General features: G+C 33.8%; 9 protein-coding genes across 11 annotated transcripts; 4 read left to right on the top strand and 5 right to left on the bottom strand.

Annotated features, from left to right (window-relative positions):
* The first annotated feature begins 1,995 nt into the window (after positions 1-1,995).
* Positions 1,996-5,893, top strand: LOC148190773 (suppressor of disruption of TFIIS-like). The gene is made up of 8 exons (XM_088102330.1): positions 1,996-2,132; positions 2,215-2,280; positions 2,371-2,468; positions 2,588-2,625; positions 2,753-2,840; positions 3,190-3,516; positions 4,174-4,239; positions 4,679-5,893. The coding sequence occupies exons 1-8, from the start codon at positions 2,063-2,065 to the stop codon at positions 4,838-4,840; spliced, it is 915 nt and encodes a 304-aa protein (XP_087958456.1). The 5' UTR covers positions 1,996-2,062; the 3' UTR covers positions 4,841-5,893.
* Positions 3,042-7,579, bottom strand: LOC148190772 (UPF0161 protein At3g09310-like). Of its 2 annotated transcripts, none has more exons than XM_088102332.1 (5): positions 7,316-7,579; positions 7,180-7,239; positions 6,864-7,004; positions 6,657-6,748; positions 3,042-3,449 (listed from the first exon to the last, which is right to left on the bottom strand). In XM_088102332.1, exons 1-4 carry the CDS (start codon positions 7,491-7,493, stop codon positions 6,681-6,683), a joined length of 447 nt encoding a protein of 148 aa, XP_087958458.1. In that variant the 5' UTR covers positions 7,494-7,579; the 3' UTR covers positions 3,042-3,449; positions 6,657-6,680. The 2 variants fall into 2 exon arrangements, with proteins under 2 accessions (XP_087958458.1, XP_087958457.1); XM_088102331.1 differs by lacking the exon at positions 3,042-3,449 and adding an exon at positions 6,026-6,529 and having other exon boundaries at positions 7,316-7,577.
* Positions 7,580-12,747: 5,168 nt separating this feature from the next.
* Positions 12,748-17,645, bottom strand: LOC148190771 (uncharacterized protein At5g02240-like). Its single transcript, XM_088101183.1, has 7 exons — positions 17,487-17,645; positions 14,484-14,755; positions 14,355-14,391; positions 14,160-14,257; positions 13,899-13,960; positions 13,326-13,449; positions 12,748-13,032 (listed from the first exon to the last, which is right to left on the bottom strand). The coding sequence occupies exons 1-7, from the start codon at positions 17,539-17,541 to the stop codon at positions 12,913-12,915; spliced, it is 768 nt and encodes a 255-aa protein (XP_087957309.1). The 5' UTR covers positions 17,542-17,645; the 3' UTR covers positions 12,748-12,912.
* A 9,810-nt stretch (positions 17,646-27,455) lies between these two features.
* Positions 27,456-29,747, top strand: LOC124822532 (protein transport protein yos1-like). Of its 2 annotated transcripts, none has more exons than XM_047294545.2 (2): positions 27,456-27,604; positions 29,320-29,747. In XM_047294545.2, exon 2 carries the CDS (start codon positions 29,327-29,329, stop codon positions 29,558-29,560), a length of 234 nt encoding a protein of 77 aa, XP_047150501.1. In that variant the 5' UTR covers positions 27,456-27,604; positions 29,320-29,326; the 3' UTR covers positions 29,561-29,747. The 2 variants fall into 2 exon arrangements, with proteins under 2 accessions (XP_047150501.1, XP_087958425.1); XM_088102299.1 differs by having other exon boundaries at positions 27,539-27,608.
* Positions 29,748-30,293: 546 nt separating this feature from the next.
* On the bottom strand, positions 30,294-31,235 carry LOC148190770 (heme-binding-like protein At3g10130, chloroplastic). The gene has a single exon (XM_088101664.1). The coding sequence runs from the start codon at positions 31,218-31,220 to the stop codon at positions 30,435-30,437; it is 786 nt and encodes a 261-aa protein (XP_087957790.1). The 5' UTR covers positions 31,221-31,235; the 3' UTR covers positions 30,294-30,434.
* A 3,968-nt stretch (positions 31,236-35,203) lies between these two features.
* LOC148190769 (uncharacterized) lies at positions 35,204-35,677 on the bottom strand. Its single transcript, XM_088102110.1, has 2 exons — positions 35,558-35,677; positions 35,204-35,470 (listed from the first exon to the last, which is right to left on the bottom strand). The coding sequence occupies exons 1-2, from the start codon at positions 35,675-35,677 to the stop codon at positions 35,204-35,206; spliced, it is 387 nt and encodes a 128-aa protein (XP_087958236.1).
* A 7,032-nt stretch (positions 35,678-42,709) lies between these two features.
* LOC124822530 (tubulin beta-2 chain) lies at positions 42,710-45,057 on the top strand. The gene is made up of 3 exons (XM_047294541.2): positions 42,710-43,214; positions 43,751-44,020; positions 44,126-45,057. Exons 1-3 carry the CDS (start codon positions 42,821-42,823, stop codon positions 44,809-44,811), a joined length of 1,350 nt encoding a protein of 449 aa, XP_047150497.1. The 5' UTR covers positions 42,710-42,820; the 3' UTR covers positions 44,812-45,057.
* An 836-nt stretch (positions 45,058-45,893) lies between these two features.
* LOC148190768 (lectin-like protein LEC) lies at positions 45,894-47,411 on the bottom strand. The gene has a single exon (XM_088101549.1). The coding sequence runs from the start codon at positions 47,145-47,147 to the stop codon at positions 46,101-46,103; it is 1,047 nt and encodes a 348-aa protein (XP_087957675.1). The 5' UTR covers positions 47,148-47,411; the 3' UTR covers positions 45,894-46,100.
* A 9,077-nt stretch (positions 47,412-56,488) lies between these two features.
* Positions 56,489-66,838, top strand: LOC148190767 (uncharacterized). Its single transcript, XM_088102109.1, has 3 exons — positions 56,489-57,934; positions 58,049-58,189; positions 66,671-66,838. The coding sequence occupies exons 1-3, from the start codon at positions 56,489-56,491 to the stop codon at positions 66,836-66,838; spliced, it is 1,755 nt and encodes a 584-aa protein (XP_087958235.1).
* The last annotated feature ends 4,029 nt before the right edge of the window (positions 66,839-70,867 follow it).

Here is a 70,867-nt window from a genome sequence, read left to right as displayed (position 1 = left end):
CCTATCATCTATATTAACATAGTCTTTCTCATGGCTATTACCTTAGTATCAACTAAAATTTTCTAAATTAGCGTTGCTCCCTAAACAATAAATTTCAGAAATTAAATTTTTAAAGTTTCAAAAGTAAATTTTTATAAATTTAAAAATTAAAGTCAAACTTGACACGAAATTTAAAGTAAAAAACATAATTAATTGCATATCTATAACATTTAAATCCTTCCCATTTCCTGAGAAATGCTGGGCCACAATTTCAGGTGCAGAGTAATCTGCTTGGTCCATGACCCTGAACAACTGGAAATGGTTTTCCGTTTCCTAGAAGAAAATAAAGAAAAACTATTAAAAAAATATAATGATTTATTTACTAGTGTAAAAAAATAAAGAAAATATTTATTATTCAAATAAAAAAGAAATATTTTAATAAATAGCATTAACAAGAATCAAACTTATATTTGGGACAGCTATATATCTGTCTTTCCCACGTTCAATATTTTCTTCTTTTGAAATTGTTTATCACTTTACTAAACATATTGTGTTAGCATAAGAAAAAACACTTTACAAAAATTTAAGTGCAAATACTTTCAACTTATTAATAGTGTTGCTGAATGAAAATTAATATTTAAGGTCAATATACTTAAATACTTAATACACGGTAATTTAACTTAAATACTTTAATACTATTACATTATAATTTTAATGCAGAGTAAAATCCTAAACAAAATACTTAAAATATATTTCAATCCTATAATTTCTCAATTAATTTTAAATATTGTGAAAATGCATGTGTCTGTCTCCAGTTTTAATGATAACGAAAGATAAAATATAATTAAATTTTTTTATAAATTATAATGAAATTAATTAAAAAATATTACTAAAATTATTAAAGTTGTAAAAAATTGTATAATAAAAATATTTATACTAAATGTTTATGGAACTCTTAAATGTTTATACTAAAGAACTTAATTGTTGATTTTGTTAATTACGGTAAAAAAAAAGGTCATATTTTCAGTGGTAACACATAGTACATACATTCAAAAAATAGTATAAATTTCATTAATCTCTAAATTTCAGGAGATTATAGTTTCCTGCATCTTAATTATGTGGATAAAAAAATATATGAAACCGAAAAATTGAATTTTCTGCTATAAATTACAAATAAAACAAAATCCATTTTCTTTAATAATTATAAGAAGTAGGTTAAAACCCATGTCAGTAAAATGCGATTTTCAATGTAACTTTTATTTATTGCACAGTGATATATTGGGAAACTCAATTTCAAGTTTTAAGAAAATTGGAATGAATGAAAGAGCCATGCAGGAAAATGGTGAGGTGGCATATTCATATTAAAGTATATAGGAAGAACATAGACCACGTGATTGTTTTCTGTGCAACCAATGCATGTTAGTTATATCTGAGGCAAACATGAACGGAGAGAGAACCTGAAGGCTTATATAATTCTACTAAGTCTGAAAAGAAAAATGCAGACAATAGAGTGTGAGAGAGATTGAGTTTGAGGTTTTGCATTTTATTACAATTTTAGTTAGCTCTCTAATTTGAGAGAATAAAGTTAAAGCTAGTTAGCAAAAAGTAAAGGTTGGTTCAGTTTGTTGCAAAAGTTTTCATTTCAATCATTTCAAAAGAGTTTCCATCATCTGCTGAAGCTATCTCAGATAGATAGCAGAAAAATTTGTAAAATGAAAGTGATCTTTTCTGCATATAAATCACTTGCATGCTGTGTTTTCTCTTTGATTTAGTAATAGAAAAGGTTCCAAATGCAGGATTTACACCTGTATAAACTGTTTTTATGTTTTTATGTCTGTCATTATGTTTCTCTTTTAATTTTATGAATATAGTGTTGGGACTTTAAAGTAAAACCATAACTTTTATTGTATTGGAATTCCTTCTTGTTTTTTATATGTGGTTTGTCTTGTAATCATTGCAGGAAGTGTTAATATTTTTAATTTTTATATTTATTATAGTTTGAGAATGATGTTCATGGTGACTTGTTCATGAAACTTACTATTCAGTTGTTTTCTGTTTAAATGTGTAAGGATTTGGTTTTCTGATGGAAATGGAGAATGATAACAGCTTCACACAACAGACGGCAAGGCCAAAATTTGATTGTCTTCTATTTGGTAAGCTTTGTAATGAGTACACTGTACAGAAAAATTCCACGTTTGTGCATTCTGCTATATATTAACTTATATTATTTTGCAGATTTAGATGATACTTTGTATCCTCTCAATTCTGGCCTTGCACTTGCAATTCACCAAAATATCAAGGGTAAGTGACTGTGCCACACTTGTGCTGTTATAGTATTTTCATTATTGTGTTTGTAGTTGCTGCTGAATTTTTGACATGGTTGATCTTTAGATTACATGGTGGAGAAACTTGGCATAGAACCAAGTAAAACTGATGAAATGACCAACCTTCTTTACAGTAACTATGGAACTACTCTTGCTGGTTTAAGGGTGTGATTTCCTCTATTTGTTCACTAATTATCATTTTATGATAAATAAGTTTTAGTCGTTATTAAATTCTGAAAATACTGGTAATTTATTTACTGCCATGCATTTCATTTTCTGTTCAGGCAATTGGATATGACTTTGATTATGAAGAATATTACAGGTAGTGTTGCATCTTTCTTTTCGCCCACAACACTTTGAAATGACTAATGAGTGTTTCTTTTTTCAATATGCCTGAGTCTCTTTAATCTGAAATGGTGATATTTGACTCTTCAAAATTTTGTTGACAGTTTTGTTCATGGAAAATTGCCCTATGAAAACTTAAAGCCAGATCCAGTTCTGAGGAATCTCCTGCTGAGCCTTTCTTATAGGAAGCTTGTAAGTTGTTTATAACAAAAATGAAAGCAGTACAATTGCAAAAAAAACATCATGACATTCAAAAAATATACATTTATTAGAAATTTTATTATATATTATTATATTAATTATGTCAAACTATATTTTCTTTCAAATATATCAAGAAAATATCTTATATATATATATATATATATATATATATATTAGATTGTCAAATAGTGGTTCTAAAATTTACAAGTTATATTTTTAGTTTCTAAAATGATCACAGATTTTTTTTTTTTTTTGTCTTGATGAATAGTATGTTCCCTCATATAGTACTATATTTAATCTCTCACTCTTGTGTTTGAACACTTGTTTTTGTGAGTAATAGATTTTTACAAACTCAGACAAAGTCCATACGATTAAGGCACTGGAAAGACTTGGATTGGAAGATTGTTTTGAAGGAATCATATGCTTTGAGACTCTCAATCCCATCCACAGAGGTACTGTGTATGATGATGAAGAGAACAAAGGTTCAATGGCAACTGATCCAACACCAAAAACAGCTCTAAAATGCTCAGAAATCTTTGACATCATACAACATTTTGCTGAACCTGATCCCACTGCAGAGCTTCCAAGCACATCAGTTATCTGCAAACCATCAGAACATGCCATTGAATTGGCTCTCAAGAAAGCCAACATTAACCCAAAAAGAACAGTAAGAAAAAACAACCTCAGTTCTGTTAACTTTCACAAATAACTATAGGTTTAATGTTTATTTGTAACATCTCACTTTTTGATTTTATTATCTCTAAAAAAACAATATTAGTAGTTCGTGTCTTTATAAAATGTGTCACATCAAAACATATTTTACACCTTATCCTTCTCAAATTTAAGCTTTTAATTTGATAGTTTGATAATGAGTAAAACAGATTCAATAAATAATTAAAATAGATTTTATTATGATTTTGATATTAAGTTAATTTTAGTTTAATTTTATAAAACTTGTTTATAAGATTTGATTTCGGATCACTTTTATATATGTACATATATATTATAATTTATTTTTATCTTTATAAAATTTTCAATATATAATTTCACTACTGGAACAATATAAAAAATGTAGAATTGAGAAAAAATGCATCAATCAGAAAAGGAAAAGAGAAAAATTAGTATCCAAAAGAGCTTTAGCATCTGCTTATGTTTATGAAGTGACTTATTTAACTTCTTATCATATTATATAACCTGTAAATCTATTACTTTTATTCCTATAAATATAAATTAAGTGTTGATAAATTTTTGGCAGTTCAAGAATTATTTTTCTTAAAGCTTTTAAGGTTGGAATACATTTGATACGGTTCTTTGCTACATTCAGCTGTTCTTCGAGGATAGTGTCCGCAACATACAAGCTGGAAAACGAGTGGGTCTTCACACTGTGCTGGTATGTCAATGTTGGGAACTTTGTGTAGTAGAAACTCACTATTTTTTAGGAATTACTTATCGCTTTATAAGTTTGATAGAATACTATTTTTAATTTTTTTTTATTAGACAAATTTTTGGTAATTTCAAATTTTATCCCAATTGATATATTGGCACCTTTCAAAAAATTTATCAACTGGATAACCTTTTGAATTAACATGTTACCCCTTTTGATTCAAAGAAGCAACAAAGCAAATATAGGCTCAAGTTAGTATATTTATTAAATTTTGGTTTTAAATAACACTAAAAATTTATAAAAAACACCTATTTTTATGTATTTTATATTTAATTTAAGAGAGAGATTAAAGATTGTAAATTAAAAAAAAATGAAAGTGTGATAATATATTTCCTTAATATTTAAGTAGTTGAGGTTCTAAAATTTGATTGGTTGGTACATCCAGGTTGGTAAATCCCAGAGAGTTAAAGGTGCTGACTATGCCATGCAGAGCATTCACAACCTTAGGGAGACAGTACCTCAATTATGGGAAACTGAAATAACAGCACAAGTTATTGCATGTCCTGGGACTCAGAAGCTTGCAGTGGAAACAACACTTATAGTTTGAGACATGCAAGAATGACACTTTCTATTATCATCAATAAATTTAAGGATCAATTACAATTTTTAGTTCTGACTTTTGAGATAAATTTAGTTTTGGTTTTCTAAATCTTTAAAATATTATTTTAGTCTCTCAAATTTGAAAAATAATTTCTGTAGTCTTTTAGTAATAAATGAAGGAATCAAAAGATTTTTGTGAAACTAGTTTTTATCCTTACATTTCAGAGATTTCAAAAGTTTTTTTTTTCAATTTGAGAGATTAAAATTAGTTTTTTTTTATTTGAAAACCAAAGTTAGATTCATCTTAAATTTATGGGGTTAAAAATTTAGTTAAATCTGCGTTAGTTTCCCTTGTTCTGTTTTAATGGTTACGATCCTTGATAATTAGTTAAGTTAGGTCATTTGCTTTCTTTTAATAAAAGCATTAACTTTTGTTCTTGCAATTTTGTAGTTTTTAGTTGATCAGGTTATGGTACGAAAAAACATAAAGAAAAAGTTATTGTACCTAATTTAATGCGTTAACTCAAAATATTAAAACATTTTAACTATCTCTATCTATTTTCAAAAATATGTTTTATATTCAACTGAAATTATATTTTCAATTACTTTTTTATACAGATACTTTATAAATATTTTTATAAATAATTAATAAAATTAACTAACTTTCTTTATCATCCCAAGTTTAATTAATTCTTCTAGAGAGGAACCGTGTTCTTAAAATAAAAAGGTGTTTTGTTTAATTGTTATTAAAAAGACAATGTATAATTAATTAATGTTCGAATATAGAATTTTATAAATTTAAGAAAGAGAAGGCAAAATGGATTGGGCAATGAACATGTCAATCTGAGTAAGCCAATTCATTAAGCCCAGAAATAGATGGGATGGCTCATCCCGCTAACCCATGACTTTGTATTGTGGTGTCTTATGTTGTTTAATTTTATATTATTTTTTTATTGTGAAAATTTGGAAGGAGAAAATTGGATATAGATATCTTTCACTAGAAAGAACAAAACTATATATTAGCCATTAAAAAACTGTACTTAAACAAAAATAGGAAAAGAAAATAAATTGGGCTAGCCCATTTCATCATAAAACCATACTACAGAAAAAAAATTATCAGTTATAATCTGGTTTTTCTCAAACAGAAGACTCTTCTTTAGTAAACACAAGATCGAAATATGATAATATGGTATAATTAAAACAACAAAATTTCTAACTTGTAATTGAATCCTCTGCTCTGAATAGTACATAATATGAAAGATCTAAAGAATACCCAACCCAAAACAACTAAGCATCATAGGTGAAATTCTTGTTGACACCACTAGTAGATAGTGAACTAACTCAAGTACTTTTAGGAGAGGACTAGCATTAGGTTCCACCTAATAACAGGTACCATGTGAAAAAGAAAGTCACAATATACTTGTCACTGACATTCCTCTGATATAAAACATATAATCTACACCAACTATGAGTCTCATTATGACTGACATAACAAATCTAAGACATTCCTTATGTAGATGATTACTCCTATGTTGGATTTAAAAAAACATACTTCATAAAGTATAAATCTACGGTATTCAATGTGCAGATCTCTCTTTGTTTCAGAACTGTTTTCTCTTTGGGTGTACAAAGATGTTCAATTTGATTATCATCCGATCTATTCCGATCACATATAATCCTTCTCAATACAATTTCTCTGATGTGGTAAGAAAATAGGTTGTTTTTGCATTAGTACAAAGTCCAGAAAAGGCAAATGCAAAATCACTAGAAACTCATTAAAATATCAAACAGGTTCAAAATGTTAAGTCAGCAGTAATGAGTACCTTAAAATCAGCCATTCATCTCAATCAGTCGTCAACATCTTCCGGTAGACGAGGCTCGCCAAACCATCTAGGTGGATCATAACCATGCCCACCTAAAGACATAACGAATATACTTGTAGCACATTTAAAACCAATTATGTAACTTAAAATCAGAACAAAAATAACAAGTATGCACAACACTATCAAAGTAATTGGTCAATACCATACCAAGGGGATTGCATCGACAGAGACGCCAGGCAGTCAAAACTGTACCCTTCACCACTCCATATCTCTTATAAGCCTCCATGGAATATTCACTGCATGTAGGAACATAGCGACAGCTCTTGGGCAAAATTGGTGAAATTTCTCCTGTACACATGAACAATATCATGTTTGGGTAAACCAAGCTTAATCAAACATTTATTCAATATTATTCTACCAAATAAGAACCTATTTATAGGGTTTAAAAAATTCAAATGTGAGTTTAAATATTGGTATATGAATAAAGATGAGAAAAATTGAAATGAGAATGAAAAACAGTTACTCTTGTAGAATCTCAACATGGACAGCGCAACTTCGACTCCTAAATTTTTCACCTCGCCATCTGATGAAAAATTTAACAGTAAAAATTAAATTATTTGACAAGTGAATTAGCTTAGAAGAGAGAGAGAAGAGGGTACCTTGGATTGTGTCAGGGTTGGAATCTTCCTTTAATGCACAAACCAATGGGGTGTGATGATGTGGTAGGGTTCGGAAAGGATAGTGGAGTGGATTTATTTTGATTTTAGGAGAAGAGAAATTAGGGTTTTGAATTAGAACGGAAGAATAAGAGTTGTGAGTTAGAAAAAGATTGGCCATGGTGACGCCAAGACACAAGCACCACCGCTGTGAAGCCTTCAGACCAGCACCAGCATTAGTGACTGACAACAAAATGTGTTATATTGAGAGCGATAATTTGAGGAGATGAGTTCAATTTATTTTCTTTAAGAAAAAAAGGTTAAGATTCAATTGTATTTTTATTTCTTTAATCTTTGTAAAAAACTTTAGGTTTAATTGCTTACTTTGTCCCCAGTTTGGTTGAATTGTGTCAAATTCATCCTCATTTTTTAAAAAGTTTCATTGTCGTCCTCACATAGTGTAAAAGTGTCAATTGAATCCAAACATAGAAAAAATTTGTGTCAATATAGTCATCTCTGTTAAATACACACTAACGGTGTTAAGTGGCTGATTATTTGGCACTAGAGAATTAAAACGTGGCAAAACGTGGCAAATGAGTCACAGTTTCCCCTTTCCTCCCCAAATTCATCTCCTCTTCTCCAACACAAAACAGAAACCCCCACTTTCTCTTATTCTTCTTACTCACTCGAAACCCACGCACAAAACTCAAATCTCCCTTTCCCAACCGAGACCGGCCACCGCGTCATCTCCGCGCACACTGCCGCCTCCGCCAGACCGGCCGCTGCGTGTCGCCGTCCAAGTCGTCGCCAACTCATTCCCCCTTCCTCTTCGCGCGCGGGAAGAACTCACCTTGCACCCTACAACCTCCACCGAAGTCGGCGGCCACGAGCCTCCGAGGCCGCCAAGGGCCGCTCTATCCGATCTCCTCTTCTGCCATAGCCTCCGCGCCCAGTCGCCACCTTTCGGACCACGAACCAGGGTCGTGCCGGCGATGGAACCCGCTGCCCTCGCCGGAGCCCGCTTCCTCACCGGCGCCGTCACTCTCCTTTTCTCATTCCCTTTTTTCATTTATTGATTAGTTTGGTGTTTCGACTTCTGAGATTAAGAACGATAGATGTGTGTTGTGTCCGAAACAGTGGTGGCCCCTTTTTTTTTTTGAATTAATCTAATGAATGTTGTATCATAGAAACGTTGAGGGAATGGGCTAATCTGATAGGTTGTGTTACAGGCTGAGGATGACAAAATTTTTGGTGCTTGGTGTTGAAGTCAATGAACACGAGGATGTTGAACTAATGATGCAGTTTGAAATGTCAATTTGTCACCCTTGTTTTAATGTGTTGGATATAGCAGAGGATAAAATGGCTTATTCCAAAGGACAAGCTTTGAGTGTATTGGCATGGAATCTGTGATTTGGTCTGTTTATTCGGTTTGATACAGGTGAATGATGATCTTGCATAGCTGCGGCCGAAATTGTTACTCAGGTTGAGGGAGATCTTGTTAGATAGAAAAAGGTTTTTCACCAAAGGCGTTCTGCTTTCAAAAGCCGCAATTGCGATTTTTCACCCTTCCTCAACTCAGAAACACTCTATCTCAAATATCTCAAATGCCGTAATTAGTTTTCGTTCACAAATACTTTTAATTTCCCCAATTCAATAACCTATTTCATTGACACGTCATTGACACGTCATTACCACTACTGTGACTTATTTGCCACGTTTTAATTCTCTAGTGCCAAATAATCAGTCACTTAACACCGTTAGTGTGTATTTAACGGAGATGACTACATTGACACAAATTTTTTCTATGTTTGGATTCAATTGACACTTTTACACCACGTGAGGACGACAATGAAACTTTTTTAAAAATGAGGATGAATTTGACACAATTCAACCAAACTGGGGACAAAGGAAGCAATTAAACCAAAACTTTATTAGTAAAACAAAGGCTTTACAGCATAAAATAATACAAAGTAATTTTTCAAAATATTCAAAAAATAGTGTACTTTTACTATTACTAATATTGTGGTGAGTACATGAAATATTCAAAATCAATTACTTTTAAAGAATATATTCCCAATAGTAAACAAACATGAATATACTATTGCTTGTTTTGAAATTTCCAAAAAGTATTTCTAAATTAAATTTTATAAAAAATACTTTTATAATCTTAAGCAACCAATAGTCATTATATATATATATATATAAAAGAATTTACAAGAAAATTAATATGATGCTAAAGGTATGAATTAATTTTCTGACAAGTCATTCTTGTTAAAAAAAAATGTGTCTAACTAATTATCTTTAAGGAAATTATCCTTTATGTATACACTTTAAATGAACACTTAATAATTTAATAGATTTGAAATCAATTTCATATTTACATACTTTTATCTTTATATATTGAGTTTACTTTTATTATGAGTTAAAATTATTAAACTAAACTTCATTTATATTCATGAATATTAAAGCATAAAACAATTTTAAATATGGACAGACAACAATTTAATTTTTAACATATAGTTTGTTTAGAGATAACCCATAATTTTAATCATGATAAATAATAATAAATTTCAAAATGCAAAACGACAAAAACTAGATGACACATAATGAAGATATACTAAGTATGTTTATAAATAGAAAAACATAAGTGTAAAATGTAAAGATCTAGAATGACATTTTAAAAATGATAGTAATTTAAAATTAGTGAGACTTAATTATTATAATATTAATAGGTTTTAATATAAATAGTTTTGTTAGGAAAAAGTTTTATTATTTTAAAACATACTCTCTTTAAACCACTTTCTTTTGGAGTTTTTTAACTTCTTCTTAGGAGTTATTATCATATGTTTGTCTTAGAAGAACCAAAACCATAAAATTGATCTTAAGAGCAAGTTTTTCAATTTGAACTAATCAGTTTCTCTATTTGAATAAGTTGAGTTTCAACCCATTTTTCTTTAGCCTTTTGTATTTGTTACATGTGGGTCCCACTTAGCTTGCATTGGTCTTTTGAGTCATCATATTTACTCTTTGTTTATCAGTGGTTCTAACGGTGTACCATGATCGTATTTCTGTTATCCATAGGAGCAAATAGAGTTTCATACATGTTTAGAGTTGTTTTAACTTTCTAAAGCATTCAGGTAAAGAAAACTAATTATCTTGCTTTAGTTTTATAGATTGTTTGATAATGTTAAATTTCATGTCTAATTAGTCTGTAATTTGTGATTGAGCTGTTGATAACTATGATCTTTTGAGATGGTTGTGGTTTGCTTGAATTTGTCTGTTTGTTGTTAAGAAATTGAAGAATCCATCCATTTGAACAAATTGATATGCACTCTAACATTGAAACATGGTTTTTAACTAAGCACTGAGTCAAGAATACAAATTTGATCATATGAATAGGTCCTTGGTTTTCCAAATTAGATAATTTAATGTGCAAGTTTTTTAATTTGACATTGAGCACAAGTTTGGTAGTAAAGGTATGGAAGCATTTCAGCTTCAGACCATTGAATGCTACATACTTGGTTAATAGTGGAAAGGTAGATGGGGAGTGACTTTGTATTACAAGGGGCTCTACTGGTGGATATACCACCTTAGTTGCCTTGCTTTTAAAGAAACTTTTAAGGCTGGTGCTTCTCTGTATGGTAGTCTAAGTTTGCTTGGGGAAAAGATTTTGGGCTCAAAGAGGCATTTAGGGAAGGTTGGTGGCTTTTGTTGGATGAGCTTTATCTTAATCAACAATTTGTTTTAGAAGATCTACATTGTGAAGGCCATGAAAGCAAAAGTACAAGTGCTACCAAAACAAGTGTTGGTGCAATGGAAAAATGGGCATGTCAAAAGCAGTCATGCGGGAAGATACAACTTCCTCAATTCAACCTTGAGGACAAGGTTGTTCTGCAACAACGTGTAATGATAGGATATAATGTGTATGAGAGGAGGAAACAAATTAAAAAGAAGTTATTAGTTAGGTTGTTAGGGTGAGCGAGGTTTCCTTTATATAGTTGGGGGGTCGTGGTATGTAGGGGACTTTTGGATAATTTTGTAGATTGAGCTTGAGCTCTTTGTGAAGGGAAAACCTTTGGAGAAGAGAGTGTTCTCTTATTTTTGTGTTCTTTTGAGTCTATACAATAAAGAATATTACTCTTCTTTCTCTTTTCAATTGTGGGTTCCTAACCGATTATGACTTTGTAGAATATAAATACTACTACGAGTGCACACTTTTAATGAAGTTTTATGTCAATGCATGTATCTAGATAATTGGGTGTAATGTCACTTGTTTATGTGTATCTATATGATTTCTTGTATAATCCAAGATTAGATTTTATCTAATGTGATTTAATTGTATATGAAAACTCTTTTAGTAAATTAGTTTATCATTTCTTTTCTATTGTCTATCTATTTGTTTTTTCTTGTTGCAATGATCACCTTGGTGGTGAAAACATAAGAAGATGTTTTAGTTGATCTGTGAGAGAGATGACACAATGTAGTTAGATTTAGTTATATCATATAGAAACTTTCTTCTTAAAATTATAGTTTTCGGTTGTTTATATAACTTGTTATACTCGGTACATGCTTTATGGATGATTCTAATATAATAGTTATATTTCTATCTCACTTGCTTATTGATTATTATTTATATAACTTATTTAATAATTTTACGTTGAGATATTACATAAAACATCTACTACGTGTCATTAAAAGATAAGTTGCTATTCTATCCACTTAGATGCCACAAAACACGATTTTGAATTACTGGTTGGTATACTTTTCATCAACATTGGCTCGAGGATTTCCAAATAGATTCTTACGAAAGGAAATTCTAGAGTTCATATCATAAGTTCAATTTACTGTTGTCAATACTATAAAAGGGAATTCTAGAGAGATATAGCAAGTTGACTACTATTGTACTGTTACAAAAGGGTTCTGGGAACATGGGTCATTTTTCCATGTTCGAACTAGGATCGAGATCTATGATGTGATACAATCAAGCGCTGAAATAAATTTGAGTAGATCTTTGGAATATTATGTTACCTTGAAACAAGGAATAACAGTCTTGTAAGTCAGGTTTTATCAATTTTCAAGTACTCCGAGATTCTTTAGCTGTTTTTTAGTACTCAGAATTTTGTATTGAAAAGTGCCAACAATATTCCTATAAAGAAGTACAAGGATAAGCAAACACTCATACATTGTACGCTTAAACGGAGTTCTTGGTTCAACTCAACCACTAAATCATAACATCATACTTGTGGGTCAATTTTCTATCACTCCAAAATGTTATATGATCGCTAAAATATGCTTCCATGTTTTCTATTTTTTCAATTGCTTCGATGACTTTGTCAATAATAAATCCATTCTTCCTAATTGTAGGCTTACAGCAATTTTAAAAATCTTATAAAATTACGTACAATTTAAAACATCTAGAAAGAAATTATAAAGAATTAAAAGCATAAATATGAATTTTTTATTCAATGGTATTATTGAGCTACATTATTATTTATTTTGGTGTCTATAATCTTTAACATGATTTCCAAATCATTTATTGAACATTGATTATTATAGGGCATCCCTCTTCAGTTAATAAATAACGACCATTGCATTATCTATCAAAAACGAGCTGTGATATTGGAAAACAAAGCCTTGAAGTCCTTCGTTGGGGTACCCACTCCCTCAGGTTTTGATGCCAAGTCAAATGCCTTGAATTTGACCTCCTCAAAATTCAGTGCCTGTCAAACGAATTGACTCAAAATTCGATATACAAATCTCGTAATGAGTTGAAAACAGATTATGGTTGAATTTTTATGACACATGGGAAACTAATTATTTTTACTGGTGAACGAAACAAAAAGTACTACAAAGAACCTTGGTTAGAAAACTAAAAGTGAAAAGCTTTTACTTAATATGTAAAAATGTTTTCGCTTGTGATTTTCTAAGGGTACTTTCATAAGATATCTAATAGAAACATCTTTTAATTCCTTGACCAATGATGGTTAGCAAGACCTTATAAAAAATTATATACCTGAATGCAGACTTCGGCAACATCAGCTCGAGGAATGGTTTTGGTTTCAGTCTGAAGAAGCTCGTCATCTTTTCCCACAATGAGTTCCCTAATCCCTCCTTCTTTATCTAGCAAACCACCGGGCCTGATTCAGCACAAAACGTGAGGAAATATTATGCAGATGGACACAATTTTGAAAAATGTTCAAAAAAATGTCACTCCAAAAATTTTAAATTTACATCGCCAACAAGAATATCAATGTATGTCCAAGACCCAGTAATTATGTAGTAGATATAAAGCAAATGAAATCGAATTTGTATTGCTACGCATCAGATTCAAATGGAGTAATGTAGGCACCAAACGAATTAACAAATATCAATGTTGTTCCCTCAGAATCTTCAAAAACTTTCATAAACAAGACACGGCATCAAGTATCAATATTCTCTTAATATTGCTAGATAATGCACTCAACCAAAACAGATATCAAGATAAGGTTGTTGAGTTGATTCAAGAGAATGGGCCAATATAGTAAAACAAAACAGAGAGAAACGTAGGACAAACAATACTTCTTGATATGGATAGAAATTAGTGTACCTTATGATTGTGTATGTAAGACCAGAATCAGCCAGATACTGTTCAGCCTTTCGCTTCCAAATCTGAGATCAATATAAAACTATAAGCTGCCAATGAAAGCGGAAACAAAACGATAGAGGGGAAGAGAAAATGGCACTATCTTTTAACTAAATCGCATTATGCTAAGAAATGGAACTTAAGCTCCATTTATTATAATAGAAAAACAAGGCCATGAGATTATGAAAGAATTCAATTAATAGTATAATAGAAAATATGACCAACCAATATATTCCCATTTCCCAAGCTGTTCAGAGGATGATTAGTGTTTGTTCCACCCATAGACCCAACCAACACAACATGCTTCACTCCTGCAGCCTTGGCTATTCATAGAGGTAATACAGTTTCAGTATCACAAGCACGGATGAATTTGTAGCATGATTTACAACAACAACAAATGGAATGAATGCAGATTCTTACCAGCATCTATTTGATTCTTCTGGCCAATCCAGTCAACCTAAAATATAAATGAGTAAGCTATAGTATTAATAAAACAATATACATATATAAATAAACTGAGCATGCATAGGGAATAATATGTAATGGCACCTGTTCAGGATATGCACCATCATCAAAATAGAACTCAGGCCTTCCACCTTTTGTTGGATCAAACCCGGGCTTCATTTGTGGAACTGCACTTGTGAGGATTATGAGAGCATCTATACCTTGAAATGCAGGAGTAATACTTTCAGCATCTCTGATATCCCCAACAAAAACATCATTTGCACCGCCAATTTTCTGTTTACTTTCTTCTGTTCTAACAAGGCCTCTGGTAACATACAGATTTGGCCTCTCTTTTAATTTTTTATACACAATTTGTCCTGAAAAATTATCCAATGAATCACATTGAAAATTGTAAATTAGGGAGAGAAAAGGATAGTGTTCCTCACATTATCATAGAAACAGAGGTTAAAAACTGTAATCATGTAGTCACGAATAAGAAGCCATGATTTAAACTTCCAAATCGAATGATAATGAAGAAAGAAGGTTGACTTTTACGTAGAATGAGAACAAGCTATTGTAATCTTAAGCAATCTTTACCCTTGTATTTGTGAGGTAGAACATTGTTCGTGTTTGATAGCAACATAAAAGAGTGTTTATCATCTTGTATCTGTTTTAGGATTTTATTTAGTAAACCAATGATCCTTTGATCCCACTTTTTTGAAATCAGAGTGTTTTAGTCAAGAGTGGTTGGGTCCAAAGAATGCTCAAGTCTTAACCAAGAGGGGTTGCGATCTAAAGAATATTCATGCTAAGCTAAAAGTGATTGCGTTCAAACAATACTTGTGGTTTAGCTAAACATGGTCATGTTTCAACCAATATTCAATCTAAGCTAGGAATGGTTGCATTCTAAAGAATACTCAATATTAGTCAAGAATGGTTGTGTTTCAAATAATACTCTTGTTTAGGCAGGAGTGGCTATTGCTAAAGAATACTTGAGTTTAGTCCAAAGTGATTGAGTTCAAATAATACTTGCTTTGTAACTTGTAATGTTAGTTTGCCTTAGTAGAACCTTGTTGTTGATCAAGAATTGGACCTGGTATAGGTTTATCAGACAAACCAATATAAAAATATCTACCATAACCTCTCTATCTCTTATTCCTTTTATATCACATGTTATTAACCTGCGTTGAACCTAAGCAGGAGAATTTTGCAAAAACAAGTTTTGAAAAGTGGTTTTTGACAGTGCATCAGTTTTAACTCACATCCCACAATTACTTGTCAAATACTACTCTTAAAGAATAATGCTTGACACTGTGTTTGTCCACCAATACTCACGTTCATCAAACAAAATTTTTTGAAAAGTTTTACTACACAATTTAATCCTTCCTTCTTGTGTATTTGACCTGTTTTTAACACAATTCATCCTTTCAAATCATATATTTAACACTTCCCCTTTTAGCTAGAATATATGTATCATGAGTCAAGTTAGTTAAAAATGGTCAAATAGCACAGTCGCTGAAAGAGACAAAAAGGGTAGATGTTTAAACAGTTGCTAGAAAGCAAAAAGCAAATTCTCAGATAATGCAAAGGCAGCTTGAAACCAAAAATGAGTAGAGGACACAATAGCTGACAGAAAGCAAGAATGCTCAGAGCACACGGTATTGAAAAGTAAAATTTCTCAAAGGGCACGGTAGCAATTGGAAAGCAAAATTGCTCAAAGAACACCACAGGTGCTAGAAAGAAAAAAGGGACAAAAGTAGGTAGAAGAAAATACTGCCAAAAATGTTGTCATAAATAGTATTTTCTGTAAAATTATTGATGGTAAACAGTTCTCGCTGGAATAATGTATACGATAAACAGTGCTCACCAGAAAAACTGTTGACAACCGTCATGCCAAAAAAACTTTGAAAAGAAACACCAATAGTGCTTCTCTTTATAGAATTGTAGCAGAAATTTGATTCGAGTTTCATATATATTTCTAAGATCACAAATTGTGATTGAAGCATTTCATTAAACTTGAATCCAATGACTATAAAACCTCCATTAAGTTCCCTGTCTTTGCATAAAATGGATTTAAGAAATCTAAATCACTAAGGGACTGAACATGGACTTTCTATAAAATAGATTAATGAAACATAAACCACTGAGGTGCTGAACATGTTTAAAAAATCTAAACCACTGAGATTAATGAAAAATAAAATGGATTTAAGAAATCTAAACCACTGAAGTACTGAGGCGCTGAACAGATTCACTCTCTATAAAATGAATAAAAGAACTGCTGAACATGTTCACTTTAATATATAGCTGACCCGTGTTTCATTGAACTTGCATTTCTCTGTTTCACTCCTACTAAAGGGAAACCCCTCATCTAGAAAGCCTTACTTTACTTAGCAACCCAGGTTCAGAATTTACTTGTTTTCATCACTCTTAAACCTGAACCCTATTATCTATTAAAGACATGATTTTTCTCTCAAAGACACCCAAAACCAAATTATGAAATCAAAGTCGACAACTGATGTTTTAAACACTACATGTCGTGAAAATGAGACCAGAAAAAAACAGGATTTGATGAATCTGTTCTTTAATATTTAATCAGTGCTAACGAACACCTTAACTACTGAAACAAGGACAATGATACAGGTTTTATGTGTTTAGGTTACTATATCCACATATTTAATATTCTACTTCAAGCAGACCCAAATCCTACTCCGTATTTCAAAATGATATCAGATGAAGAAAACTCTACAACCCTCTTCCACATTGCAAATAAAATCATTAAAACATGTAGTTAAAAGGATTTGCAAACCAATAGTTTCTGCAGCTGGTGAAATTTTTAATTTATTAAATATTAGCTAATCTCTCTGACAATTACTATATGTCTTTAATCCGACCAATTATTACAAGTTCATTATTGTTCATTTAAATTTAAAATTAATTTTTAATCATATAATATGAAAAATCTTGTGTATAAACCCCAAACTTGCTCCTGTATCAACATTCTTTGACAAAATTCTCAACAATCCGAAATATAGATAACCATAATGCAGTCAAATCACTAAACCTCAATTAAAATACTAACAAAACAGATTCGAAAAAGTAAGCGAGCACCTGTGCGGCCACCAGATCCGGTTACAAGCACGGTTCTTGGGGACAAATCAGCCATGGACGTAACAGTAGAGTGTAATTGGTACTGTGAATGTGTTGAAAATGGTAAAGACAAAAGGGAAATATAAAAGGAAGGAAAATAGATATTTAGAAAAAGAGTCTTAACCAACAAGAAAAGAAACACAATGTACATATGTGGAAGTGAATGTCTGGACTGCTTTAACTTACTGCACCAAAGAGTAAAAAATCTTAATTATTCCTTCTGTGTATAAAATATTCAAATTAATTATTATTGTTATTATAACTTTATAGTGAAATAGTTTTAAATTTAATATAAAATTAATATTTAAAATTATATTTCATAGCGAAATAGTCTTATAAAAGTAATATATATAAAATTTTAAACATTTGATGAAGAACATTTTATTTTAAAAAAAAAATTAACATACTCCAAAGAAAACCAAAATTGGTTATTAAAAACAGTATTAGTGTAACTATGGTACTGACAGGTTAGCTGTAGTGTTTATTACGGCACTGATAGGTAGGTTGTAGTGTTTATTACGGCACAGGTAGCTAGGTAGGAAAGGTGAGGCTGTGGTGATTGGGGATAATTGGGTTAGATAATTAAATAAATAACTAAAATTAAGGAAAATGAATGTTAGAATTCGGATTATATGGATATCTAATTCATTTAAATTTATATTTTAATATATATAAATTTTAAAATAACATTTTAAATTTTATTAATAATATGAATCTATTTTTGTTAACATTTAGTATTAAGTTATATAAAATTACAGTTATTATAATAATTATTTCTTTAATTAAAGATTTACAATTTATGCCATTTATTAAAAAAATAATACTTTTTTTGTTAAAAATATTAAATTTAATATGAATTTACAATTCATTAAATTAATTTATAATTTAAACAACTTGAATTGATTAACTTAATAAATTAGAAGATGGGATATAGATTTTAAAATATTAAATTTAAAATATACTAGATTAGTCAACTTGAATATGAATAGATCTAATCCTATGATGCTCCCTCTTACATACACGATAGTGTCTATTTGTTATTAGTTTTTTTTTAAAGTAATTTTTTCTTGTTGAATAGATATTATTCTTTTATATTTGTCAATATATATGAATATTTATAAATATTTTTGTATTTTACTTTATCAAATTTTAAATAAATTATTTAAAAACAAATTTGAATAAAGTATTAATTTCCAATATAATTTATATCTCAATAAAATATTAATATAGATAAATTTAGTATTTCTCAAAAATATATTTAAATAAGTTATGTCAAAATATAAATTTTAAAAATTAATCTTTTACAGAAAAAACTCCATTTCAAATATTTAAAGAAAAAAATAGAAATATAGAAAATTAAATTTTAAATTATTCTTATATGATTTTTTTACTAGTCATTTTATTTTGATCACTTCAATTTTTAAAAAAAATACACAAACAAAATTAACCTAAAATTATTATTAGGCTTAATACCATTGCTGGTCCTATTTTCGTCAATTTTATTCGATGTGAGACTCCTTTTTTTCAAAGAAACGGGAGGAGAAAAAAGTCTACAAACTCAAGAAAGCACTTTATGGGCTTAAACAAGCTCCAAGGGCATGATATAAAAAAATAGAAGGTTATTTTCTCAATGAGTGTTTTGAGAAGTGTGACTTTGAACATGCTCTCTTCCTTAAAAATGAAGAAGGTGGTAAGTCTTTTATCGTTAGTTTATATGTGGATGATGACAATCTCCTTGGCTAGGTTGAGTCAAAGCTAGGAGATGTGCATGGAGGGGTGTTCCTTGGATGAATGGTGCGGAAATGTGGTGGTAAATGGTCCAAGGATGATGAGCTAATGTATGAATGGTGTATAAGCTCAAAGCCTTTAGGAGATATGATGGTGGTATTGTAGTATTTGGTAGCTCCAAGAGAGGTTAGGCCAACTCAAGGAGGAAGGTGACTAGAGGGACCTCATGGGTTGCTCTAGTCTTGATCTAAGATGAGTAGCATGGACAAAAATGGGCAGCATAACATTACTCAACATTAAAGATGAAATACAAGGGTGGAGACACCTCTATTTATAGGCCAAGGGTGCCTCCTTCTAACCCTAAAAACATGATCTCCCACCTTTGCTCTCATTGGCCAAAAATGAGGCTTTCTAAGGAGTGGACAAGTGTCCACAAATCCTGTCCAATGATGGGAGGACATGTGGTCACTCACAAAACACAATCCTCTCCTTTCCTAGAGTGCCATGTGGCCACTACTAAAAGCAAAAATTCTCCACTCCTAAGGTACCATGTGGCTACCTTTTAAAAAGTAAATCCTCTCCAATAGAAGCATGACACATGACACACACTTTCCACTTGGTTTGGATGTCTAAATTTTAAGGAAAATCCTATGCTACTTAGACCTTAATACAAGCCTACACTACATGGCCTAAATTCCTATACTACTCTTCAATCCATGCTCCATGATGGCTCCAAAGGTGGCCCACAAGGTAGAATTGATGTCATCTTCATGGATGACTTCCACTCTCTTGAAAGTTCTTGACCATGGCTAGGGGATTTGCCATCATTCCCTCCCTCTTGAGAAAAGTTCAAGTAATGGAAAACTCCCTTCATCATCTTAGTCTCAATCTTAATTATGGGAGTGGTAGGGGGCTTTAGTAACTCTTCCTTTTCTTCTCTTATCTCAATCTCTTCTTTTTCTCTCTTTTCTTTCTCATTCCTTTCTTTTATTTGTTTCTCTTCATACTCTTTTCTTCTTTCCTCCTCCTTTTTCTCTCTTCTTACTTGCTCCTCTTTCTCTCTTTTCTCATGCTCCTCTTTCTCTCTTTGTTCTTTCTTCCTTCTTTTGTCTTCATCTCTTCTTCTCTTTATCTTCCTTAAATCCTTTTGGACTTTTTCTTGTTTTTCATTAAGGATTCTAAGCTCTTCTTCTAAGGTAGCAAGATATTGTTTTCTTTCAACTCTTTTCTATCTCTTTCATCTCACATATTAGCTCTTGGTTTATTACAAGGGAAGAAGAAACAAATTTTCTTCTCATGCATGCTCTCAAGTCACACCAATATTTAATTGGAGATTTTCTACCTTTCTCAACCTTAAATTGTCTTTGATTCCACCATTCACTTGCATCACTTGCATGTCCTACAAGCTTAGAGATGCATAAACTAAGTATATGATATTTACCATGCCTAACTAGGAATGGATGAAGTTCTTCTATTCTTTTCTCCCATGCTAGGTATGATAATGCATTAGTATTCTCACCAAAGAAGGGAAGGTCACTCTTAACTTTAGAATGTAGCTCAACCTCACCATGACTTAAATGCAAGTTACTATAAAAACTCATTTGTTTTAAAAGAATTTTGAAAAACAATTTTCATAAATAATCCTAGACATTTTTTATATTTTCAAAATGGCTTATACAAACAAACTTAGTATTTCAAATAAAATTCCTTAAAAGACTTAAGGAGACAAAAAAAGCTTAAGTCCACTTCTAGGAAAGAAAGGTGAATCACTAAGGATTGCTTAGAAACCAAGTCTTTCCTAGCCAAAGCTTACCTCAAGTTCTCTTGTACCAAACTTATGAGTACTTACTAAAGAGGATTCGAACTTGACTTTGTTACTAGAAGATGCTAGTAATGTGTTTATACCTAGAAATGAGGTTAAAGTATGTAAAAAAGTAATTGATTGCATATGAAAACGGTGCATAGAATAAAGAAGGGTTAAATATCTTTTTAGTCCCTAAACTATTGGCCGTTTCTGATTTTCGTCCCTATTTGAAAGTAAGGTACAATTTGGTCCTCATTCTTTTCGAAATGTTCGTTTTAGTCCTCAAAATTTTGGTTTTAGTCCTCTCATTTTTACTAAATGAGGACCAAATTTTTAAACAGTGTTTAATTTTCGAGGACTAAAACGAACGTTTCGAAAAGAATGAGGACCAAATTGTACCTTACTTTGAAACAGTGACGAAAACCAGAAACGGCCAATAGTTTAGGGACTAAAAACATATTTAACCCAATAAAGAATTATATACCTTGGACTTGATTTTTCTTAAGAGATGGTCTACCACGAGGTTTCTTTGCAACTTTACTAGCATCTATTGTTGAAGTATTTTTTCTCTTTTGGTGAAGCAAAGATGATGACAAGTTTATATTATCTATGAATGTAGGTGTCACCGTGTTTTCCATAGGAAAATCGGTGATAGTAGACACAACTAAGAAAAAGTAGAAAAAATTAAATCAATAGGTTAAAGATGGAAAAACTCAAATAAATAAAAAATAAGAAAACTATATTTTAATTCATTAAAAACTAAAAAAGTGTCTACCTGGAACAACACAATTTTGAATTATGACTGCGAGATTCGACAAGGGTGATGATCTTGCATTGAAATTGTCCAAAACATTATGCAGATCTTGCAATAAAATTTGTATGTTGTGTTTCTCTTACATCAACATTACATTTTGTTTATCTAACAATATGTTTTGTTTCTTAGTAAATATATATTGGTCCACAATTCCCTCCAAACTCAGCAAGTTCTTTAATACGAAGAAAATAAAAATTGATGAGAAAAGTGAAAAATTAACAATGTTGATTCATTTGTCAGAAATTAAAAAAAAATGATAACAACAAAAAGACTGAAAGATTAACGCGAGTAACACTAGTACAAAAACAATGTATAACGTCACGTGTTCAGTGTCCAACCATTGAATAACCAACTTTAAAAATGAGCATTGTCATTTTTGTAAATAAATGCAATTATTAAACGTCGTTTAGAATTATAATTCGACGTAAAATGAAATAAAACATTGAATGACTTTTAAATTCGATTGTCAAAAGGTTAGTGAATTCAATAAAAATTTGAGAGGGACATTGAAAATTCATTCATTTTATCTTAGTGCGCGATATCTTCTTCTCTTCTCAAACTTTTCTGGAACGAAGTTTGATGAGCATCACATGTAATCTTTCTTTCATTTGTTACGAATGCATGTTAATTAATTACTTTATGTATGATTTTTGTTTGTTTAATCGATTATTTTCGTGCTCTTGTCTTTCATAGGCGCATTCTGCTTTCTCTCTCACTGTGACGAAACTTTATTTCGACGAACCCATCTTTTGAAGGTTAGTTTTCGTTTTCGTTTTTGTTTATGTTTTCGTTTTGAAGAACTTATTAGTTGAACTTGTTTGTTGTTTTTTTTTTGTTGAACTTGTTTGTTGTTGTTGTTTAGTTAAACTTTTGTTGTTGTTTGATTGAAATTGTTTGTTGTTGGTTATTATTGTTTACTGTTGATACTACACTACATGTTCATAGTTCATGCTTTATAAAATACCAAACACTGAAATTTATTATTTTTTTTGCATTTGAGGTATCGTAGAGTTGTAAAAAAGGATCCAGATTAATTAAAAAAAATGATTAACGTCGAATGTTGAAAAAAATTGACGTTAAGTTAATGTCGTATATGAACAAAATTCGACGTTAATTGAATGTCTCCTAGTATGACATCATTCGTGAATTCGCCGTTAAAAGTCCAAAATATTCGACGTTGTACGCGATTTTTGTACTAGGGTAACCTCGTTTGCATGTGAATCGATAAAGAGTGTCGAAGCTTCGTTGCGAAAGGTGGTGCGCATTTGAAAGACTTGGTTGCGATATAGATATCGATCCACAATGAAGGCAATTAGAGCCTAAGGAATATTACCCCTCAAGAGTCAAAACATTTTGATTCACAAACATTTTGATTCAAAATTTCTATATCTCTTAACATTTAGTGGATGAGTTGTCTCCTTCAATGTTTGAAAAATCAATTTTGGACCGATTATCTAATCCTATGTTTGAAAAATCAAGGTTTACCTAAATGTCTCTGTCCTAGTCAGGCTTAGAAGTGGGAATCTCATTCAGAAATGGCTTGTCCAATGTCCTTGTACTTGTCTGGTTGGCATCCACCTTATTTGTTTGATCACTATATGGCTGAATGGGAGAAATGACATGATTGTCTTCTTTGTAAACTGCTTGTTTTGCAAGTTGAACCATAACTCTATTGGTTGAAATTACATTGTAACAAGGGACAATGGCCTCCCCATTACTTGTTGTAGCAGGAGAAATCTCAGTGAGCTCGGATATATGAGAAGGTATAGGCAAGTGTGTATCACATTGACTGGAATTGGGGAGTGTTTTGGAAACTAAATTTGTTGAAATTTGTGATCCAATGAGAGCATAATTCCCCACCAATGACTGAGTAGTTACTGAAGAGGATCCAGAATCTACTTTGTTACTAGGAGATGGTAGCAACATGTTTATACCTAGAAATGAGGTTAAAGTATGTAAAAAAGTAACTGATTGGATATGAAAATGGTGCATACTTTTTATAGCAGAATAAAGAATTATATACCTTGGACTTGATTTTTCTTATGAGATGTGTTAGCATAAAGTTGAAGAGTAGAAATTTTGATGATGGCTCAAAGTCAAGTCTCGAGTGCTCTTATTACAAGAAGACCAGTTTTTATACTAAAGCTTTTGTAATTTAGTAGATTTATGTATAGGATGCATTTTATATTTGATTCTATGTATTGTTTGTCTTATGTTACGTTTAAATTTATTTTAAGTCAGAAAATCCCATTTTATACTCAAGATAATCAATTATCAAATTATAATAATCGATTATCACTAATCAATTATGACTTGCCATAATTGATTATCATGAGCAATTATGAGAATTTTTAAGCATAATCAATTACCATAATTGGATAATTGATTATCACACGTTCATTAGTTGACAATGAATTTTTGGAGGTATTCTTGAGTGAGATCTCTATAAATTAGATTGGGACTGTCATTCTAAAATACGAAATACAAGATACAAAATAAGTGTATTTCGGAAAATCTTATCTGCAGTGTGCGGTGATAAGTGTTCTAGGGTTGACTGAACCCTTGTGTTGTGGCTTTGAGAACTTGGCGTGTTGGCATAGAGCGCGAACTTTCACAGGGAGTGTGATTGAGTGATGTTGTTGCGTACAAACAAAGTCCCACATCGGATAAAGTAAGAGATGTACATGTGTTTATATACACATAAGATACGTCTATTGGTAAGAGGCCTTTTGGAGTGGTACCAAAAGCAAATCCGTGAGGGCTTGGCACAAAGCGGACAATATCTTACCAGTGTGGAGATCTATATGTGTATGTGTGTGTGTTGTCCCTCCCTATAGTTGTTGGCATAGAGAGGTGTTCTAACCTTTAACTTTTTTATTTTCTTTGTGATTGTAACAGTTTGTTGGTTTGTGCTAGTGAAACGTTAATTCTTAGTTGAGACTAACAACTGGATGTAGGATCTCTGTGATCCGAACCAGGATAAAAATCACCTGTGCAATTTTCTCTCTTCCTTACTCTTTAAATTTTTTTAAATTGTTTAAAGGAATTTTTATTTACGAGAAAATTTATTTAAAGAACGATTTGCAATAAGAAACCAATTCACCCCCCTAGTTTGTTGCACGCGTTAACCATTTTCTACGCCGCTCTGACAAGATGGTCTACCACGAGGTTTCTTTGCAACTTTACAACCATCTATATTTGAAGTATCTTTTCTCTTTTGGTGAAGCAAAGATTATGACAAGTTTATATTATCCGTGAATGTAGGTGTCACCGTGTTTTGCATAGAAAAATTGGTGCTAGTAGACACAACTGAAAAAAAGTAGAAAAAATTAAATCAATAGGTTAAAGATGGAAAAACTCAAATAAATAAAAAATAACAAAACTATATTTTAATTCATTAACAACTAAAAAAGTGTCTACTGGAACAACACAATTTTGTATTATGGTTGCGACATTGGACAAGGGTGATGATCTTGCATTGAAAGTGTCCAAAACATTCTTTAGATCTTGCAATAACATTTGTATCTTGTGTTTCTCTTGCATCAACATGACATTTTGTTTATCTAATAGTATGTTCTGCTTCTTAGTAAATATATATTGCTCCACAATTCCCTCCAAACTCAGAAAAAATTAAGAACGTGAAAAGTGAAAAATTAAGAACGCTGATTCATTTGTCAAAATTAAAAAAAAATGATAACAACAAAAAAAGTGAAAGATTAACGCGAGTAACCTCGTTTGCAAGTGAATCGACAAAGAGTGTTGAAGCTTCGTTGCAAAAGGTGGTGCACGTTTGAAAGAATTTGTTGCAATATAGATATCGATCCACAATGAAGGCAATAAGAGCCTCAAGAACATTACCCCTCACACAAGTCATCTCTCTGAATGCGTTCAACAAAAATCGATTCAAAAAAAAAACTGAATCCAATCAAATACCAGGGGACTATCAGAATCACAATCAAATACACATATCACAACCTTTTATCCTTCAAAATGAAAGTTTAGGAAGAGAAAATTAAGAAAATATTGTTAGATATTGTGAGAGAGAGTCTTATAGACTTAAAAGAAGAGGGAAATCCAAAAAGATTCCAATTTATAATATAGTTTCCCAATTTCACACGTATTCCTCAATTTTTATATCCATTTTCATTAAGGTTTTTCCTTATTTAACAACCTCCTAGGTTTTTATCTATCTTTTGACTTATCAAAATTTTTATCTATAAAATGTTTTAGGATTAATTATTTAATTTTTTATTTTATCAACTTATTATTATTATTATCATCATTTTATAAATATAAATAATTAAAATTTCAAATAAAATTACTTTATAAATATTTATATTATTTGAGAACTAAAAGATATTACTACATTTTTAAATAGATTGACTTAATAAACACTATTGAACTCTGGTAAAAATAGTACACTTTAAAAATATAGAATTTTAAAAAATATTAAAATAATATAATTTAAAACCAACAATAACAAATAATCAATACTACAATAAGTCAAGTCAAGCATGATACGAAAAAGACAAGAAAAATATGAAAAAGTGAAAAACTTTGGCTTAGCTAAGAAGAATGAATAGATAATAAAAATTGGACCTTGTAGTTTTCTCTATTTTTCTACAAATTTTTTTGTTATAACTAATAAATGTTTATGATAAAAGATAACTAGGGAAAAATATATCATTAGATATTTTATTTGATATTTTTAAATAATTTTCTTATTTAACTATATCAGCATATATCAAAAGATAATATTTGTTAAATCTTTTTGAATCTATGAAAGATCTTTCAATTGTTTTTAGGTCTCCAAATAATTAAATATATCTTAAAAGATATTGGATTATTTAGAAGATAATTTGAGGAAATGATTGTAAGACTTAAGAAAAATAAATATCTTGAAAGGTGGTAGTAAGAAAAAATAATTAGTGTAGAGTAAAGCTAGCACTATAACACCGCGATTACTGAGATGTCATATGTTATTAAAAATCGGTAAAACTCAAAATTTATCATTGCTCGAAAACGTACTTAAAGAAAACCTTATCTAATTACATTATTTAGAGTAATAAAATAACAAAGGAAATACTGCAATCATATTGTCTTAACTTGTAAAACCAAATAACTTTAAATGAATCTGATGTTATTCTTCATCGTCTCTTGAATCAATCATGCCTCTAAAACATCTGAAACATTATTTGCTCATTTATAATTTCATTTACAAACACAAATATATATGACGTAAGCTAACTATAAAACAATCATAACAACAAGATATATACATAGTGATTATATCAATCATAATCAAACACCCAACAAGATACTGAGTAGCCTAAAAATAAATTTTACAAAGCCTTTTAAAAAAAAATATTTTGTTAAAAAATTGGTGAGAATAAATTTTGTGATGTTACTACAAAATTAATTTTTAAAATTCAAAATACCACTCAAATACGCAAGTTATTGGTTACTCGTAGTAATGAGTACAGTACCGAGTACGATGAAACTTACTTTACAGAGAATGATAGAGTGCGGGTGTTTCAGTTATTGCTATCTAGGCTTCTGATCCAACGGCTGGTTTTCAGTTTCTCACGGTAACGTGTTAGCCACGACCATTGTGCTCCGTTAGATAAGTTTTCGGAAAGTCCTATGATCGTCTTCTAGAGATTTCTTTCTTACGAACCGGTTTTCAGACTCGAGACGTCGTGGGTCGTTGTTCTTTCTATTTTTGCTTCTCAGGTGAGTAAGGAACTCATCTCTGCATATTCGTTCTTTCTCTTTTCGCTAGAAAATTCAGTGCTGTGGTTTTTTAGTTTGTTTTACTTCTTGATTGGATTGAGATTATTTTAGTTTTGGGGATAACATAACATTCATTGGATATTGTGCATACTGTTATTGTTCAACTGAGATTACAATTTTATGTGTTTTTGTTTGCATGCGAGATTTGGTTGTGCCATCGGTTTACAGAGTGTTAGTAACCATGGAATGTTCTCTCTGATTTGCTCCCGAAAGAGATTTGTGTTAAACCAATGTGTAGTTGTTGCTAGGAAAACAAACTTGTGTTCAAAGTTGGAAGTAAAACTTATTGTTTGGCCTTTAACTTTGATTGTCAGTGAAGAATCTTGTGTGGAATGATCAAGGACGGATTGAACCTGTAAAATCACTTTCTTATTAGTTAATAATACCTCTGGGTCTTATCTTTCTTTAAGTTCGATCTTTTCGCTCTTCATTCTTTTCGGTATTCAGTTTTCTAAGTTTTCTCTGTTTACTGCGAAGATGCGTAGTTACTGAAGTTAATTTGAGGGGAGATTCAGTTTTATAAGTGTATAAATGAGAGAAGTGTTGGGAATACACATTTATTAGAAGTAAGAAAGTTGATTACGATTACACATTTGGGTTGGAGGCATCATCACTCCGTTTTGTGGGTAAGATTCAGGTTTCGTTAGTGATTAGTGATGTATCTCTAGATAAATTCTTTTTCGAAAATCTATTTGTAGTTTCATTTTGAAATACTCACCTATGTATGGTAATCTAATAGATTTTTTCCTCGGCGGATTTTTAACAAAGGTCCAGATGTTTCTTAATCATGGTTTCAGTGTTATTTAAGCATAATGGTGATTTAATTTCATGATTAGTTGATAACACTGCAGCCTTCATACGATACTATCTCGGCAACCTTCATGTACAAAAATCAACTTCTTACTCTTAATTGGTTATGTTTGAGGATCAAGAATGTTATTGATAAACTCTGTTTTGTATGATTAACTTCTTAAAGGTATTGAAGGCAACCAGAAGTTACTGAGATTTTCTTGTCACCATCTTCCTTCGCCCCGACCTGTATTATTTTTAACCATCATGTCATGCAAAACCTTTGTAGTGATTTTATGACATGGTGCAGTAGTATCTTGTGCTATTGCAGACTAGAATCAGGTTTATATTTTAATTCGTATACGTTTTGCAGTGATTTCAACTGTGGAAGAACAAGACTAAACTAGAGTGAAAGTTTAGCCCTTGTGGGGCTACGTATCTATTATGTTTTCTGGGGTTCTACAATATATATTGTTCTCCATGATTTGGCTTTTTGGGTTGTTCCATTGTGCATATCAGATTTGGTTGTTGTTCTTCTGGTTTGTGCATATTAGATTATACCAAACAATTATGAAGCATAAGCAGCTCAAGAAAAATAGCTTGCATTTTCTCAATATTCTGGATTCTTTTGTAAAATGAGCATATGTTGGTAAGTAAGTAATTTGCTATAGCATGTGAATGTGAGATTTTTTGCAATCTAATACTTGAAGGAAATAGAATGTGGAGGGAAGAAACATGTCTTTGTGTGAAAAGACATTCCCCACTGATATTTGAATTTCTTTAACTGATTCTTGTGTGAAAAATAGTGCTGAATTTGTGAGGAAGCTTTCATCTGAGTACTAAGATGCACACCCTTTGTGTTTCAGGCAGAAAATGGGTTTCTGGACTTTTTTAGAAGGCGTTTTGCTCTTTGCAAATGCATTGGCAATTTTGAATGAGGAGCGGTTCCTTGCTCCAAGAGGATGGACTTTGGCAGAAATGACAGGGCCTAGGAGGAGTTCTCTTAAAGGGCAAATAGTAGGACTCATATATGCTTGTCAATTCTTGAGACTTCCTCTAATTCTCTTCAACGCTATCTTTATAATTGTGAAGCTGGTCTCTGGATAACATAATAGAGTGGCATTGAAGCTCTGTGCATGATATTTACATTTTGTGTTCTGTGAATATTTGCAATCGTATAAGTTCAATTCTGATGTATAATGAACAGAGTAAATCAGTTGTATCAGTTAAGTATTGAATCTGTCTTGATTATCATTCTCAATTCCCTTTGAAATTCTGATTTCTTTTGGTCCTATTAACACGTGGCATATAAATAACTAAGCTAGCATAGATTGCTCAAGTGCTATTTTACATTTCTTCTCTTTTTTTCTTTATAATACAAGTTTATTTTTTTGAAGTGATTCTATGGTTGCAAAAAACTCATTTTCCAACTCTTCAAGCAATTTTGTTCTTCTAACACGTGTGGAAGCATGCAAGAGTTAGTGTGAAATTAGTTTGAATGTGCCAAGAGTTTAAGGTGAGTTAGAAGTTTTTCATTGGATAAAAATAAAAAAGAGATAAAAGGATCTATAAGCTTATTGTCTTAAGCTTTTTGGTTGAAAATGGTAATCTGGTTTCTTATATAACTCATTGGTACTGAATTTTGAGTGTCTCTCCTCTAAAAAAATCTCATAGTGATATCAAAACTAATGGTTAAGTCACTGAAATCCATTCTTCAAACAGGGTTTTATCATTGGGAAAGGTATCTGCTTGGATCATAATTGCATTGTAAAGCGCAATCACGGTGACCAAAATCATAAACAACCAGACAACAAAAGACATGACCAAAAAACCCAGCACATATAAAACATTTATTCTGTGTATTTAATTGAAACAAGGTAAGACTACAACATATTCTAAACTTCACATCACCAGTAAAACTTAACAGCATAACAAATGGATGGAAAAAAAAACTGAAATCTATGTATGTAGCCCTCCAAATTCATTCAACTGGGATCATAACCTCATTAGTCCTAAACATAGGAATTGTCCAAGGTGGGTTGTACCTGGCCAACAAGTGATCCCCAACCACCTTAAACCCATCAGTCTCCAAACTCACCTTCAGCTTCTCCACCTTCTCCTTCACCACTTCTTCTGATGCCACACCTCCAAACTTCACCACCCCATATTTCCTGTCACCCTCTTCTCTTATCACAACCCTCTCATCAGTAGGTTTAGGTGCCTCCTCAGCTTTCCCATACAGAGCTGGCAAAATAAACTGCATAGTCACCATCTTGTTCTTCTTCCCATCTTCAACACCGCCATCTTTTGTCACAACTGGCGCTGTCATAGCAATCTTCTCACCACCCCCACCACTGTCCATGGTTATAACTGGTGCAGTCATGGCAATCTTTTCAGGCTTTGTGTTCTGGGGTTTCCCCAAAGCACCAATGTAATTGGCCAAAACCATAAAGCCACCATCTTTGTTTTCCTTGAACTGTGATGGGTCATATGTGACTTCTGCCACTACACAGGGTGCATATTTGCGGATTTCGTACTCCCTTGTGGATTTGATCACTTCGTATTTTGGGGTCTCCACGCTGATTTTTCCAAATACTAAACCCATGAAGGAGAAAGAGTGAAAAGGGGTATGCTGAGACTTTGGAAATAGCAACGACTGATTTGGATGATGATGATGATGATAGGGTATGGCATTGGATCGTATATATAATGAAGAGCAGCATGTGATGGAGGCATTTGAACTCTTGATTATTTGCGTAAGGGACATGTTTCTTCGAGTTTCTTTCGAAAGGGGTTAACACATTTGGAATTTTGCTCGCCAAAATTAATGGTTGCGATTCTGCTACGATAGTCTGCAATTGTGGCCACGGTTTGTCCACAGTCAATTTTTTTAAGGTTTTGAAGGTTTTTTATGTTCTTTAAGTTAAATATGTATTTATTGGTACATTTAATTGGTCGTCTAAAAATGAAAGTCAACAGTAATTTAAATATATTACGTCTTTTATTATTAAGGAATTTAAGTTTAAATATTTTTCACTAATTTTAAACTCTACTTTTAAAACACTTAGGTTAAAACAATAAATTTTCTTTTTCAAAAGAAAATTTAACATTTTAAAATTTTCAAAATGAAATCATTTTGATTCCCTTTTAATACATAATTTAATTAACAGAAAATATTTTGATATCATGTTTAACAACATTGGTCACTTACTAATGTAATATTAATAACCAAGTTTAACGTCTATCACAAGTTTTGATTTTGTTATTTAAACACGATTATATTCTTATTTTTAACTTTATAATTGAACTTTTTTTTTTCAGATATAGTGCAACGTTATGGCTATTTACCATCCATATGTTGTATTTTATCTGTAATAGCTTCAAGAAGAAAAGTTTGAATTTTTTTTTCAAGTTAAGAATTTTTTTTTCTTCAAATATGATTATGTTCATATTTTACATACAAGATTGGTTTTTTAAACACAAAAATGTAGTAACAAGTTTTTTTAGTGATATTCACAATGGAAAAACAGTAACGAAGCAACCGTTTAAAAATTTAATATAACATTTATTACAATACAAATAATTATCACAGAATAAAAGTAAAATTACAATAAAATAAATATATATAAAAATAATAATATAAATATTTTAATTTTTATTGATTTTTATAATTATACAATACCATTATTTTCGGCTGTTGTTTAATAATGCTCAATATGGACAGTTCTTTATAAATCATGGAAACTAAATAGTTAGTTAATGAATATAAGGGTAAATTATGTCTTTTGTTTTCAATAAAAGAATTTAAATAGGTTTCTTTTATTTTTTATGTGTAATTTGATTTTTATTTTAAAAATTTTAATGCAATAATATAATTAACGTTAGTATTATCCTAACAATATTAAAGAGGTACTATCCTTACAATATTAAAGAGATATCATTTGTCCGTGATTTTTTTTAATTTTTTAATTCTTTTAATTTTTTTTAATTTTTAAATTCTTTTAATTTTTTATTTCTTTTAACCTTTTTAAAATAAAAAATTTATCATGTGTCAAGTTGATAACGTGTCTCGTAACAATGATAATATAATATGGCCATGGTTATGTCAATGTTACACAAAGTCTTTTGTCTTATTCTAAATTTGATTTTTTTTATTTTATTTTAATTAAATTCAATTTGTTTTAAAAATTGAACAATTTTGTTTTATTTTAAATTAAAATCAAATTGATATCTTTATTAAAAAAAGTTAAATTTATTTAAATTTATATTTTAAATTTGATTTTAATTTAAAATTATTTTAAACTTGTTAATATAAAATAATAATATAAAATAATAATATAAAATAATAATAGAAAATAAAATCAAAATTAATTTTAACCGACAAACATACTAAATTTGGTTATCAATTGTATTTCATAAAATAAAATAAATTTATTATCTTTCAATTATTTTAGAATTTATATCTTACGATAGTGTACAAATATACTTAAAGAAAAATTTATCCAATTACATTATTTGGAGTAATAAAATAATGAAGGAAATACTCCAATTATATTGTCTTAATTTTAAAAACAAAATAGCTTTAAATGAATCTTAAGGTTATTCTTCATCCTCTTTCGAGTTAATCACGCCTCTGGAACATTTGTAACATTATTTGCTCATGTATAACACATTATGCAATTATCGTCGATAATTTCATTCACAAACACACAAACACAAACATGTATGAGGTAAGCTACCGATAAAACAATCATAACAACAAGATACATACATACTGATTATATAAACCATAATCAAACACACAACAAGATACATACCTTTTTATTATACCAACCATGATCAAACACCTCATACATATTAGTAATAACAATATGATTCTCCATCCTCTAACATAAACAATTCAATCATATTGAATTACTCGATCCTCGATCCTCGATCCCCGATCCTTGAAGTTTGATCATCGATCCTTGATTTCTAACCCTTAATGTCATCACTAACATCTCACACATAGACCTTTGCTTTATCCACTCATTATCACCCATGCTAACTACTTACTATAACCATTATAGTAACACCATTATCAACATAACATAACATGAAGCATCTCGAGTACCATGATCATCATCATAGATACACCACCATCATGACTATCCTAGTCATGAACAACACCATGAGCATCACCATACATAATATGATAGTCGAAAGAGTCTGTCTCACTCATGTACCCTACCTAACCGACTGTAGTCGCTCCTACAACCCACCTATATCCTTCCCTACAAGACATTTGTAGTCTCCCCTACAGATCATCTCCTTTCAATGCACACAAGGCAAAAGGAAGCACCTACCCGCAAATAGAACCAGGAATAATGAGGTACAACAAGTAGACTTATCCTCCATTCTCATGCTCATCAATCACATACTTAGGTACATCCCAACAATCACTCATGCTCCACTCTCAACCATAAGTCAAACTGACCTAAACATAATCACTAACCTCAATCTCTGATTATAATCATGTTCCATAGCTCCTCAGGCTTGGTTCACGTCCATTCTTCATTAAATTCATCATTTTTCACCAAAATGCACTGCGATAATCGATCATTACTTAAGATAATAGATTATCTCAATTAAATTTACGCAGAAACATCACGCAGGAAGTGTAGAAAAAGTTATGTCAGTACTCTCAACCAAGAGGGGGTGAATTGGTTTTCCCCTTTAAAAAATTGTTCTTTAAAAACCTTTTTGAAATCTTTGAAGTTTTTTTGGAGTGCAAGTGTTGGATAATTCTTCTCATGTACCTTCAATTGACTAGATGCATACGCCACTAGTTTCTTTTCTTACATTAGTACACATATGAGTCCTTGATATGACGCATCACAGTACACCTCAAACTTTATCACTGTTTGGAATCACCAACACTAGAGCAAAGGTCAACTTCTTCTTCATCTCCTCAAAACTTCTCTCACATTTGTCTATCCAAACAAATGGCTGATCCTTAGGAGTTAAATGCGTCAACGACCCCACAATCTTGGAGAATCCTTCCACAAACCTTCGATAATAATCTGTCAAACCCACGAAGCTTCTCACTTTTGTTACCGTAGTTACTCATTCCCATTTCAACATACCCTCAACCTTAGTTGGATCTACTACAATTCCTTGAGCGGAAATCACATGCCCCAATAACTAGACTTCCTCCAACCAGAACTCACACTTTAATTTCCAATACAATTGTTGTCCTCTTAAGATTTTCAACGCCATTCTCTGATGTTCAGCACGCTCCTCCCGATTCTTGGAATAGATGAGAATGTCGTCAATAAACACGATAACAAACTTATCAAGACACGACCTTAATATCCGATTCATGTAATCCATGAAAATTGCTACAACATCCGTCACGCCAAACAGCTTCACCATATACTCATAATGTCCATAGCGTGATCTGAAAGTTGTCTTCTACATGTCTTCCGATTTGACTAAGATCTGATGATACCAGGATCTTAAATCAATCTTAGAGAATACCCCGACACCCCTCAATTTATCAAGCAAATCGTTGATCCTTGGCAAAGGGTACTTATTTTATATCGTAACCTTGTTCAACTGTTGGTAATCTTCAAACAACCTTGAACTTCTGCCCTTCTTCTTTACAAGCAACATTGGAGCTCCCCACGATGATACACTTGGCCGAATAAACTTCTTTTCCAACATATCTTCTATCTATTTCTTTAGGTCTGCCAACTCAGTGGGAGTCATCTAGTAAGGTGCCATAGACATTGGTCTTGCTCTAGGCACCAAGTCTATTGCAAAGTCAACCTTTTGACTTGGTGGCAAACCTGATACTTCATTTGGAAACACATTAACAAACTCCTCCACCACCGGTATACCCACAATTTGCTCTTTTGTACTTTTCTTCTTTTCGTTTGTTGTCACAACAAAACACGCAGCTCCTTCCCGAATATCCTTCACTAACTCATGAGATGAAGTTGTCTGCATCTGTTCCTTCTCTAGAAAGATAACCTTCTGCTTACCACAATCAATGAGAATCCCATTGGTTGTCAGTCAATTCATTCCTAAAATTATGTCTAACCCTTCAAGTGGTAGACATACCAGATTAACTTTGCATTTGTGCCTTGTTACCTCTAACCGACACCCAACCCAAACTAAATTGGTTGAGACTTGCCCTGATGCTGATGTAGAAACTACTAACTCGCATACCAAATCAACCATAGGTAATCCAAGTTTCTCCAAACATTCAAGAGATATAAATCAATGTGTTGCACCCGAATCAAACAAAACATGCACACATTTATCATTCAAGTAACATGTGTCCAAAATTAAGTTACTTGATTCAAATTTTTTTGCTCCTGTTATGGCAAAGACTCATTCTATTGCTTTCGGCTTCCCTCAAGAGGACTTCTGAGTCTATTTCTCACTCCCTAGGTTCTTCTTCTTTGGACATACAACAACAAGATGTCTAGGATTCTGATGGACATAATACTTCCTCTCCTCAGGCTTCACACTAGTCAACTTTGGACAAAACCTCTTAGTATGAGGAAGCTCACATTCATAGCACTTCACCCCTCCAAAGTGTCCTTGTTGTTCTTGTTGTGGTTTAGCATATGGCTTCTTCTAACGTTTGTCTCTAGAGAAATCACCCTTATGAGTCCTCATCACACGATTTTGATTCGCTTTCATCGACTCTACAGTCTTAGACTGTTCCACTATCTCTGTAAACGTCCTGATCTTCAGATGTACTATGAATCTCATCAGACTAAGACGTAAACTTCTCTCAAACTTTCTACACTTTCAATCTTCCTCACGGTTTGAGTATAAAATCTAAAGAGGTATAGAAAGCGTGCCACATACTCCTGCACAATCTTGCTCCCTTACTTTAGAGTCAGAAACTTTGCTTCCCAATATTTATCGTTTTTAGGAAAATAACACTATAGGAATTTTGCCCTAAAAGTCATCCAGTTGATCTCCTCTCCCTAGGTAGTCATCAACAACTTTGTGCTCCTCCATCAATACTTCGCTTCCCCAACTAACATGAATGTAGCGAACATCATCTCATGCTCCTCAATACAATCAATCATTCCAAAGATCTTTTCATTATTGCAGATCTAATCATCTACCTCAATAGGAGTAGCCTTTCCATTGAACTTCAATGGATTATGACATAGATAATCATTCATACTATAGCACGGTACCTAGGGACAAGTCCTACATTTTGTCCCTACAGTATGTGCACCATTTGCTCAAGAGCGCGAACAATATCTTTAGGGTATACGAGACATCTTCTTACACACAACAATTACATTTATTTAATCACTTCATTTCAACAGTGACACACATATACATGAATTTCACATAAATATACACATATGCATGTAATTCTCATAATCATACAGCTACACCTAAAATTCACACAGTCACACAACAAACGCTAGACAAGCTCACTCCTAAAAAAGCCCCAAAAGTTTTTTTTTGAAACTTGGCTTTGATACCAAAATGTAACGCCCAAATTTCCAAGGTGTCATGGGTTATTCAAAAAGCGGTAAAATTTTAAACTTTAACTTAGCGCGGAAACATATTTTCAAAAACCTGAACGTTTAGACGATATAATTTATTCCAAACATAATAGTTCCAAAAACATGTGTCCAATATAAATAACGAAGGAAATAAAACAACTTCAATTACATTGTCTAAAGATTTAAATGCAATAACTTTGAATAAAAACCTCAAGTCTATCTCTCGTCATCTCTCGAATATATCATTTCTCAACACCATCTGCAACATCATCTGCTCACATATAATGCATTATACGATCATCGTCAATAATTTCATTCACAAACACACAACATAAACACGTGTGAGGTAAGCTACCGATAAAATAATCATAATAACATGATATAACATACTTGATTAAATCAACAAAAATCAAACACCCAATACATAGTAGTAATAACAATAGGATTCCTAATCCTTTAATATAACAATTCAATCAAAACGAATTACTTGATCCTTGATCCTCGATCTCTAACTCTTGATGTCATCACTAACATCTCACACATAGACCATTGGTCTATTCACTCATTAACACATAACTAACTACTTACTATACTCTTATAGTAATACTACTATCACATAGCATCACCTAGAGCATCTCAATCACCATGATCACCATCATAGATACAACACCATCATGACTATCCTAGTCAAGAAAAACACCATGAGCATCACCATACCATAAACACTGTAGTGGAAAGAATTAGTCACACTCCTGTACCCTACCTCATTGACTGTAGCCGCTCCTATAACCCCATCTGTAAATTCCCTATATAGATACATTTGGGTAGTCCCGCAATCCAACTAAGGAACATGTAATCTTGCCAAACAAGGACAAGGAAGACACCTTCACCCCCACACAAGGAAGGCTCAATACCTGAATAACCCTTTCAATGCACACAAGGCAAAAGGAAGCACATATCCGTAGATAACTCCAACATTTACGAGGTACAACTAGTAGACTTATCCACCATTCTCATGCTCATCAATCACATACTCAAGTACATCTCAACACTCACTCATGCTCAAATCCCAATCACAAGTCAAAACTAACCCTAAACATAATCATTACTCTCATTCACAGGTTATCATCACGTTCCACAACTTCTTAGGCTTGGTCCACATCTATTCTTCATCAAATTTTCCATTTTTCACAAATATGCACTGTGATAATCGATTATCACTTTAGATAATCGATTATCTTAGTGAAAATTACCCTGAAACCAAACTCAACATCAACACCCAAAGAATCGATTATCACTAATGAGAATCGATTATTGTCGAAACAAAATACATCCTAGACATGATTTAAGCATTCAAACACACACACCTTAACCCTAGATAACGTGAATACATACTTAACACATCATTCATACATTCAAGCATCACATACCCTTGTAAATATACTCAAACACATACAATATATCACTTGAATAATTCAAAACTAATTATTAACATGTTATACTCCAATAAAACCAATTATTCTGCATATGATTATCACCACACCCTTACCACATATATTTGCATGGAAACCCCTAAGCATCATAACTTTGTTTCCCCTTAGCATCAAACCCTTTGTTGGGATAATCCAACAAAAAAAATATATAATACATTCATAGGAAGCAATCAATACAAGTATTAGATAAATGTTTAATCATTCAGCAAGTCCCATTTTTGGATGGAAATCTCAAATTGGTCTTGTTCTTTTTCGACGTCTCAATTGAGTCCTTATTTTGTGAAAATTGCAACAATTGGGTCTTGCCGTTAAATTGGGCCCAATGGCGTTAATTTGTGGTTGACGTGACACGATGGACTGTCTTTTTAATTGACATGGTTGACACTAGTAGGGACGCCTGATTGATACGTGGATATTTAATTATTTTAAAAACAAAGAAATGGTAAGTAGGCATGAAATATTGAGATTGAGATTGAATTTTATCGAATTAGGGATTGTGACTGAGAGAAGTTGGTTATGACATTGTAGGGTTCGTGCAAAGTTCAATCGATTTCACAAATTGAGGTATCAATTTGGGAATTTAGGGTTTTATTAATTGTTGATGTTGATAGAGAGCCTCCATCAAGTGGTCGTTGGAGTCATGAGACCTTCTTTCGCTGGAATCTCGAGTCATTAGGTCAGTAAATGTTTGGTTAGGGGTCATATGTTGTCTTGTTTCACATGGTGTTCTCCTTAGAAGATGATGTGCTATGCTGCTGTGATTTTCTCCGTCATTGCCGCTCTCACCCGTTCTATTCCATTCGCCTTCAAGACCCCGCGACTAGTGAGTCCAGTTTCATTAACCGCGCTAACGACGAAGATTCTACCATCTCGCCCTATCCCATGGTCTTCCTAAACCCTCGGAATGGTGGCCATCACGACCCCGGTCTCAAGCAGAGACTTCAACAACTCATGAGTGAGGAACAGAGGAAATTGTTAAATTATTCGGATCCAACAACTATTTTTTTTATTTGATGCATGGGGTTTTGGTGCTCTGTATAATGAGTGAGGTTTAGGTGGGTTGGAGATGAATCAGAGAATGTTCTTTGTTTGGTATGAGAATGGGAGGTGTGAAGATGAAAGATGAATGACATAATCGAAGGAGAGGGATAAGTCTCCAGTGGAACTTTAGGGGAGAAGCCTAACCTGTGAAAGAAGAATCTGACCTGGAAAATCAATTTTAGCTTTTAAATTAAATAATCTGTTACATGTTTAAAATGAAATCTTGACCAAAAAAATATTAACACGTTAAAAAATAATTTCATGAATTTCCAAAGTATAAAGATACAATTAGAACAAACTTTTCTCGCAATTTTTAAAAGAACCCAAATCCATGTCAATTAAAAAGATAGTTCACCGTGCCACGCCAACCACAGATTAACGCCGTTGGGCCTAATTTAACGGGAGGGGCCCAATTGTTGCAATTTTCACAAAATAAGAATCCAATTGAGACGCCGAAAAAGAACAAGACCAATTTGAGATTCCCACCCAAAAATGGGACTTGCTGAATGATTAAACCTTAGATAAACCTTATGCCCATGCATACAAACCTTTACCTAACAATAACAACATACAACCATAATCACAATCATATAAAAATATATCAAACAAGGATTATTAATCAAAATAACAAAAGAACATATATAACATACAACAATAAACAAACAAAGGTAAACTTTCGCATACCCTGGTCAATCCTAGGGCTTTGTCTACACTCTAAAACACCACCAATCTCTAAGGTTTCTTTAATTCTTCCTCTTTTCTCCAAAAATCGCCTCTCTCTCTCTCTCCCTATCTTTCTATCTTTTTTGTTTTAGATGTAGGTTAAAAAAATGTGCAACCCTAGTTTCCCTCTCCTTTTTATCTTCTCTTATTCTATCTTTATCTTATTTTATCTATTTTTTAAAGTACCAATAACCAACCAAATATTTTAAGATTCATGTAGCCCTTATATTATTATTCAAATTTATTTTTCTTTTTTTACTTTCTACACTCCCATAACTTAATTTTTGCACTAATTAATGAGGGTAAAATGACCTTTTTAGCCTTGGGCCTAAAATACAAATTAAAACCAAAAGTTTACTTTAACTCTCTTTCTTTCTAGAATTTGGCCCAACACTATTCAATCCTAAATCAACCTTCTACCCTCAATCCATTACATCATATTAGTTACATCACCCCACACAAATCATCCAAATAACAACATACCAATCATATGTTCCTCTTAATTAATAATAACATTAATTATATTTCTAGAAAATATATAATCACCAAACATTAATTTCCAAAGAAAAATATTCAAATCTCCTAACCACATTATTCCCTAATTACCACATTTTTCTAGGGTCTTACAAATGTCTCGCCCATGTCTTCGGCTCGTGCTGAGAATAGTGCACCGATGGACGTAGTATTAATGTTTTTACTTATTAGTCCTTGATGAGTCAGGGGAGATAGGTCTGAAGTTGCGATGAAAGACAACTCAAATCGCCTGTTATTGAGAGTTGGTTATGATGACGAAATGCAAGGAAATTATTGGTCCACCAAAAGATAATCGACTATTATTAAAAACAAGATATGAGAACGAAAATACAAGGAAACGACGTAGGTGTCTGAAAGGCCTATCCTGTTTGTGATGTTGTGTTTTTCGTTGAGATATGGTGTTATGGCTTATTGTCTATGTCTAATGTGTTTATATTGTGTTATGTAAATGATGTTATGGCTTGTTAGTCTATGTGTAATGTGATTATGTCATGTCATATATATGATAATTCTGGTAATCACCTTTGTATTTTGTGGTTATGCTTCCACCTGCAATGATCATACTTTCTTCAACGTTTTTATCTTCTTCTTCTTCTTCTTATTGGTCTATGTCTAATGTATATTGTGTTATGTAAATGATGTTATGGCTTGTTAGTTTGTGTGTAATATGATTATGTCATGTTGTATATATGATAATTCTGGTAGCTCACCTTTGTAAGTTGTGGTTATGGTTCCACCTGTAATAATCATACTTGTATAAGAGTAGATGGTGTTACAGATAAAAATAGATTGGAGTATAATATTCACACCCAATTATTTATAAATGAGTAATTTAATACCCGTTACCCATAACTCGCAGATATTAAATAGTCACGGGTATCAATTATCCGTAGATTTTATTTGCGAATATTTATAGGTGGAATTTTTTTGTTATCCCTAATAAATGTGGATATAAGTATTATTTAATTTTAAATTAGATATAAAATGATAATAACTTTATTCTTGCTCGTATACTGATTTTCATTATCATGTCCATCCGTTTAATATTACTAAAACATCTTTATTTTATTAAGTTATGTAACAAATTAATAATAACTTGGTTTGATTTGAAGACAATTGTTATTGTTTTTTACTTGTTTTTTAACTATACGATATTAACTTATTGTAGATATTTTTATTTAATTTTTATATAATTGTAATTCTTTTAATATTTGACATTGAAAAAATATATTATCTTAATATTGAATATAGTATCATGTTTTAGTTACTGTAATTTTTATTTTGAGTAAAAACTATTTATTAAAATTTGAAATAATAAAAGAATAAAATAATGATATACTTATCTTTCAATAAGATTAGGATAAACCAGATTTTCATAGGAACAATAATGAATTTTTAGTTAGAAAATAAGATGGAAAAAAGACAATGGTCATCTAATTATGACTATTGATTAAAAAATGATATAGTGTCATCGTATTACAAGTGGAAAAACAAAATTTTAATCAATCTTATTTTAGAAAAGGAGTCTCCACCAATTTTCTTTAGCTGGACACTAACGTTCCGCAAAATTAGACTCGTGCCTTTACACCTTTTTGCAAGGAACAAAACGCACAAATAAATTACTCAACCATTTAAATGTTTAAGAAATAAAAAACCAAAAGTTTCAAATCTCTATAAAGACTCCACCGTTAAAGATTTTGACTGTCACCCCAATCATCCCACAAACAGAGAAAAACTTTTTATTTTTTTCCCACAAAGGGTCCACAAAAACAGTACCTCCAGCTGGACATTCAAAATTTCAAATTTCAAAACCCTCTCTCTTACACACCTTTTTCCCACCCAAAAATAAAATAAAAAAAATACGTCACAGCTCATCCATTTCTCCAACCCTATTCAAAATCTAACCGTTGCAACAAAGAGCCACCAACTTTTCTATAAAAAAGAACCCTCTCACGCTTCTTACCCCATTGTCCCCACTCGAAAACCCAGAACGCTATCGTTCTATCTCTTTCAGATTCCAATTTCATTTTTTTCTTCCTTCTCTAGACAAGATGCGTGAGATCCTTCACATTCAGGGTGGCCAGTGCGGTAATCAGATCGGTGCTAAGTTCTGGGAAGTGGTTTGTGCGGAGCATGGCATCGACCCCACCGGAAGGTACGGTGGGGACTCGGAGCTGCAGCTCGAGAGGATCAATGTTTACTACAACGAGGCCAGTTGCGGCCGGTTCGTGCCGCGAGCTGTTCTCATGGACCTTGAACCCGGCACCATGGACAGCGTCCGGTCTGGACCGTACGGTCAGATCTTCAGACCCGACAACTTTGTTTTTGGGCAGTCTGGGGCAGGGAACAACTGGGCCAAGGGGCATTACACCGAGGGTGCTGAACTGATTGATTCTGTGCTGGATGTTGTGCGAAAGGAGGCGGAGAACTGTGATTGCTTGCAGGGTATGTGCTTTTATGTTTAAAGATTTAAGCTTTCTTGTGATTTGTCGGTGGATTTGAGTCTGGGTTTTTGTCCGTTGTTGGTATGATGAAGGGTGGGGGGTTCTGTGGGTGGTTTTGAAATGAGTGTGCTTGTGTTGTTTCATAGCTAGTTCTTTAGGGTTTTGTTATTGGTTTTGAGTTGGGTTTTTAGTGTAGTGTGTTCATGAGGATTTTTTGGATGTGCATGTTGCTTTTCTCATGTGGCGGCTTGGGTTGTGCTCTGTGATTGTTTTTGGAACTTGAGGAAAAATTTGATTCTTGGATGATTGTAAGGCGAGTTTTTTTTTTTAATTTTTTTATTTTGTAGGTGAACCTTGAAATAGAGGTTTTTTGTGGTTTATTCCTCTTTTTAGCCAAGGATGTGTTTATTTTGAGGCTTATGTGTTGGTTGGTTGGTTATTTATTTTTGTTCTGGTTGGTTTTCGAAGTGGAATTGCTTGTGATTTTTGAAACGTGGTGTTAGTTGTATGATTTGTTAATGTTATTCCTTGGTGCAGGTTTCCAAGTATGCCACTCCCTGGGTGGTGGAACTGGATCAGGAATGGGTACCCTGTTGATTTCTAAGATAAGGGAAGAATACCCAGATAGGATGATGCTTACTTTCTCAGTTTTTCCTTCGCCTAAGGTTTCTGATACTGTGGTGGAACCCTACAATGCCACTCTCTCAGTTCACCAGCTTGTTGAAAATGCAGATGAGTGCATGGTGCTAGATAATGAAGCCTTGTACGACATTTGCTTCCGTACCCTCAAGCTAACAACTCCGAGCTGTAAGCTTTTACAATATCCACCTAACCCTGTTTACAATTAATTTTAGGCTGTGTTCTATTGTTTAACGAGAATATTGACCGTGTTGTTTTTACATTCTTGTGCAGTTGGTGACTTGAACCATTTGATCTCAGCAACCATGTCTGGGGTCACTTGTTGTTTACGGTTCCCTGGTCAACTTAACTCTGATCTGAGAAAGCTTGCGGTGAACCTCATTCCCTTCCCCCGCCTCCACTTTTTCATGGTGGGATTTGCTCCATTGACATCCCGTGGCTCTCAGCAGTACAGGGCTCTGAGTGTTCCAGAACTCACACAGCAAATGTGGGATGCCAAGAACATGATGTGCGCTGCTGACCCTCGCCATGGCCGATACCTCACTGCCTCAGCCATGTTTAGAGGCAAAATGAGTACCAAGGAGGTTGATGAACAGATGATCAATGTGCAGAACAAGAACTCCTCATACTTTGTTGAATGGATTCCCAACAATGTGAAATCCACAGTTTGTGACATTCCCCCCACAGGCTTGAAGATGGCCTCCACATTCATTGGCAACTCTACTTCTATTCAGGAAATGTTCCGCAGAGTGAGTGAGCAATTCACTGCTATGTTCAGGAGAAAGGCTTTCTTGCATTGGTACACTGGTGAAGGCATGGATGAGATGGAGTTCACTGAGGCCGAAAGCAACATGAATGATCTTGTATCGGAGTATCAACAGTACCAGGATGCCACTGCTGAGGATGATGAGTACGAGGAGGAAGATGAGGAGGAAGAGTATAATGCACATGAAATATGATTTTGATGTTAGTGTAATGCGGTGAAAACGAGAATAGCATAACATGCCGCAACTTCCTGTTGCCGGTTAATTGTTCCTTTTTGAGGGGATGGTTATGGTCCGGCTCGATCTGTTACTGTTCTATATCAAACAGGCTATGATGTTTTTGTTTCTGTTTTTATGTAACCTGTTGGTAGGGAAGAAAGACAATATAAACTGCTATTGCTTTCAGATTTTAATCCATCGTAATATCGATAATTAGTGTAACTCGTTAGCACCTTGCACGTTATATGCATATGAATGACTCTGCTGTATGAATGGGACACTATTTACTGCTGCTCCTAAAAAGGTTATTCGACCAACTCAGACTGGTTAATACTGCTGTGATAAGTTCGAAATGAATGTTGAGTTAACTTGTGGGGGGAAATTGTGGGAGCGTTTTTTTGAAGTCGTTGTCAAGTCAATTCTAATTAAAGAATACTTTATGATTAAATTCAAATTTTTGAGCTACCATGTTAAAATTTGAAATTTAGGCTACCAAAGAAAAGTTCGTCGGGTGGTAAATGTTTCTCAGAAAAAGCTTTGCGTGTTTGAATTGTATTACAGCTCTGAAATTACATCTCAACTCAGCGACCAATACTTAGCAATTTATCCTACCCTTTTGTCCTCTATTATATTTCTTTTGAAGATATTCGATATTTTGAAAGATCGATATTCTTAAAATACAGTGTTAAATGGGAGGGGGTAGGGAGACGAACCATAATTATATTATAGCAGTAGTTATTTATACCACCAAATCATAATAACATTCATTTCACTGCATGAGTGTTCTAAATTCTCAGTTTATAATTTCTCTTGTCTGAATAATGTCAGACAAGACCAGATACTTCAATATCCTGTAAAATGAGTGAAAGCATTTCTTTTAGAGACCCTTGAAATACAGTGGCACAAAGCTACTGTTGTAGAGGGTGGGATAAGAAGGGGTAATTTCTCTTCAATGGAAAGTAAACGAAAGTCGTAAGAGAAGTATGTTCATTACCAAAGAATGCCCGAGGAAATTAATTAGCATAGTTGATTGTGATATCTTCATACAACAAAATCAATGTAAGCAACATTATAGTTCATTAATAACCTTAAATTGGGCATTTTCCAAAAAACTAAGCAATCTTTAACACAGTTGGATAAACAATAGACGTCAGAAAAACCAAAAGTAAGCAATCTTTATCAAGACTGCTACAATAGAGCAAAACCTAAATACAAGACAAACTAATTTATAAACACAAGCTTCCAACCTCTTCCCTCACGAGGTTCTAATTCTTACTGTCTTGGATGGTTTTATTTACAACAATTTTGACTTTCCTATACTCAACATCTACAGGTTGCATAACAGTCTCCTCTGGCACTATTGCACGTTTATTACCAAAGATGGTCCACAAGTAAAGCACGATAAATGCTGTCAAAGCTCCACATCCAGTACCAAATATCATTGCAGCAAGAACTCTTAAGAAGCAGTCACTCCTTTGTTTAACCACCGGACTTTCAGTGCTTTTAACAAACACCTTTGGATCCAGAGGCTCTGAATGCATTGAATGTGGAAAACTCCTCAGAACAAAGCTCCATGAATAGAGAAAGCATGCTTGAGAATAATTCCCCTTCACAGAACTAAAACCCGCAAACATTTCATTCTCCTTCAACACATTTGACAAGTCAATTGAGCGCCATAGCAGTGGAACAGAAGGCCTTGATTTTCCATGCTGACTCAATCTAACTTCTAAGCGCCTAGAACTAGCTTCATAGTCAATCCAAGCATGCAAATTTTCTCCACTTGTTAAAGCCAATTTGTTACTTATTTTAGCAACAACTGAACCACCAACATTAATGGTCACATTACAAGCAGAAGAAACCCCTTTTCTACCACCCCCTGAAGCACTAAACTCAACAGCAATAACTTCAAAATTTCTATCATTTAACCCAGAAGAACTTTGATAAAACACATCACTTACAGAACCCTTTGGAACCATAACAAAAGCCAAACCACCCCCCATGTCCAGGGAGATTGAAAATGCAAAGTAAGTAGAAATTGACACTAGTTGTCTTGGCTTACCTTGAAAAAGCTTGATGGGTTTCTTGTACATGACTCTCCCAGTGTCTGAACTCCCAGAACCAGAGAAATGAATCCCAGACCCGTCATTGAACACTTTTGCATTACCATAAAGGGCCACGTTGGGCTTAAATTTCAGATCTTTACCAAATTCAGCGTAAGAAAACAAAGGAATCGGGTCAAATGCTAGGGTTTTGAAGAATAAAATGGAGAAAGTGAAGACCCTGAAGTAATTGGAAGTAGAAGGTGCTGCCATAATTGAAGTGGGTGGTTTTTGGTTTGAGATGAATGAATTAATCTTGCTGGCGTGAGACTCTAGGGTTGGTGGGTTGATCCCATTAGCATCAAAAGGTAGAATCTGTGATTTTTAGGGGCAGATTGAAGAGAAAGCAGATGAAGAAAGAAAGCAAAATTTAATACATTTTACTGGATTCTGCAACTTGGTGGTTCGCTTTTTCTGAGTGGCGGATGACCAAGGGAATATAATAAAAAGCAAGTTTTCTAAAAAATAAAACAATATTTTTGTTTTCTTTTCTTTTGCAATTTGAGGCTTTCCTTTTCCAATAATCTCCATGTGAACTCACAATCACAGCCATAAATAAGTTCGTTCATAAAAACAGGATTAATTTTTTTTTTCGTTTCTAAATTTTGGGTTCTTTATGGACCACTCCATAAGTTGTGAATGTGCTTTTAATTTCTGATCTTGGGTGTTAGGTGGTAGAAGTAGATTCCTCGTTTTATCTCGCTAATATCTATAACATTAATTTTAACATTGTATCCCTGTTAAGTTAATTAAACGTTCTTATTATAACGTATTTTATATATTTTAAATATAACAAAGATATTATTTGAATAGAAGAAAATTAAGATAAGGTAATTGATGTGACGGAGAGTACCAGAAAGAAAGTGATTTTTCACCAATAGCTTTGTTGAGTGATACAAGTATAATCGTGATTGTTTATGCATCAGCGCTTTCAGAAAATTACACATTTGTTGAGTGATAGAAGTTTATGAGTTAGAATGTACTGGTCTGGAGAAATCCTAAAGACAAGGCTCAAATAAGAAAACGGAAAAAAAACTTGAAGCAATCAGGAAAAGTTTACTTTTAGATGTAAATCTAATTCAATCCAACAAAATCCGTTTGTAGACTGAGGTTTGTATGCATTTATATTATAAATTAATTTTTTTTAATTGATGTACACATCTCTTTACATCAAGATATATATATCTCAAACATAAAAACTAGACATTAATAAATAGTTTAATAATGATCTGACACTAAATGAAACAATATACTCAACAAATATTAGTAAAAGAAACTCTAATATGATACCATATTATAAAAACAAATAACTGTGTAATTCAAATTCAACATTAAAAAAGTTAGATAATAAAGTTGTGTAAATCTGCTTAAGTCTAACTCATTCTAAATTTTAACTTAATTTATTCAATTCTGTCAAATCTGCTTAAGTCTAACTCATTCTCATGATTATTTAAAAAGTTAGATAATAAAGTTGTGTAAATCTTACTAAATGAAAACGCAGTCATCCTATTTATGATTACTAAGACGTTATTTATGATTATTTTGCAGAAAGGAGCTGGTAATAATTTGTATTATCTTGTTAGACCCTCCACTTCACGAGACACTTTTCTGGTTTTGCGTTAGACAAGGAGAAAGTGGGGCATATGAGTGAGTTGTGGTTGTGCGTCGTGCCCACTCTGGCATGGCCTAACGAACCATCCTCACGCTTCAAACAAATCTTGTCTTCTTCCTAAACTCAACCAACAATTATGCAATGTTATTATGTTAGTTATTGTGACATTTTCGTTCACCTACACCTTTTCCTTCTTCATGTCTTTGGTGGGTGCATTTCAATTTATTTCTTAACATAAAAAAATCGGCATCATGGAACTTATTCGTATGATCAATCATGCATGTCTTTTTATAGTTATTTTGGATTAAAAAGGTTACTTGCTTTAACATCTTGCAAAACCTATGCTAGCGACACACTTGGTATTAGTGCATCCAATGCTGTCATGTAATTTTATTTTGTTAAGGTAAAATATAATCGTTAGTGTAATTTTTATTAATATATATATATAGATATATTAATTTTAAATTATATAACTTGTTTGTATTTTTAGATATTATTTTAAAATATTTAAATTTAAGATAGCATTTAAAACTGTTAATTAAACAAAAAAGTGGAGTACATAATAGAAAATAACTTAAATTTAAAAAAAAATTAGACAGCATGAAGAGTTTGAAAAATTAGTTTTCATCATTGCTTTAAAAAAACAAAAATTGGCATAAAGAAACGAAAATAAACTCATGTTATATATATATATATATATATATATATATATATATATAATCTTTTATTTTGTATAATGTTCTTTTATTTTGTATAATGTTCTTTTTGTCCTTTTTTTGGTACTCGTCTTTCATGGACTAATGGTAGTTTGCCTACAAAAGACACTTCCACGTCTAAGTTAGCCAGGTACATCAGATAGTAATTAATATTATGAATATGCAAGTAAATTATTTATTTCGATAAATGTACTATTTATAGGTTAATTATGAGTTTGTGTGTCTTCACATATATGGGCCTGAGTGGGCTCGTGATCCATTTACTTGATGAGTCAGTTATTTGATTAAGAATGTGCTAAGTTAAAGAATAATACGACATTAGAGTATGACATGCCATGTTGTAGAAACAAGTCGGCTTGTACTAGAGTAGGAAAAAGCCGACCTGTGGTCATGTAGGAATAGGCTGGCCTCTGGTCAGGTAGGAACTGGCCGACTTATGGTTGGATAACATTGGGTCGACTTGTGGATGGGTAACATCAGGTCAACTTGTGCCCAAGTAGGAGCCAACTAACATATGGCCAAGTAGGATCAGGCCAACTTGTGGCTGGGTAGAAACTAGTCGGCGTGTGGTTAGGTAGCATTAGGTCAGCGTGTGGTTAGGTAGGATCAGACCGACTTATGCTGAGTAGGAACTAGCCAACTTATGATCGAGTAGTATCAAGCCGACATTTGGGAATGTAAGAACTAGCTGGCTTGATGCCAAGAAGGAACTGGTCGACTTGTGGCTGGGTAGGAACTGGTCGACTTGTGGTTGGATAACATCAAGTTGATGTATGGTTGGGTAGGAACTATCCAACTTGTGGCCAAGTAGGACCATGTCGGCCTATGGCCAGGTAGGAACTGGCCGGGTAACATAAGGTCATGTATAGTACACCAACCCCCTAGTCTTTTCATGACTTGAAAGTATGTGAAGAACTTTGATAAAATAGTTATAGTTGGCCTTTGGTTTACAAATCATGATACTGGTAGCAGGTACTCGATAATTGTCCAGTATTGTAGAATAAATGCAAAGAAAATCAAAGAAAATTTGTATCTTTATCAATAAATTTTCAAGTATAGTAATTGTACTTACGAAGTTGAGTACATCCTAAGAAAATGAGTTACACAAACTACCCTAATCTTCCATGCATTAAATGTTCTTCCATCCATCCTCCTCTTAATATTTGTCCTCGATGAATTGATGGTGGTTTTCCTGCAAATAACACTTTGACTCCCAAGTTAGTTGGGTGCATCAGATAATAATTAATGTTGTAAATATGAACATAAATTATATACCTGACGGGTGTACTATTTATAGGATAATTATGGGTTTGTGGGTCCTTACCTATATGGGCCTAGGTGGGCCCATGACCCATTTATCTCACTAGTCAGTTGTTTGATTAAGAATGTGCTAAATTAAAGAAGAATAGGCCGAGTTACGGCTAAGTAGAAACATACCTGCTTGTGGTCGGGTAAGAAAATGTCAGCTTGTATCCAAGAAAGAACAAGCTGGCTTTAGGTCAATTAGGAACTCGTGGCTTGTGACTGGGTAACATCAGGTCGACTTGTGTTTGGGTAGGAACTGACCAACTTCTGACTAGGTAGGATTCCATATTGTGGCTAGGTAGGAACTAGTCGACTTATGGTCGAGTAACATCAGGCCAATGTATGGCTAGATAAGAATTGACGGGCTTGTGGCTAGGTATTGAAGTAACGAGAAACACTAGAAGGGAGGGGTTGAATAATGTTTCTATATATCATTTTTGGAGATGATATTTGACCACCATAGGAATAGATTGGATGATTCTCGTAAGTGACTAAATTCTTAACCTATAAACATTATGCTAATAGATATGTTTATAGTCATGGTGTTTAGATAATCTTCATAGCGTTTAGGAGAAGTAACTCTTAGATGAAGAAATATCCATTGATAAGCATGCATGTTAGTGATTTACTTTCGGAACATCTGATGTATTTGAAAATAATATGTTTGTAAAGCTAAGACATCACACACAAACATCTTATATTGGTTCACTCAACTGAGTTTCGTCCAATTCTCCTCTAAGATAACTTAGAGGGTTTCACTAGATTTTCAATGAAGTACATGAGTATTTTTACCACTCCTGGTTGTGCTAGTCAAACCTAGTAACCCCTGTTACTCTGACTAGAACTGAGTATCACCCTGACGGTTCTTGCACTTAGTGTTTTATTTGACATTTCTTATATTCATTTCTTGTGATTGTATATTTTTAAACATATTATGTGCAGGCTTTTTCTATGTTCTTTAAGCTTATCACTTCTGTTTTTTTATGTAGCTCTAGATGTGATCTTGATTTTACTTAGATTTGGCTTGACATATTGATGCTTCTAATGTAGACTTTGTACTCCTATGTTATATTTAGTTTTTCTTTGTGACATTGAGTGTTTTTTGTATTCTCTGACTTTTAGTGTTTAGACGTTTTATAATCATTATAATTTTTTCTTTGTGTTTGTGCTCTTTTTTATTTTTTCCATGCTATTTCCTTTAATGTTGTTTGTTAAAGTTCAAAACCAGAGAAGCTTTAGACGATCCTAGTCTCTCTCTCTCACGATCTTGTCTTCACAATCTGGATCAACCCGACTTGTGGCCAAATAACATTAGGTTGTCTAGAGTTCATCACCCCACCAATCTTCTCATGACTTGAAGACATTGAAAGACCTCACTAAAAAATAGTTGTAGATCACCTTTAGTTTACAAAACATGATACCGATAGTAAGTACCCAATAGTTTACCTATACTGCAAATTAATGCAAAGAAAAGAAAAGGAAATTGGAATCTTTATCAATAAAATTTCAAGTATATTAATTGTACTTATAAAGTCGAGTACACTTTGTGAAGCTGATCTACATGGACTACCCCATTCTTCCATGTGTCAACTGTTCTTCTTTCTGCCCTCCCTCGTCCTCCATGGATTGATGGTATTGTGCCTGCAAAGGACACTCTAAAGCCCAAGTTAGTCGGGTGCGTCAGGTAGCAATTAATGTTACAAATATGAACGTAAATTATTTATCTCGATTAATGTACTATTTATAAGATAATTATGAGTTTGTTGGCCACCACCTACATGGGCTTGGGTGGGCCTATGACCCATTTACTTCATGAGTTAGTGGTCTGATTTAGAATATGTTAAGTTAAAGAATAGTATGCTATTAGAGTATGACAAGTCGGGTTAGAGCCAAGTAGGTCGGCTTGTGACCTGGTAGGAATAGGCTGACTTATGTCCAGGTAGGATTAGGCTAACTTGTGCTTGGGTAGGAACTGACCAGCTTGTGGCCTAATAGGAACTGGCCAGCGACCGTGTAACATCAAGCCATGTATAGTACATTAGTTCCTCAATCTTCTTAGTACTCGGTAGTCGTCCTCTACTGTAGTCCAAATGTAAAGAAAAACAAAGAAAATTTGTATATTTTTCAATAACCTTTCAAGTATAACAATTATGCTTTCGGAGCTGAATACACCCTCAAAAAATGAGTTCCACAGACTACCTCAATCTTCCATGCATCAAGTGTTCTTCCTTTCGACCTTCTCTTTGTACTCGTCCTCCATGGACTAATAGTAGTGTGCCTGTAAAAGACACTCTGAGGCCTAAGTTAGTTGACTGTGTCAGAGAACAATTAATGTTGTAAATATGAATGTAAATTATTTACCTCGATGAGTGTACTATTTATAGGATAATTATGGATTTATAGGTCCTCACCTATATAGGTCTAGGTGGGTCTGTGACCCTTCATGAATCAGTTGTTTGACTCAGAATTGCTAAGTTAAAAAATAATATGCCATTAGAATATGAGAGATCGAGTTAGAACCAAGTAGAAATAGGTTGGCTTGTATCTAGGTAAAAACTGGTAAGCTTGTGGCCGAATAGCATAAGGCTGAGTTGTGGTCAGGTAGGAACTGACAAACTTGTAACTAAATAAAAACTGTCAAGTTTGTGATCCAGAAGAAACTAACTAACTTATACTTGGATAAGATGAGACTAATTTGTGGTCAAATAAAAATTTTGTAACCGTATATGTATTAAGTACATTTTTATTTTTAAATGAGGATTTATTGCAAAAGCAAAAAATTAAATAAATTATTTATTATGTACTATGTTTATATTTTCGTCCTATTATTTTATTCTGTTAAGTTAAAATATAATTGTTGTTATAATTTTTCTATTATTTTATACGCTAATAATATATGTATATTAATTTTAGTTTTAAGACAGGCTTATTTATATAACTCATTGATATTTTATGTGATTTTCTTTAAATTTCAGATTTTATTTTAAGAAATTTAAATTTAATATAAAACGGATTTAGAATGATCATTTAAAGAAAAGTTTTTTGAAGAGAAAACATCTCAAAAATATTCGCTTAAAATGCCAAATGTGAAACCCTGATAAATTAATATATACAAATCCATTCTCTGATCACATTTTTAAATGCACTGTGCCACGTCAAATTCCACTCTTTTCCTCTCTGCATGCACTAATGCCATCTGTCACGTTGGAAGCTTCCAAAAGCTGTAGTGGAAATCAGGTGGCAGTATGTGAGTGCACCATTGTTTGACGAGGAAGAGAAAAACAATTTCTCTGAAAACACTTCTCTTCCTTCCATGCAATCTTCTTCTTCCTCAAGAAATTCTGGCCTTCCATCTTCTCTGTATTCTCCCTGAACTCTTTCATGTTCTCTCTAAGATAACTCACCTTCATCTCCTCCAATCTCATTTCAGACACCGTAGGAAACCTCTCTGCACCGTGAGCATTCTTCTGAACCAAACAGAACTGAGAACTGAACTGGTAAGTTCTCGTCTCTGCACCTTTATCTATTTAGTTCATGCGAACCAATTTCTGGTTGCATGCATGAGTTATAGGTCTGAACCTTATGTCATTTTGGTTTATTAGATTTAGTGAGAATCTTGGAGTGACTCGTTGGGTAGAAAGCCGTGAGAGCACTAGAGAAACCATAAGCATTTGGAGTTCACTGCTAGACAGGTAAGGGAAGCTTTAGTAATTTAATTTAATACTGGTTTGAGGTTCATGACAGTAATGAAGTGTACTGGATGTCTGAAATGCATGAAATATTTGATGTTTGAGTATGTATGAAAGATCCTGTGGCACTGGTTGTATATGAATGATAATGTGTGAAACTGTATGTTGATGCTGATATGTCTGCACTTGAAAATGGATAATTCGGGTTGATGAGATGATGAATATTGTTGGATTTTATGCAGAATGTGTAATATATGATTTGGAATATGATTGGAGTCTGGATTTATGAGATGACAATATGAATTCTGTAATGTATGAGATTTATGGTGAAGATGAAATTTTAAAGTCCTAATCATATGAAAACTGTGAAATTATCTGTTTGAAAAATCTGGAAATTCTTATCTTCTCTGATTGATCTTGTACGCTCGTTATCGAACGGTCTTATACCGTTCGGTTTCCCTGGAACATCACTTAGCATGAGGATTCTTTCATTTGGAAAGGACTCTGATTAAGAACGAGCGTTATTGGTGTCAAGAGTTAGGCGTGAGCGTTCGGCTTAGCCTAGCGTGTCCAATTATTGAAAATAAATTGAAGTATAGTTAGGACGTTCGGTTTTGTTTACCAGCGTTCGTCATAAGCATCGCTTAGTATTAGACTGAGCGTTTGTCCAAAGGAACTCTCGGTCTTAGATTGAGCGTTCGTCCTAGTTAGCGTTCGGTCTGATACCGAAAGTCCGTTCAGATGAGCGTTCGTTCTATTTGGTGCTCGGTCATTGACCTAGCGTTCGTCCTAAGGAGGGTTCAGTTTCTACTGAATGCTCGACCTTATCATTGCTCGTGAGCGAACTTCACAGCATTCGTTCAATTTATTAGTTAACGTTCGGTCTTTGACTGGCAGTGTTCGTTTCCGAATTTACTAATGCTCTGATTATTTCTTTGAAATCATTTAAACTGTGATGGTCCTTTTCATTTAATCTCAAGTCTTTATACTTAGAATTTTCCTAAGTATTACTTGGATCTTTTAGAATCAATTTCAATTAAATTAGTCAATTGTCTCAACGTCTGTGAATGAATAATGGTGCGTTTCTTTTGTTCAGAAACGTGATAGCAGTGTACTGTAATACAATCATCTGAATCTATTAAATGATAAACTTCGTTTAAATTAAGAGAGTGGAACATAGAATGAAAATGTGAATAAGAGAACTGGTTAACATGTGCGAATGGTATTTGAATGAATTTTATGGGATTGGATTGTGAATGAGCGTTCCAAGGAGGAACGTCTCCATGGTGTGAATATGAGAAGTAGTGTAGTATGACCATGGTAAAGCTGCTGATGGCTGTTTATCCTGATATTCCGTGAGTGCTCATCCTCATGTAGAGGGGAGTAGGTCATGCGTGGGAATGGCAGGAGGCCCTAGTCCTATTGAGTACTTTGGACTGATAGGGTTAACCTCGGGTGGCAGCTGATGGATGTTTCCAGTTACCACACCACCCGGGTGCAAGAACGCCTGTAGATACATGGCTTCATACAGTCCGGACAGTCTTTAATTATGAGAATTGGATAAGCTACTGTATGCGAGAAATATATCTAATGTTGTATGAAATGTATGATTGATTTACTATGTTAAAATATGTTGATTGTATAAATTAAATTACCTAAGCTTACCCTTGCGTTTTCCTTGTGTTGTCTACTGTTTCTGTATGTCCGTATTGTCAATGCAATGATCATCCGTTGTGGATGTGAGCAGATGGTGAGGCACCTCTGGAAACAATGCTGGAAGAAGAAAATTTGGAGGATGCCAACTTGGTAGAAGTTGAGGTTAAAGCTGAGCAGTAGAGCGCTCGTCCTGTGGCAGTTGTTAATCTTTCTGTATAGTATTTTGGGACGTTAGTTGTATAGTTTTGCAGAACGTTTGTCTAGGGACTCGTTTTATTTTTGGTAGATTATGAACGCTGTAAATTTTAGTACGTTCGGTTTTTATTTTGAGCAGCTGTTGTAAATATTAAGACTGCACTGTAATCTCTGTAAATGTGATTAAATTCTGATTAATGGTAATTACTATTTATTGGGATGTTACATTTATTGGTATCAGAGCAGTTTTGTTCTTTTAAGGACATGTAGGGTTATGAGTACACTAGACTTTCGTTGTGTGCTTATTGTGTGTTGATGAGTTATTATTTTTTTTAACTCTTGAACATAACTAACTTACGTTTTCTCTGATCCAGAAAACGAATGGCGCCTAGACTTCATCCCCCACCTCAGCCAAACGAGGCTGACACTTCTAGCAACACCAGAATGTTGGAGACAGTCATTGATAGGCTGCAACAACAGAACACAACCTTAATTGAGCAAAATGCTGCTTTAATGAGGCAAAACCAGGAAGCACTGAATAGTTTGGAGGCCTCACGTATCAGCTCTGAAGCAACTCAGAGGCAGTTGATGGACCTGCTGACCTCTACTAGAGGCACACCAGGAGCCTCTTCTTCTACTGCTGCACCTAATGCCGAATGGAGTTTGGAAAGCTTCTTGCAGCACCACCCTGCAAAGTTCAATGGAAAAGGCCTTCCTGATGAAGCGGATCAGTGGCTTAGAGATATGGAGCGGATCTATGATGCTAAAAGATGTCCAAATGAAAACCGTTTGGCATTTACAGAATATTTGTTGACAGGAGAAGCTAGCCATTGGTGGTCAAGTGTGAAGATGCTGTTGACCGAAGCCCAAAGTCCAATTTCTTGGGAGGTTTTCAGGACTAAATTCTATGAAGAATATTTCCCAGACAGTGTGCGTTTTGCTAAGGAGGTGGAGTTCCTTCAATTGGTGCAAGGCAGTATGTCCGTCTCAGAATACACCAACAAATTCAAACATCTTGTCCGTTTCAATACCATGGCTACCAGCGAAGAATGGCAATGCAGGAAGTTTGAGAACGGGTTGAGAAGTGATATGAAAGTATTAATATCCTGCCTGGGTATCAGATCCTTCCCTGCTATGGTTAAGAGAGCAAAGGTGCTTGAGAAGAACATTGCTGAGGCCGAAAAACATAAGAAACAACAAGTGAGTAGGGGTCCGGTTTTGTCCAGAGGTGCATCAAATGTGAGAGGGTCCCCATATACTCGTCCCACTCAATCCTCTGGCGGATCACAAGCTTTGGTCACTGTTGGCCAATCTGGACAGCCGAGAAGCTTAACCTGTTATCAGTGTGGAGGACCACACTATCGGTGGGCTTGTCCACAGTTGCCAGGAGGAAAATATTGTACTCGTTGCAGACAGAATGGCCACTTGGAGAACGAGTGCAATATGGGAGGACGTGCGGCAATGAGGCCGCCGAACACTGGGAGAACCCAACAAGGGAGAGGTGGACGTGCGCAAGCCACAGGAAGGGTGTACGCAATCACTGGTGCTGAAGCTGCTCGTTCAGGTACACTCATCACCAGCACTTGCATGTTGTATGGAAAGCCTTGCTGTGTACTGTATGACTCGGGGGCAACTCATTCCTTCATCTCGAAGGCGTGTGTTGAGAAACTAGGAATAGTGGAGAGTGAATTACAGTTTGACCTGGTGGTGTCAACCCCAGCGGCTGGTGGGATCAAGACGTCTACCGTTTGTGTAAGATGTCCTATAGAAGTTGAGGGGCGTAGATATAAGGTCAATCTCATTTGCTTACCTCTGCAAGATTTAGAAGTAATTTTGGGGATGGATTGGTTGGCTACCAATCGGATCCTCATTGACTGTGGGAAGAAGGAGTTAGTCTTTCCAGATGAAGAAGAGGAAGAACTGTCAATCACTCTTGGGCAGTTTAAGGAGGATATCATGGAGGGGGCAAGCTGTTTCCTTATCATGACGTATGAAAGCAGTGAGATGGAGCGTTCATCCAATGTTGATAACAGTGGAGAACGAACAGTAGTGGAGGAATTTCCAGATGTTTTTCCGGATGAAGTACCTGGTCTACCTCCCATCCGTGAGGTAGAATTCACAATTGATTTGGTAACCACTGCTGCACCCATCTCGGTTCAACCTTACAGAATGGCACCAGCTGAGTTGGTGGAGCTTAAGAAGCAAATTGAAGAGTTAATGGATAAGAAGTTCATCAGGCCAAGTGCTTCACCGTGGGGAGCGCCTGTATTGTTGGTCAAGAAGAAGGATGGCAGCTCACGGCTATGCATTGATTATAGACAACTTAATAAGCTGACCATCAAGAACAAGTATCCTCTTCCAAGGATTGATGACCTGCTGGACCAGTTGCATGGTGCGTGTGTATTTTCTAAAATTGATTTACGTTCGGGCTATCATCAAATTAGAGTGAAAGAAGAGGACATTCAGAAGACTGCATTTCGGTCTCGTTATGGCCATTATGAGTACGTGGTGATGCCCTTTGGAGTGACAAACGCACCTGCAATCTTCATGGACTATATGAACAGAATCTTCAGGCCGTACCTTGATAAGTTTGTCGTGGTGTTTATTGATGAAATCCTCATATATTCCAAGAACTTTGAAGAACATGAAGACCACTTGAGGATTGTCTTGAGCGTATTGAGGGAGAAAGAGCTGTATGCCAAGCGTTCAAAATGTGAATTCTGGATGAAGGAGATCCAATTTTTGGGGCACGTTGTTTCTGCTGGTGGTATTGCAGTGGATCCAGCCAAGGTGAAAGCAGTGCTGGATTGGGAGAGTCCACGTTCAGTCACGGAGGTTAGAAGCTTTGTGGGACTTGCGGGCTATTATAGGAGATTCATTGAAGGATTTTCTAAGATAGTAGCCCCTCTGACTTACCTCACCAGGAAGGACCAGCCGTTTGCTTGGACAGATAGATGTGAGGAGAGCTTCCAGGAATTAAAGAGGAAATTAACGAGTGCTCCTGTGTTGGTCATTCCAGACACGGCCAAACCTTTTGAAGTGTATTGTGATGCATCGTATCAAGGTTTGGGCCGTGTACTGATGCAGGAAAAGAGGGCAGTGGCTTACGCTTCCAGGCAGTTGAAAATTCATGAGAAGAATTACCCCACACACGATTTGGAGCTGGCAGCAGTGGTGTTTGCTTTGAAAATATGGAGACATTATCTGTACGGTGCAACATTTCAAGTGTTTAGTGATCACAAGAGTCTCAAGTACCTCTTTGATCAAAAGGAATTGAATATGAGGCAAAGGAGGTGGCTTGAATTCTTGAAGGATTATGAATTCGAACTGCTGTATCATCCTGGAAAAGCCAATGTGGTTGCTGATGCATTGAATAGGAAGGCAGTAAGGGTCTCGGCAATGATGGTGAAGGAGCTGAACTTGGTGGAGAGTTTTAGAGATCTAAGGTTACAGTTTGACTTAGGAGCGAACGTTATCAGGTGCTGTAACCTTAGAATTTCCAGTGATGTGTTTGATCAAATTAGGAGGAAGCAACGTGAGGATGAAGAACTGGTGAAGATCTTGAGCGTGCTTGGTTCGGATCAAGCCAAAGAATTCAATGTTGGAACGGATGGCCTATTGCGTTACATGGATAGGACGTGCATTCCAAATGACAGTGAGCTGAAGCGGATTATAATGGAGGAGGGACATCACAGCCGTCTTAGCATGCATCCTGGCATGACTAAGATGTATCAAGACCTTCGTTTATCCTTCTGGTGGCCTGGTATGAAGAGTGACATTGCACGTTTTGTGTCCTCTTGCTTAACCTGTCAAAGAGCCAAGGCTGAACATCAAAGACCAGGGGGATTGCTGCAGCCATTGGAAATTCCAGAATGGAAGTGGGACAGCATCTCCATGGATTTTGTGACTCATCTGCCATGTACAGTCCGAAACCATGATTCAATTTGGGTGATTGTGGATAGATTGACTAAGAGCGCCCATTTCCTGGCTGTTAATTTAAAGATGTCCATGACAAACTTGGCCAAATTATACGTTAAAGAGATTGTTAGATTACATGGAGTTCCTTCAAGCATTATATCAGATCGAGACACGAGATTCACATCTCGTTTTTGGCAGTCATTGCAAGGAGAATTGGGAAGCAAACTGCAAATGAGTTCTGCTTATCACCCTCAGACGGATGGCCAATCTGAACGAACCATCCAGACTCTTGAAGACTTGTTGAGGACGTGTGTTATAGATCATATGGGAGTATGGGATGAAGTTCTGCCGCTTGTTGAATTCACATACAATAACAGCTTTCAAGCAAGCATAGGAATGGCACCGTTTGAAGCTCTTTATGGAAGAAAGTGTAGAACTCCTTTGTGTTGGTTCTAAGAAGGTGAGACTGCAGTAACCGAACCTGAATTAATCCAACAAACAACTGAGAAGGTGAAATTAATCCAAGAACGATTGAAGACGTCTCAAAGCAGGCAGAAATCGTATGCTGATAAGAGAAGAAGACCCTTAGAGTTTGCTGCTGGAGATCACGTGTTCCTCAGGCTGAATCCAATCACTGGAGTGGGGAGAGTTCTTCGTCCAAAGAAGCTATCACCTAAGTACGTTGGACCTTATCAAATTCTGAAGAAGATTGGATCAGTTGCGTATGAACTGGCTTTACCACCTCAACTGTCCAACCTTCATCCAGTCTTTCATGTTTCACAACTCCGGAAATATATAGCTGATCCATCACATGTACTGGAGTTAGAAGACATCCAAATTCGCCCAGACAGGACACTGGAGATGCAACCTGTTTGTGTGGAAGACAGCCGCACCAGACTCTACAAAGGCAAAGATGTTCGTCTCGTAAAAGTGGTGTGGAATGCAAAGACTGGTGACTCAACATGGGAGGTTGAAGAGGCTGTGAGAGAATTATACCCGCACCTATTTCCTGGTAAGCCTTAGGATTTTCGAGGACGAAAATTTTTTTAGTTAGGGGGAATGTGAAACCCTGATAAATTAATATATACAAATCCATTCTCTGATCACATTTTTAAATGCACTGTGCCACGTCAAATTCCACTCTTTTCCTCTCTGCATGCACTAATGCCATCTGTCACGTTGGAAGCTTCCAAAAGCTGTAGTGGAAATCAGGTGGCAGTATGTGAGTGCACCATTGTTTGACGAGGAAGAGAAAAACAATTTCTCTGAAAACACTTCTCTTCCTTCCATGCAATCTTCTTCTTCCTCAAGAAATTCTGGCCTTCCATCTTCTCTGTATTCTCCCTGAACTCTTTCATGTTCTCTCTAAGATAACTCACCTTCATCTCCTCCAATCTCATTTCAGACACCGTAGGAAACCTCTCTGCACCGTGAGCATTCTTCTGAACCAAACAGAACTGAGAACTGAACTGGTAAGTTCTCGTCTCTGCACCTTTATCTATTTAGTTCATGCGAACCAATTTCTGGTTGCATGCATGAGTTATAGGTCTGAACCTTATGTCATTTTGGTTTATTAGATTTAGTGAGAATCTTGGAGTGACTCGTTGGGTAGAAAGCCGTGAGAGCACTAGAGAAACCATAAGCATTTGGAGTTTACTGCTAGACAGGTAAGGGAAGCTTTAGTAATTTAATTTAATACTGGTTTGAGGTTCATGACAGTAATGAAGTGTACTGGATGTCTGAAATGCATGAAATATTTGATGTTTGAGTATGTATGAAAGATCCTGTGGCACTGGTTGTATATGAATGATAATGTGTGAAACTGTATGTTGATGCTGATATGTCTGCACTTGAAAATGGATAATTCGGGTTGATGAGATGATGAATATTGTTGGATTTTATGCAGAATGTGTAATATATGATTTGGAATATGATTGGAGTCTGGATTTATGAGATGACAATATGAATTCTGTAATGTATGAGATTTATGGTGAAGATGAAATTTTAAAGTCCTAATCATATGAAAACTGTGAAATTATCTGTTTGAAAAATCTGGAAATTCTTATCTTCTCTGATTGATCTTGTACGCTCGTTATCGAACGGTCTTATACCGTTCGGTTTCCCTGGAACATCACTTAGCATGAGGATTCTTTCATTTGGAAAGGACTCTGATTAAGAACGAGCGTTATTGGTGTCAAGAGTTAGGCGTGAGCGTTCGGCTTAGCCTAGCGTGTCCAATTATTGAAAATAAATTGAAGTATAGTTAGGACGTTCGGTTTTGTTTACCAGCGTTCGTCATAAGCATCGCTTAGTATTAGACTGAGCGTTTGTCCAAAGGAACTCTCGGTCTTAGATTGAGCGTTCGTCCTAGTTAGCGTTCGGTCTGATACCGAAAGTCCGTTCAGATGAGCGTTCGTTCTATTTGGTGCTCGGTCATTGACCTAGCGTTCGTCCTAAGGAGGGTTCAGTTTCTACTGAACGCTCGACCTTATCATTGCTCGTGAGCGAACTTCACAGCATTCGTTCAATTTATTAGTTAACGTTCGGTCTTTGACTGGCAGTGTTCGTTTCCGAATTTACTAATGCTCTGATTATTTCTTTGAAATCATTTAAACCGTGATGGTCCTTTTCATTTAATCTCAAGTCTTTATACTTAGAATTTTCCTAAGTATTACTTGGATCTTTTAGAATCAATTTCAATTAAATTAGTCAATTGTCTCAACGTCTGTGAATGAATAATGGTGCGTTTCTTTTGTTCAGAAACGTGATAGCAGTGTACTGTAATACAATCATCTGAATCTATTAAATGATAAACTTCGTTTAAATTAAGAGAGTGGAACATAGAATGAAAATGTGAATAAGAGAACTGGTTAACATGTGCGAATGGTATTTGAATGAATTTTATGGGATTGGATTGTGAATGAGCGTTCCAAGGAGGAACGTCTCCATGGTGTGAATATGAGAAGTAGTGTAGTATGACCATGGTAAAGCTGCTGATGGCTGTTTATCCTGATATTCCGTGAGTGCTCATCCTCATGTAGAGGGGAGTAGGTCATGCGTGGGAATGGCAGGAGGCCCTAGTCCTATTGAGTACTTTGGACTGATAGGGTTAACCTCGGGTGGCAGCTGATGGATGTTTCCAGTTACCACACCACCCGGGTGCAAGAACGCCTGTAGATACATGGCTTCATACAGTCCGGACAGTCTTTAATTATGAGAATTGGATAAGCTACTGTATGCGAGAAATATATCTAATGTTGTATGAAATGTATGATTGATTTACTATGTTAAAATATGTTGATTGTATAAATTAAATTACCTAAGCTTACCCTTGCGTTTTCCTTGTGTTGTCTACTGTTTCTGTATGTCCGTATTGTCAATGCAATGATCATCCGTTGTGGATGTGAGCAGATGGTGAGGCACCTCTGGAAACAATGCTGGAAGAAGAAAATTTGGAGGATGCCAACTTGGTAGAAGTTGAGGTTAAAGCTGAGCAGTAGAGCGCTCGTCCTGTGGCAGTTGTTAATCTTTCTGTATAGTATTTTGGGACGTTAGTTGTATAGTTTTGCAGAACGTTTGTCCAGGGACTCGTTTTATTTTTGGTAGATTCTGAACGCTGTAAATTTTAGTACGTTCGGTTTTTATTTTGAGCAGCTGTTGTAAATATTAAGACTGCACTGTAATTTCTGTAAATGTGATTAAATTCTGATTAATGGTAATTACTATTTATTGGGATGTTACACCAAATGAAATCTGTGAGAATACATATGGGTGTAACATAGTACCAGGACTAAATACATATCTGTGAGAATACATATATGTGAGAATACATATTTAAATAGCCATATAATAGCATACCGAATAATTTGAATTGCTATTTAATCAGAATATCAGTGTAATTGGTGAACTGGACGGACACCCACCTAGCCTTTTAATAGCATTTAAATTTATCTTTTCAATATAATATTAATTATTTTTTGTTTAAAAAATATATTAATAACATTTAAAATCTTTTCTTTCTTGTTACCGGATTCACGGAACCAAGAACTAATTTTACTGACAACTATACGATTATCAGCATAATTATATATACATAAATGTTATATAACTTCCTTTAATTATTATATGTTTTTAATGGTGGACCTTCATTGTATTTAATATTATCAACCTTTTAGTTTTCGTTTATAACATGTAAGAAAAGGTAGCGGATGGTAGTGGTTAAAAGGGGGTTTATATAGAACATGAATCTAACATTATTAGGCTCTTATATATTATACTATAACAAGTGAAAAGATTTAAATATATTTTTAATCATTTAAATTTGATGTAAATTTAAAATTATCTTTATCTCAAATTTTAATATAGTTTTTAATTATCAAATATTGTATATAAATAAATATAGTCTTTCGAATTTAACTGAGTTAAATTTTTTGAATATATCAAATGAGACTGATATTTGAGTTTTTTTTTTTGTAATTTTTAATAATTTTTTTCTTAAATGTTACTTTGAAAAAGTCTTTTAACATGTAAAAGAAATTTAATGTTATTAGATAATTAAATTAAAATAATTATATTTATTTATTGTTAAAATTTAGAAAATAAAATATATTAAGATTAGGATACTAAGACAATTAATTACATATATATTTAACTCTCTATAATAAATATATTAATAAACTGAGAAAAGAAAAACAAAATGACTAATTATATAATATTTATAAATCTCATTCTAATTAACTCAAAACTTTTCATTAATATTTGTTTTGTTTCATTTTAGAACATGAAGAAAAAAAAAGTGAATGAAGATTCAATATTGATTATTATATTAGAGAAAAGATAGGTAATTATATATATATATATATATATATATATATATATATATATAATTGAAGAGAAAAACATTTTTAATATTTTCGTAAATGGTTTATGCAAAGAAACTTAGTATACAAGTCTTAAAGAGATTAAATCCATTTTCAGGGAAGAAAAGTGAATCACTTAGGATTACTTAAATGCTAAATTTTTCTTAGCCAAAGTTAACTTTAAGTCCTCTTATACCCTAATTCTTAAAGGGATTTAGACTTGAAATAGACTAGACAAACATTAAGCTACCACAATTAAGAAAAACGCATGAATCTAAAGCTATACGGCCTAAGGTTAAGCTAGAAGGAACTTTGGTTCCCTCACACTTAAACCAACTACAAGCACAAAGAAATAAAAGTTAAAGGCTCTTGTTAAGAGATGGAATTGAGCACCAAAGACTCCCCTAAGATACCTAACAAAAACCAAATTACAAGTCCAATGAAAAACAAAATTACAACTAAAATGAAATACACACAAATTTAAGCTTACCATAAGGCCTCTTCTACCTAGGATGCTACCTCAAGGTTTTGTGTTGGCTCTCCAAAGGAACCTCACTGTTTTGGTTCACCAAAAAAACCTACATCACAATATAACACCACAAAGCGAAATAAAGTATAAGGATAAAGCAAGAAAATGTCTAAAATGAACAAAGACTTTCCCAAAAGGAGTTTATATGGACAAAGCCAAGATTAATTAGGAGACAAGAAAGAAAATAAATTGCAAGAAAGAATGGTTAGGAAAACAAAAGAAATTACCTAAAGAAAGACACTAGAATAGACCATAAAAACCAAAAACTACTAGAAAACACAAGATACTTTTTTTCTTTTGCAAGCTTTGATCAAATGGTGCACTATGGACATACTTTTTAGATTAATTTTTCTACTGGATAAAGCATTTTGTATGTGAAAAATAGCAGCCAATATCAACATACAAGTGTTCACAAAGTTGGTGGAAATGGTACTTATATATGCCTTTTGCTTTTACTTTTTGTTTTTACTTTTTGTATTTTTTGTCTACTTTTTCTTTTATACCTTTTGTCTCTTCTTTTCTTTGAAATTTTCAGCATACACACCTAATCAGCCCCAAATTTGGAATGTTGCAAAGGTTTTTAAAGAGCACATAAACTTATAGTACCAAAATGAAGAAAACCTACTAGAATCAAGTATAACATGAATCACAAAAAATGACATAATGAAAATCTAACTCTATGAACTTGTTCATGATCTAACAATAAATATAAACTCAAATATGTAAAATAAAAGCACTCAAAAACACACACATAAACTATTTTCGGAAAAAAAATTGAATACATATTTTTGTGAATTTTCAAAGCCCAACTGAGAAGTAATGACATATAAAGGACTAGACAAGACTCTAGACAACTTGGATGGATTAAAACTCAAAACGACCAAACCAAAAGACGAATAAAGATTCCATAAAAATTAAGAACGTGATTTCCAACACATTTAAGAGCATTTAGAAGGCACAAAACAGTAGCCAAAACTACCAAAACTGAACAAATGATATATAGGAACCTCTGACCTAGATGTAGTTTAACTTTCAAAATCGTCACATTTTATTGCCAAAACAAATGATAGATTGAAAAACACAACAAGATAAGTAAGGAAATAACATCAACAACACAGAACAATAAAGGATAGATAAGGAAAAAAAGCCTTAACTTTTCAAGAACCAAAGCTCTAATACTAAATGATGGAGAATCTCCTAGCTAGGTTGGGCCAAAGCTATGCAATGAAGATGGTCCCGTGAAAATATTTGGTGCAGAAAATGGTGGGGAAAGGGTCTGAGGTTGTGCAAGTTAGGATGGCTAAGGGTGAGGAGTTCATGAACTTAGGTAGTTTGATGGTGATGGTGCGGTGTTTGGTGACTCAAAGAAAGGTTAGGCCAACTCTAAGAGGAAGGTTACTAGAGGGGCCTCATGAGTTGCTCTAGTCTTGATGTTTATTATTTTAGTTCACCCATACTTGTTTGTTATGGTGGTTGTTATTGCGATGATCATATAATGGGTTATACGGGAGCATATACATGAATGCAGGTGCTTATAGATATGAGTAGACTACGTTAGAGGGGATTAGCCATGGGGATTTGAAGAAGAAAAGTTTCATGGTTTTATATTTTAACCAATGTATTTAATACTTTACATTGCTTTTGATTATGACAAAACTTTTGATTATGAAGGTTATTTGTAATACATACGTTTTACTTCACAATTTTATTTAAGTTTTTTACAAAAATTATCATACTTGATATGCTTAAGTGGCTCTCAGAATTCAGGTGTTACATTTCTTGTTATCATACTTGGTCTTGGACACCCCCACACAACAACAAATACACGTACGACTAGGCTAGTTCAAATTCGTTGAATCATATATACAAACATACCTATTTAAATTATACAATCCACACCATATATTATTAAAATAATAAATAAATAAATAACACCAAACATTAATTTATTTAGTTGACAAAAATAATTATAATTCCCATAAAACAAATTTAGACTTTTGTAATTTTATTTTATTATTTCCCTTTATTATAAACTATATTTTATTATCATTCTTCGGGTCTTAGATCTTAAAGGCTAATCAACTACTCACTTCAAATTTACTATAAACGCTGCATCAACCTCTATAGGAAAAGTAACCATTGTCTTACACCTTCTCAAACTCTCACATTGATTATAACAACCATTCCACCACTCTTTTGGATAAACCCAACCTCACCCACTTCAACTAAGGAGTGCTCTTGCCCCTTACCTGTGGTTGGTTTACACTTACACTCAATAACACAGTTTGACCATTAGCTTAAGGGTGACGTGTGGTAGAAAACAAGAGTTTAGTTTCTAGCCTTTTGCATAAAGTTTTCCAAAAGTGGTTGAGGAACTTAACATCTCTATCAGACATTATTTTCTTAAATAAGAGTCTTGAAATGTAGCTAGCATCATTTATCTTGTCGTAGGGTATAAAATGAGCCATTTTCACCCCAGAAAAATAGTACATTTATTCCCTTCAAAGGTGGCAAACCACTTGGCACCTCTTTAGGAAACAAATTGTTAAATTCCTTTAAAGTTTTTTGCAACCCCTCAAGTATAGATTCAAGTTCATAATTTATAGAAATAAATGCCTCTTTGCCTAAGAGAAGAAAATGAGGTTGTCCAAGCAAAAGATTTTTATAATTCTTTAAGGCTCGTGGTTGAACAATTTATTTGGAAGAGGCACTAAGTTCCAAACTCACATTCTTCTCTTTTCTCACTTTTCTATTTTCTTTTTTTTCTCCATCCAACTTCTTTTTGAGACTTATTTGGTCCTCTCTTACTTGTTGAGGTGTAAGAAGACACAAAATAATATTCTTTCCCGTGTGATGGATGGTTATTTTATTAGTGAGACCATCATGAAGAACCTTCTTATCAACTTGTCAAGGCCTACCAAGTAAAATGTGTTGAGCTTCCATTGGTACTACATCATAAATAATTTTATCATCATAATTCCCAATGGAAATGGGTGCACTCACTTGTTCCTTTGCTACTATTCCTTCATCCTCTTTAATCCACTGAAGTTTATACGGTTTAGGATGAGGTGTAGCTGTTAGGCCTAATTTTTCAACCATTCTAGAGCTACAATAATTATAGTAAAAGCCACTATCCACAATCATTAAACATGTTTTTTTCAAAACTTTACATCTTTTGTGGAATATGTTATCTCTTTATTATTGGTCTAGTTCAACGTGTTGACTTTGTAGAAATCTTCTCACCATTAATAAATCACCTTCACAAGGTAGGCTTCCTCCTCAGAAGTGGAAGTGCAAGACTCATTATATGAAAAAACTCCATTCTCACTTTCATGCTCTAGAATGTAAGTAAACCTCTGATTTCGACACTCAGATGCATAATGCCCTTTTCTCCTACATCTAAAGCACTTGATCACTTTAGTCTGAAATTCTTTGGAAGGTTCTCTTGACAAATATTTCTCCTTTTCCTTTTCTTTACCACTTTCCCTAAACCCTTCGTATTTGGACTTGGATGGGTTACCCTCCTTCTTGTAATCTTTCCTTTTTTAGGATGTGGTGTGGTGTGGTAGTCCTTCCTAGTGGAGGTCTTTCTCTTTAATTGTTAGTCCACTCCTACACCTAGTTGGACTAAATCATTGAGGTCATTGTAAGGTAGGAGTTTTACCTTGTCCCTAATATCATAGTTTAGCCCACTTTGGAACCTAACAATTGTAATCTCTAGCTCATCTTTTATCCCTGCCCTCAACATGAGTAATTTCATTCTTTGTCTATACTCCTCCACACTCATGTTTCGTTGTTGAAGTCTATGGAACTTGTCCATAAACTTTTTACATAGTAGAAGGGTAGATGTCTTCTCCTAAGGGTTAGCCTAAGCTTATTCCAATATCTAATTTGAGGTTGATTTCGGATTCTTAGGTCTTTAACCAAGGCAATCCACCAATACGTATCATGGCCTTGGAAGCTCAAGGTAGCTATGGATACTCTTCTCTCATCATTTACATGGTGGAATTCAAATAACTATTCTACCTTCATCTCGCACTCTAAATATTCCTCTATGTCATATTTTCCATGGAGGGAAGGAAGGTCAATCCTAGGTTCCCTAGTGTATTGTTCTCTAGGTCTTTGGGTTCTCTTAGGAGAGGTTTGAAAGAAATCATCATTGTGATGACTACTATAGAGCTCATGCTCAGGGATGTGTCTCCAATGTACTTCTTTTTCCTGTGTGAGGATTCTAATTTTTGTTTGCCTTTGTTTTGGCTAACTATGAATTGAGCAAGCATGTCCTTAAGCTCACTGATTTCTCTCATTTATTGTTGGAGTTCATATCTTAATTTCATGCTCTATTGACTATTCTTTACACTTCCTGGTACACTAGATTGATGAACACTTATGTTGTGAAGTTGAAAATTGTTTTCATAAGGTTTTCAAAAAAGCCTTCACAACTATGATTGAAAATATTTTCCCAAAAAATTTCTTCTTTTTATTGGAGGATTTATAGAAAGAAACTATGGGTAAATATGTTCCAAGTAGCTCCCAAGAAGGAGAGGTGAGTCTCAATGGACAAGCATAGAAACCAAGTCCTTCCTAACCAGAATTTCCTTATATTGTCTTTACCAAAGCTTTTAGGTAGAAATCTTCTAAAAGCTTTTTCAAATGCCAATGTAAAATGATCCTAAACCAAAGAAAGGTTTATCTAAGATACAATTAACATACCTAGATATCACGCAGACTTATAAAAACAAAAGCAAAAAATAAAAGGAAAGTAAATTGAAATGCAATGGAAATTAGAAATGCTAGACGACCCTATGTGAAACTACAAGTCACACTTGGAGCCCCTTGACACATTTTCACAACTAATGCACGAAAATGACTTATTGTAATGTATTATTATGGACTTGGAATTCCACCAAAGGCCTTTTCCTAAGCCATTTAACAAAACAACAAAGAACAAGGTTACACTTCAAAGGTTCCGCGATATATAACAGTAAAATTAAAGTGCAAACAACCTCTAATTTTCTTGTATGATTCAAGACTTAGCCTCTTTTGATGCCTCTTCAAAACATATTGAGAAAGTACTCTTTCGCTGTGATTGCAGCTATTGGAACATGAAATTCAGCTTGTTGGACAACCCCTCTAAGTTTCAAATTCTGCTTCCTCTTTACTTCCTAAGATGCTACCTTAGTTGAGAAGGTTTCTAAAACTAGAATGAACCACAAAGTCTTCATAGCACCACAAGTTCACACAAAATTAACACCAAATAGATTGCAAACTGCACCAGGAAATGACTGTTGGACAACACCAAAGTTATCAAACACTTTGGCACTTTAAAGGTCCAAAAGATTGAACAAACAATAAAAACGGTTTATGAAAAAATTAGGCACTCAATTGGAACCTATGAAAACTGTTTCGTAACTATTTGATAAATTTTCAAAACTGTTTGATGAAATGCCTAAT

The sequence above is a fragment of the Vigna umbellata genome, chromosome 11, assembly GCF_029865625.1.
Source record: "Vigna umbellata cultivar VRB3 chromosome 11, Vumbellata_1.0, whole genome shotgun sequence".
Lineage (NCBI taxonomy): Eukaryota > Viridiplantae > Streptophyta > Magnoliopsida > Fabales > Fabaceae > Vigna > Vigna umbellata.
Note: the sequence above shows the minus strand (reverse complement) of the source record. Positions and strands in the feature narration are given on the sequence as shown.

Coding starts and splice junctions, on each gene's coding strand:
- LOC124822530 (XM_047294541.2), top strand. CDS start 42,821: ATGCGTGAGATCCTTCACATTCAGGGTGGCCAGTGCGGTAATCAGATC. Junction 43,215..43,750: donor GAACTGTGATTGCTTGCAGG/GTATGTGCTTTT, acceptor TCCTTGGTGCAG/GTTTCCAAGTATGCCACTCC. Junction 44,021..44,125: donor CAAGCTAACAACTCCGAGCT/GTAAGCTTTTAC, acceptor ATTCTTGTGCAG/TTGGTGACTTGAACCATTTG.
- LOC124822532 (XM_047294545.2), top strand. CDS start 29,327: ATGGGTTTCTGGACTTTTTTAGAAGGCGTTTTGCTCTTTGCAAATGCA.
- LOC148190770 (XM_088101664.1), bottom strand. CDS start 31,220: ATGTCCCTTACGCAAATAATCAAGAGTTCAAATGCCTCCATCACATGC.
- LOC148190772 (XM_088102332.1), bottom strand. CDS start 7,493: ATGGCCAATCTTTTTCTAACTCACAACTCTTATTCTTCCGTTCTAATT. Junction 7,005..7,179: donor CATGTTGAGATTCTACAAGA/GTAACTGTTTTT, acceptor TCATGTGTACAG/GAGAAATTTCACCAATTTTG. Junction 6,749..6,863: donor CTGTCGATGCAATCCCCTTG/GTATGGTATTGA, acceptor TTATGTCTTTAG/GTGGGCATGGTTATGATCCA.
- LOC148190768 (XM_088101549.1), bottom strand. CDS start 47,147: ATGGCAGCACCTTCTACTTCCAATTACTTCAGGGTCTTCACTTTCTCC.
- LOC148190767 (XM_088102109.1), top strand. CDS start 56,489: ATGGCGCCTAGACTTCATCCCCCACCTCAGCCAAACGAGGCTGACACT. Junction 57,935..58,048: donor TACCTCTGCAAGATTTAGAA/GTAATTTTGGGG, acceptor ACTCTTGGGCAG/TTTAAGGAGGATATCATGGA. Junction 58,190..66,670: donor CAGATGTTTTTCCGGATGAA/GTACCTGGTCTA, acceptor TATTTGGTGCAG/AAAATGGTGGGGAAAGGGTC.
- LOC148190769 (XM_088102110.1), bottom strand. CDS start 35,677: ATGGTTGATTTGGTATGCGAGTTAGTAGTTTCTACATCAGCATCAGGG. Junction 35,471..35,557: donor ACAAATGCAAAGTTAATCTG/GTATGTCTACCA, acceptor TGTGGTAAGCAG/AAGGTTATCTTTCTAGAGAA.
- LOC148190771 (XM_088101183.1), bottom strand. CDS start 17,541: ATGGCTGATTTGTCCCCAAGAACCGTGCTTGTAACCGGATCTGGTGGC. Junction 14,756..17,486: donor CGGATCTGGTGGCCGCACAG/GTGCTCGCTTAC, acceptor ATAATTTTTCAG/GACAAATTGTGTATAAAAAA. Junction 13,033..13,325: donor TTGCCGAAGTCTGCATTCAG/GTATATAATTTT, acceptor TTCGTTTGACAG/GCACTGAATTTTGAGGAGGT.
- LOC148190773 (XM_088102330.1), top strand. CDS start 2,063: ATGGAAATGGAGAATGATAACAGCTTCACACAACAGACGGCAAGGCCA. Junction 2,281..2,370: donor AATTCACCAAAATATCAAGG/GTAAGTGACTGT, acceptor GTTGATCTTTAG/ATTACATGGTGGAGAAACTT. Junction 2,469..2,587: donor CTACTCTTGCTGGTTTAAGG/GTGTGATTTCCT, acceptor TTTTCTGTTCAG/GCAATTGGATATGACTTTGA.